Source organism: Babylonia areolata, chromosome 3 (genome assembly GCF_041734735.1).
Source record: "Babylonia areolata isolate BAREFJ2019XMU chromosome 3, ASM4173473v1, whole genome shotgun sequence".
NCBI lineage: Eukaryota > Metazoa > Mollusca > Gastropoda > Neogastropoda > Buccinidae > Babylonia > Babylonia areolata.
Genome location: NC_134878.1, coordinates 40571756 through 40643844, shown reverse-complemented (window position 1 = coordinate 40643844; position 72089 = coordinate 40571756). Strand labels below are relative to the sequence as shown.

The 72089-nt window shown below is 46.5% G+C and overlaps 2 protein-coding genes across 2 annotated transcripts in view; both read left to right on the top strand.

Moving 5' to 3' along the window:
• LOC143280324 (uncharacterized) overlaps positions 1-1365 on the top strand; it is a 2158-nt gene extending 793 nt beyond the window's left edge. The window contains exons 2-3 of the mRNA XM_076584959.1: positions 40-339; positions 1352-1365. Coding sequence (XP_076441074.1) covers positions 40-339; positions 1352-1365 — 314 coding nt within the window. The remainder of the gene's footprint in view (positions 1-39; positions 340-1351) is intronic.
• A 13438-nt stretch (positions 1366-14803) lies between these two features.
• Positions 14804-68872, top strand: LOC143280564 (protein DEK-like). The gene is made up of 6 exons (XM_076585256.1): positions 14804-14880; positions 47387-47525; positions 50465-50620; positions 58847-58923; positions 67125-67219; positions 68701-68872. Exons 1-6 carry the CDS (start codon positions 14839-14841, stop codon positions 68849-68851), a joined length of 660 nt encoding a protein of 219 aa, XP_076441371.1. The 5' UTR covers positions 14804-14838; the 3' UTR covers positions 68852-68872.
• Positions 68873-72089: the final 3217 nt, after the last annotated feature.

Here is a 72089-nt window from a genome sequence, read left to right as displayed (position 1 = left end):
TTGGGTCTACTGCGTCTTTGTCTTGGTCATCTCTCCAAGGCAGAAGAGAAGAGATGACTAACATTCTCAAAGTCATGGATTTTTTGCTCTCTCTACCATCTCATTCAGCTGACTGCGAAAGAGGATTCAGTCTGATGAAAAGAGTGAAGACAGACTGGCGATCAAGACTGAGAAGTGACACACTCACAGATCTCATGGTGGTGAAGTTACAGTCTCCAGATGTCTCCGACTTTGACCCACTTCCTTCTATCAATCATTGGTCTAAGTGTGGTCCAAGGAAGAGAAGGCCAAACTTTCAAAAGCGTCAGAAAACTGAGAAGCCGGAAAGTGAGAGTGAGAGTGAGGAGAATGGATTAAGTGACTCAAGTATCGAAGAGGAATTGATGTAAACAAGAATTAAAGGTGAGAAAATGAATTTATGTTTGAGACTTGTTGCTCTATGTTTTTAGTGTGCGCTCTTAGTTTTCAGTTTGCGCTCATCAAAATTCTGAAACTAGAGCGCAGGCGCTCATGTGAAAAAATGTTAATGGCGAACCCTGATTATATATATATATATATATATATATATATATATATATATATATATATATATGCTAATGAGATGGGTAGCACTTTGTGCTTTTTACTGTATTTCAGAAAAACACATTGTGTTGTTAGAAAACCCATGCAATGGTTTGTCACATGTATGCCATTGCAGATATTACACACACCATACATGGTGAAATCACCACAAATCATGCAGTGTAATATATTGTTATAGTTGTCATTATTCAGGTTTTATCAGTTATATCTTTTGTAAATAAAAAGGAATACGCGGAATTTCTGGTTTCTATTTTCTCTGCATTTATTTATGTTCTGATACATGTTGCTGGTTTCACATTAAAATGTCATGCCTGTCATCTCTTTTTCAGTATCTTCGTATAAAGTCAGTTATACAGAACTATCTTCCACCCTCCTACACACACACGCGCGCGCACACACACACACACACACACACACACACACACACACACACACATGCACACACACGCACGGACACTTACATACTGTTTCATACAAACACACACAAACCTGTGATACAATAGTGCACAAATACATACACACAGATTATCCAGTGGTGTACACTGTGACAGTGATACTGGTACAGTGTCACACACACACACATGCTGAAAACACTGCAGAAACTGAACAATTGGTGCATGCACTCACCACAAGCCCGGTGACAGCACACACATAAGATGAACATTTATGTGCTCATGACACAAGCGCCAAATGAACAGTCAAGCATGCACACGCAGAGTACTGCGTGTATGCGTGTTTGTGTGTGCGTCTTTGTGTGCCTGTGTTCCAGTGTTAGAGAAGTAGTCCATCACTTGTTTTTAATTTGTAGTTGGTGTTCCTTGGCATCATTCCACTGTGTTCAGGGGAATTGGGGGGTGAGGAGGGACAGGAGGTAACTGGATAGGGGATCGGGGTGGGAGAGGTGGGAGTGAGGTGGGTGGTGGGTGGCGTGGGGGGCACTGGTAGTGTTGTTTACTGCTTGGAGACCCTTGACACAAAAGTGTCAAGCATTTTGGCCTCCACAGCTACTTGAGGCAGGCAGTTCCAGTCTATGATGGTTCTAGGTAAAAATGAAGAGCCTTTGTACTGTGTTCTGGTGGTGATGATGGAAAACTGTTGGTTGTGTCCTCGGCTTTGGCGAGACGGCAGTGGGCTGAGTTTCCTTTTGAGGTTTGGACAGTGATTGGTGTAAATTTTGTACAGCATCGAGAGCCTGGAGGTCTTGCGTCACTTCTCCAGAGAGGGCCAGCTCAACGACTCTAGCATTTCGTTGACACTTGAGGTGTTCCGGTACCTGCCCAAGATGAAGCGAACTGCTCGACGCTGTACGGCTTCCAGTCTGTCAGTGTTCTTTTTAGTGGAGGAGTCCCAGACGGATGAGCCATACTCCAGCAAGGGGCGTACAAAGGTTTTATATGCTCTTTCTTTGGTGTTGATGGAGCTGATCTTCAGGTTCCGTCTGAGGAAGCCCAGGGTTCGGTTAGCTTTCCAGCAGATATTGTTGATGTAGTCATCCCAGTTCAGTTCTCTCTGGATCATGGATCGTAATGCCCAGGTATTTGACTGATGAGACGGTGTCCAGGGTGTGGCCATGCAGGTCGTATGAGTGATGGATGGGGTTCCTACTCCTTGTGACGCGGAGAGTTTAGCACTTTGCAGGATGAAACTCCATGTCCCAGCTCTTCTCCCAGTCTGCTTGGCGTTGGAGGCCATGTTGTCGCTGGTCCTGATCATTGCCGTTGGAGATCATCCTGTATACTGCTGTATCATTCGCAAAGAGCCTTGCCAGTGAGGTCAGTTTCTCCGGAAGGTCATTAATATATACTAGGAAAAAGCAAGGTCCTACCACAGACCCCTGAGGGACTCCAGACCTTACACTGATGTAAGAAGACGTGGCTTCATTCACTACCACTGCTTGGCGCCGGTTGCTGAGGAAGCTGGAGATCCATGCTTTGATGGTACCCTGGATGCCGTACTGCTGAAGCTTGTGGAATAGCAAGGAGTGGTTGACCTGGTCAAACGCCTTTGAGAAGTCCATCATGAGGACGTCGGTCTGCTTACTAGCTCCCTCTGTGTTGGTTAGCAGTTCATCTGTGAATTCCAGGAGCTGTGTCTCGCAGGATCTTCCATTCCGGAAGCCGTGTTGGTAGTCGTTCAAGATGCTGTGGGCCTCAAGGTGTTTCATCATGCCACTGGTGATGATGTGCTCTAGTAGCTTACATACCACACTGGTAAGGGAGACTGGTTGGTAGTTAGAGGGGTCGTACTGTTCCCCTTTTTTGGAAATTGAAGTGACATATGCTGTTCGCCAGTCTTCTAGAACCTTGCCTGTGGAAAGGAATGACTAGAACAGTGTAGTCAAGCCAGGTGTCAGTTCGGCAGCGAGTTCCCTGTCTGGACCGCAGGCCTTGTGAGGGTTGAGGTTTATTTGCTGAATGGTTCATAAATTTGGCAGAGCAATAAATCAGCAATAACAACTAATCAGACCAATACTGGCATCAGTCATCTCCAAGCCAGCTATGCACAGACTTCTGTTGCTACTATTGCGGCTATCTTCTGCTGCTGCAACTACAGGTACCACGGTACCAAGCATACCATAAAAACGCTTGATGAGCAAAATACAACATGTATGCTTCAGAAGCACTATAAAAAGTAATTTAGATTTTTACCCACTCATAAACATGATTTATTTGTTGTAAGAGAAAATGATAACCCCCTCCAGTCTGTTTGTCACAGACTTGGCTCTCTCCGATCACAAACCCATTTTCTTCAGCATTTCAGTTCAGAAACCTCCACGTCAAAAGCACTACGTCAATTCAAGAAACTTGAAGAAGATCGATACTAACTCTTTCTGTGAAGATGTCATTAAAACAGCTTCCTTCTTGAACTATGACTGTTCTGATTCCATCCTTTTGGGTAATATCAGTCAGGCTTTACATGACATACTCGATTGCCATGCACCTGTGCATACTAAATACGTAATTGACCGTTCTCGGCACCTTCGATAACAGCAGATATCAAAGCTGCCAAACGGGTGCTAAGACAGTCAGATAGAAAATGCCAATCCACTCACCTCACCTGGAATGCAGTCAGCAGTGGTCATTTGCGTGATCAGCAGATAATTGACTAATGAAATGCAATACTACATAAATTTAATACATTGCTTAATTATGCCAGCAATAATCTCCACGCTAATAAAGAAATCCTTCATCCAGTAGCCAGGTAGCTGGCGTTTGATTCTTGGGCTATGCCCTACCCCCTCCCCCCCACACAATTCTTGTAATACTATGATCAGAAAAGAGGAAGGAAGAAATTCTGGTCTCATACCCATATACTCTCTTCTCCAAATGTTAAGTTCACATAAGTGGGAGGGGGGTAATGATTCTGGCCTTATGCCCGTTTTGAGCCCCCCCCCCCCCCCGCCCCCCCCCCCCCCTCCCCCTACCCCCAACCCTCTCCCCCGCCAATCTTCTCTTACTGATGGAGCTGATGTGTTTACGAATAGAGACTCGGGTTAAAAACCCTGTGTTCAGTTTGGTTTTCTGCCTGCATGTATTCACCCCAAAGAACATCGCTATAGAGTCAGATGGAAGACTGTGAATATTATTTTGTCAAATCGATCAGGATTTCGAATCATTTAATCAAACAATCAAACAACCAAAAACACCCCCAACAAACATTATGTCAGTTTCTATTACTTAGCGATAGTATATATTTGTCTCCAAAAAAGGGGGGATGTCATCATAGCAGACGATTCAAGGGAGATAATGAGCCTGGCAACCTTCATGTTGGATGAAACAGTGTCTTATTAAACGCACTGTGTTACGCTCTTGGGCTTTTGGCACTGATACCACCCCATTGATGAAATATTCTGATGATTTGGCACTGCAAGATCAGATTGTGACAGTATTTATTTTGACCGTGTGAAAGCTTTTGCATCCTTGTGTGGACCTTAATCATGAGGTTAATGTGCAGAAGACTAAGGAAATGTTGATTGATTTTAGAAGGAATCCACCCACTGTGTCAGACCTTTTTAATTCGTGGTGTGAAAGTTGAGCGTGTGAATTATGAATATGGATATTTAGGGACATTTATTGACAATAAGTTAGATTATACCGCTAGGGAATACCCATCTTATTCATAAAAAACGTCAATCCAGAATTTATTGTTTACAAAACTCAGAAGCCTCAGTGTCAGTGATAAAGTATTACAGTATTTAAATAGATGTTTTATTGATTCGGTATTAACGTTCTCCTTTATATGTAAGTATTGAAGCTCAAGTGTGAAAAATAAGAATGTATAATGAACAGGACAGAGAATGTCGGTAGCAAGATCACTCAGTAAATATGTCAACTTTTTCCTCAGTTCTGGAAGATCCAACAGGACTCTTAAAATGAAAACTCTTAGAACTAAAAAGTTTTATTGCTCTGTCAGTTCAATTGTTTAACAAATAACTTTTACCCCTTTTTGATATATTGTGCTGTTCTGAAAAGGCTTTATCCACATTGTGTGGGGGGAGGAGGTGATATGAGGGGATGAGTGTGTATGGATGGGCGTATGTATGCGTGCGCGTGTGTGCATGCGTGTTTCCAACGTATGTTCGTTCTTTAATTAGTTTAACGTCTTTTTTTTTTTTTTTTTTAACAATAAGTGATATTAGACGAGAGTTGGGGAAAAAATGGAGGAAAAAGAAATGACCGTGTACGCATGCGAGCATGTGAATGTGTGTATACGTGTGTGCGCTGAAGATTGTCAACACTGGAGATGATTTCAGGTCAGGGATGTGAGACTTTAAACATAATATGGCAAATTGGCATATGACATATGATCGGCTGTTATATAAACACCACAGATGCAAGAAAAATTACCGACATACTTGGTCTTAAAACAATTCATTTTCCATCAGCAAATTATTTGCCGGTTATGAAAATCCTTTTGGTAATGTTTTTCCATGAAACCATACATTTTCTGTATATATTTATGGAACTCCGAGTTACGGACTTTTTTTTTTTTCAAGCTGAAATTTTGACCATTGCACTTTTTCTACCATGGTGTGACATATATTCCTGTCGTGAAAACGGAATATTACATCTAACACCTTCATGGAACTTGTAGCTCCTTTTTTTTTAGCTAATAATCCAGCAAAAGGTTATGTGAGGGCCGCTTCAGTAGTAAGAGTTCGTGAATCAAATGGTTGATTTCAATAATGAGTCCATACCTGACCGTTTCTTTTAAAAGTCTAATAGCGTGAATAACTGATTTAGAATAAACACAAAACAGAATCTGAAATATAATTTTCGGAAAGGATATCACAGAATTCAACGCCATTAGAATTGTGCTATGAGTTCAGCTGTGAAGATGGACTTATTCTCTCCCATATGAAATAGTTTTGAAACTTAAGGTCTGGAATAACGAAAGCAGCACCAGCTCTATTATTTACAACAGAGCCGTCTGTAAATATCTTTAGATGATTAGGGTATTTGTCATGTAAATGATTTCGTACAAGCGATATAAGAAAAACTATGTCTTCAATCTTCAAATTGGAAGGTCAGCCGTCATTACTGACTATTAATGACCTGTGTGCGCAGAGGCGTAAATACCTAACTAAAACCTAATTAGACCTATCTTTTCCTCCGGAGGGGGTGACAATGAGAAAGAGCATGTATACATACTCTCTCCCACCGTCACTCGCAGCGTCCCCCCGGGAAAAAAAAAGAAGAAAAAAAAAAAGGGGGGGGGGGGGGGGGGGGGGGGGGGGGGGGGGGGGTGTGTGTGTGTGACTAAACTGTGATCTTGTTCAGCTCCCTCTTGAAAGCTGCCAAGAAGGGAGCCTCTGCTGCTGTTGCAGGCAGGGAGTTCCAGACGGGGATGGTTGATGGGAAAAAACTGTATTTATAAGGGTCAGAGGAGGAGCTAAGATGGACAAATTTGTGTCGATGATTTGATCTTGTTCTGCCGGATCCTTTCTTGAGAAATTTGTCTGGAGGGATGTCTACAATGCCGTTGACCATTTTATACAGCAGGGTCAGCCTTTGTCTGTTCCGCCGTGATTCGAGGGATTCCCATCCTAGTTCTTGCAGCATGTGTGTTACGCTGCTGGTCCGCCCGTAGTCACTGTGTACATACGTGCTGCTCTTCTTTGCACCATTTCAATCTTGTTCTTTTGACCTTCTTTGTACGGGCTCCAGACTGATGAACAATACTCCAGGTGCGGGCGTACAAGAGTTTGGTAGGCATTGGCTTTGGTGGTTTTATTGGATGTTTTTAGATTCCTTTTTAGGAAGCCTACCATGCTATTGGCTTTGTTGGTGACTCTTGTAACATGTTCTTTCCAGTTTAGATCATTTCTTATGTCGACGCCGAGATATTTTGCGCTGTCAACATGCTCGAGGGTGTGTCCTTTTAATTTGTAGTTGTAGCTGATGGGGTTCCTTGATGTTGTACAGGTAAGGACATTACATTTTTCTGGGTGGAATTCCATTCCCCAACGCTGTTCCCAGTCAGACATGGTGTTGAGGTCTCGTTGGAGCATTTTACAGTCTTGGATTGTCTTGATGGTGGAGTAGACTATACAGTCATCAGCGAACAATCTAATATTGGCCTTGATGTTCTGAGGCAGATCGTTGATGTAAATCAGAAATAGGATGGGGCCTAGAACTGTCCCCTGTGGGACTCCGCTGATGACAGGTGCTGGCTCAGATTTTTCGCCGTCAACTACGACGATTTGGGTGCGGTCAGAAAGGTATGCCTTGATCCAGTCTAACGTCGATCCTCGTATACCATAATGGTCTAGCTTACGGAGGAGGCGTTTGTGGGGGACCTTGTCAAAGGCTTTGGAGAAGTCCAGGATTACCATGTCGGTCTGCTGTCTGTTGTCCTGGTTTTTGGCGATGTCTTGAAACAATGTTAGCAGTTGAGTTTCGCAACTCCTTCTGGCTCTAAACCCATGTTGTGCGTTATCAAGTATTTCATGTTGGGTCAGATGGCGCATGATGTTGCTTGCGAGGATGTGTTCTTGCATCTTACAGCATATGCTGGTGAGGGAGACCGGTCTGTAGTTAGCAGCAGAGTTACGATTGCCCTTTTTGAAAACTGCTGTCACGTTCGCCATTTTCCAGTCGTCTGGTACACATCCATCTGCCAGTGATTTGGTGAAGATAATAGAGAGCAGGGGCGCGATCTCATCTGCGCACTCTTTCAACACTTTTGCTGGAATCTCATCAGGTCCTGCTGCTTTATATGGGTTGATGTTCTTCAGCAATTTGCGTACCCCTTCCTTGTCGATCGTGATCTCGGCCATTGCAGGGTAGGACACTCCCGATGGTGTTGGGATTTTGCTGCTTTTTTCTCTCGTGAAGACTGACTTGTACTGGTGGTTTAGAATGTTGGCCTTTTCTTTTGGGGATGCAAATAATCTTCCTTGGTCTCGAAGTGGAGATACCCCTGTACTGTCACGTCTGAGAGATTTGATGTAATTCCAGAATCGCTTTTGGTTGCTCCCTTTCAACTGCTCATCATCGCTTTTGGGAGGATCAATGATGTTGTTGATGTAAGTCCAGTATGCATGACGTTGTTCCCGCTGTACTTTGCCCTTCATCTGTAGGTACTGTCGTCTTACTGAGGGGTCAGATGAGGTTTTGCTCTTTCTAAATTTCCGAGCGAGTTTTCTTTTCATTGACTTGATGTGGGGGGTAATCCAGGGTTTATGGCTGGATTTGTTTCGGACAGTTTTTGAGGGGATGTGTTCCTTCACGAGGGAGTGGATTATGGTTTTAAACCTTTCCCAAAGTTCGCAAATGCTAAGCGTGGCTGATGTCTCGATGAAGGAGTCTTGGGCGTCAGACAATTTTTCTTTTATTATGTTGTTTTGTTTTGTGTGTGTGTGTGTGTGTGTGTGTGTGTGTGTGTGTGTGTGTGTGTGTGTGTGTGTGTGTGTGTGTGTGTGTTTGTGTGTAGATCATTCATTAGAATGTTGAACAATACTAGAGTAATAACAGAGCCTTGAGGAATACCTGTCTTCAATGTTCGTGTAGATGAATGGGTATAAAATGGGTATTCTCTATTTTAGTCTTAATTTTTCTGTTTTCTAAGAAGTCTTTATAAAGTTATACATATGTCCCGACAATCCAGTCGTCTTCAGTTTAAACATTGGACGTAAATGCCACACTTGGTCATACGCTTTATTTATGTCGAAAAACGTTGCAAGCAAACATTTCGTCTTGCAAACTGGTGCTTAACCTTCGCCGCACAGAGTGGGTCTGTCAGACCCACAGCCGCATAAAAGTCCCCATATCTCCGGAACTATTAAAGCTACAGTTATGAAATTTCCTGACTTTTCCTGACTCGTAAGTCCCTTTCCGGTGACAAAATTTGGAATTGTTACATCATCAAAGAAAGGAGTAATTAATGATGTAATTTCATTGTCCTGATTCATCCCAAGGTGGGCCTTTCAGATCCACATATGAGAAAGAGGAGCAAAGGCCAATACCCTTATTCGTCCAATGGTGGGCCTCTCAGACCCACATATGAAATAGAGAGGAGCTATCCTTCTTCCCTGTCATCTCTCTGTGCCATCTGTTCTTCTCTGCTATCCGTTCTTCCCTGTCATCTTCTGTGCCATCTGTTCTTCTCTGATATCCGTTCTTCCCTGTCATCTTCTGTGCCATCTGTTCTCTGCTATCCGTTCTTCTCTGTCATGTTCTGTGCCATCTGTTCTTCTCTGCTATCCGTTCTTCCTTGTCATCTTTCTGTGCCATCTGTTCTTCTCTGCTATCCGTTCTTCTCTGTCATGTTCTGTGCCATCTGTTCTTCTCTGCTGTCTGTTCTTCTCTGTCATCTTTCTGTGCCATCTGTTCTTCTCTGCTGTCCGTTCTTCCCTGTCATCTTCTGTGCCATCTGTTCTTCTCTGCTGTCTGTTCTTCTCTGTCATCTTTCTGTGCCATCTGTTCTTCTCTGCTATCCGTTCTTCCTTGTCATCTTTCTGTGCCATCTGTTCTTCTCTGCTATCCGTTCTTCCCTGTCACCTTTCTGTGCCATCTGTTCTTCTCTGCTGTCCATTCCTCCCTGTCATGTTCTGTGCCATATGTTCTTCTCTGCTGTCAGTTCTTCCCTGTCATGTTCTGTGCCATCTGTTCTTCTCTGCTATCCGTTTTTCCTTGTCATCTTTCTGTGCCATCTGTTCTTCTCTGCTGTCTGTTCTTCTCTGTCATCTTTCTGTGCCATCTGTTCTTCTCTGATATCCGTTCTTCCCTGTCATCTTCTGTGCCATCTGTTCTTCTCTGCTGTCCGTTCTTCTCTGTCATGTTCTGTGCCATCTGTTCTTCTCTGCTGTCTGTTCTTCTCTGTCATGTTCTGTGCCATCTGTTCTTCTCTGCTGTCTGTTCTTCCCTGTCATCTTCTGTGCCATCTGTTCTCTGATATCCGTTCTTCCCTGTCATCTTCTGTGCCATCTGTTCTTCTCTGCTGTCCTCCTTCTCTGCTGTCTGTTCTTCTTGAGATTTTATACTCTGCTGCCAGTCGTTCTCTGTCAGTTTTATTATTTGCTTTCTATCCTTCTCTGCTTGGCAAATCAATATGGTCTTTGATAATGCCTTCCAGAAATACCTGGAATCAACCACTAAACGTGGGGGTTGCAGCCCATTGGAGGTAGGGCGTCACTTGCAGAGGGCTATAATGAAGGCCAGGGGCAGGGAACATGCACGGCTGTGCCACTTCACCACCACCAGCGCCCACCCAAATACACATATAAACACATTTCCACCCCAAACACACACACAATCAATCATACATATCTTAGCTCCCACAACACACATGCAGAGCAATCTGTGCACTTGAGCTCGCATGATACGTACATCATATGTAAACATATAACAATAGATGCAAAAGTGTCATATATAAAAACTAATCCCCCAAAAGCGTTTTTGTTGGAAAAGGCTTTTTTTTGAAAGGGGATCCAAATTTACTGTAAACGTGGCACCATCGCTTGCCTGCAGACAACCAGCTTCACAATGCATATTGTTAGGGCGCAAATAGTTTAGATTCAATTTCGATAAGTTGCTGCAGCCATTGCTAGCCATAGACACAATGGATATTCATAAACTAGTCCCCTATAACACACAGAGCGTAATAGAGCGCTAGATCTATGTGTGTTGCTATGCTGCCTCCTGAAACTCGGCAGCAGTTCATGCAACTAACTTCACAACACGAAAAGTATTTAAAAAACGGGCAGGATTTCTTAAATGTTTCAAAAGTGTACACAAATAAATAATAACAAGGATGCAACATGGGCGATCGAATTACTTACCCCAATACACCCAAAGCAGCGCGAAGTTCTCGCTCTGCTTCTTCCACCATGGATGCTTGTGATGCCATGCTTGTTTCAAGATGCACCGGTGACGGCTGAATTCAGCCCTAGGCCCTATCGCTCGCTTGCCTGCTTTGCAACCCTGTGGGTCTGACAGGCCCACGCTGGGATTATTAAGGGGTAAACCGCCCATTGCTTCTTTGGCGGTATGTGGGTCTGAGAGGCCCACCTTGGGACGAATCTTTGAGTCAGAAGCTCAGTGCGGCGAAGGTTAACCTGAGTGGTTAATTTTACTAAATGATCAATGTAGATCTTTTTTTTTCTTCTTTTTTTCAACTTGCTTGATTCACAAGGATGACATTATTCTTTTCACAGAACAGCAGACGAGTGTGTTTAACTTTTTTTTCTAGCAACTTACAGCCCTGAGAAGCGAGTGCTATAGGTCTGTAACTGCCAATGTGTGTTTTTCGCTTGCCTTCTTTGTGGATTGGAACTATTATTGACTCTTTCCAGATTTTAGGGTGTCCCCACATAGTTTGGATATATTAAGAAGAATGTTGATCCATTTATCTAGTAGATGCTTGATCACTTCGTTAGAAATTGCAGCAATTACTACCGATGTTTTCTTAATTGAAATAGAATAGACTGCATCTTTCATGTCTTGGTGTGTTAGTGGTGCATTGTACGTAATGTTAATTATCAGGAATATGATAGTCATAAATTTCAGATTTTTCTTCTTTTTCTCTGAGTGCTTTCTGTACCTGAGACAGTCCATGCATCTAGTCTGCTTACTTTAGAAAATATGTTGACAAATGCTCCAGCTTTTTCTGATGTCGAAGGGAATTTGTTGTTTCCTAAAGTGATAGGATATTCTGGGAGTTTTATCCCATTCTTCATTATATTTAATCGATTCTACACTTTTTGTTTTTATTATCTTTATAGTCTGAGACTTCAGTGGTACAAAATGTTGTCCAGTATGTTTTCTTGGCTTGTTCTGTTACTATGTTACTTTTTAATTTGGCGTGGTTCATAGCCTTGTGGTTCTGAGTCGATATATTTTCCTTCTATATATATTCTAAATGTATACTTTTTTCTTATTGACTGCTCCGTCACAGTCTGCAGTCCACCAAACATTGCTTAAGTGGTTACAGTTTTTAACGCTGCATGTGTTCATTTTAGGGATACATGCATTGGCAGCATTTAGAATATTGTTGCAAAATTTGTTGTATATTTTGTCTATTATCGTCAGTTGATCAAGAACGACCTGACGCGAAGATCAACACTGCTATTCCTATCCGTATCGGGCTGTAACAGTGTATCAAACAGTCGCCCATTCCTGGTCAGCAGATTCGAACCCGCGTCTCCAGGGTGGTCGCCACTTCAGGACAAAGTCACATTTTCTGGCAGACGTTTTGACCACTGAGCTATCGTACGCCTAGTTTGAGTAGGAGGTGACCATGTTCCAATATCCATTATTATGAACGAAAAAAAATCAATTAGAAAATACTATCCAGGATACCATCCCAAAGTGCAACTGACTATAAAAAGCAGATTGGTTCACTTTCGCAAATATTCTAGATGTTCTAGATTTAACAGTATCTACCGAAGACAATATTGACAAAATATAAAACAAATTTATACTAAAAGGGTGTTAATTTTACTGTGAACTTGATTTTATTTTTCTGAATCTAAATTCGAGTTGAGACGTTTTATTTCACTTTAAGGATGCTAACTTTACTCAGTGCATGATGTAAAATGATTCATTTTTTTTTTTATTGACTGAAATTGATGCTTTTGTGTCCGTAACTGATGCTCCTATTTCGTGCTTGTTTAAAATTGGTTGTGTGTGTGTTTTCCAGCTCAATATGTTAATTTATATTGACTTCACCACCACTCAGTTTTGATGCCTTGTGCAATGGTGTATACAAAAAGGGTGCATAGGCCGGGTGCGTGCATGCGTGAGCGCACCGCACGTGTGTGTGTGTGTGTGTGTGTGTGTGGAAAGCCCCTTTTGTGTGGGGGGTGGGGGTGGGGGGACCTGTTTTGCTATGACTTTGCTGAGTACGATTTTGTTATATATATATCAGTGTGTATGTGTGTGTGTGCTAGTGTGTGTTGTGTGCCAAATTTCACCGTTTTGCTTGTAATCCGTATGTATCACAGACTCCTCTACTCGGAGAGAACAAAATCTAATTCTGGTCATTCATTCATTTATTTATCTAGTATCATCATGTTAGAGGTAGTTTAGTATTATTCATCCAATCATCCATTCACTATTTGATTGATTGATGTGGATACTTATATAGCGCCTATCCTCCTTCAGAGACCAAGCTCTAAGCGCTTTACATACACGGGGACATTTGCACAACAGGCTGCCTACCAGGGTAGAGCCCACTGACGGCTGCCACTGGGCGCTCATCATTTCGAGTCGTTTCCTGTGTCATTCAATCAGATTTCAGACGCACACGCATACACACTCAGACAGACATGTAACATTTTACGTGTATGACCGTTTTTATTTATTTACCCCGCCATGTAGGCAGCCATGCTCCGTTTTCAGGGGTGTGCATGCTGGGTATATTCTTGTTTCCATAACCCACCGAACGCTGACATGGATTACAGGATCTTTTACGTGCGTATTTGATCTTCTGCGTGCGCATACACACGAAGGGGGTTCAGGCAGTAGCAGGTCTGCACATATGTTGACCTGGGAGATCGGAAAAATCTCCACCCTTTACCCACCAGGTGCACTGAGATTCGAACCCAGGACCCTCAGATTGAAAGTCCAGCGCTTTAACCATTCGGCTATTGCACCCGTCTTGCATTCAAGTTCATACATGCATTTCAAGTTAATTGTTTCTTTATTCAAGTTTTTATTGTTTTACTAATTGTCGTTGTTTATTCCGCCGCGGCACAGCCAGTAACAGACCCACCGAGGCCGCTTTCGTGTTCCCGTCCTTTACGAGTACGAACAAGTTATGATCATCAGTCATACATCTGATTTATTTATTCATTTCTTATTTGTCTATTTATTAAGTGATGAAAACTTCACATCATGGCAACACAGTAGTTCAGCACTGAGCGGTAAAGATGATAAAAATGTTTACCGGCCCAAGTCACAGTGATCAGTACTGACATGATTCAATTCCGTTCTCACCAGAGTCAAGAAGAGAACCATCTGTAAAAAGTTTTAGGTAATTCCTGAATTTACTTGATATGTATAACTAGAGGATTAGGCGATTTTTTTTTTTTTTTTGTCTGTGTGTGTGTGTGTGCGTGCGCGCGCGTGCCGTGGTGTGCCACTGTGTGTGTCAGTGTGTCACCGGGGCTGCCGGACTGGGAATAGGTGTGTGTCAGTGTCACGTGTGTGTCCGTCAGTGTGTGTGTGTGTTCACTATTGATCAGCAATAACTTGAATAAGCTTTGAGTGGTTCAGCAATATATCAAAAGACAGCAAAGGTGGGATACCGCCGTGACGTTTCGTTGTGACGAATTCGTGAATTGAGGTTTCGTATCCGAAACAGCATACCGTGTCTGTGCCGTTTCGGTGCCGTGCATATGGAGTTCCAGTTTCAGGGAGCGGATGCCTAACTAAAACTGAAAGTAAATGTCTCTCGGTTGATAGAGACGCTAACCCTGCAAAATCGGAAACGAATGGTGACACCATTTTTTTTCACTCTCTGTCTTTCTTTTTTCCCTCGGGAGCCCGAGTCCAGAAATCTTCAGCGCTTTTTTCCCCCACCTCAGTTTTTCTTTTTGTCGACGATAACATCTCGTTCTTTCCGAGACTCATTAAAACATGTATTTATTTGATAATGTGTTATTAAGAAATGCTGTCGCTTTCAAATGAAACAGACAAAAAATCACCGAAAGAAATTTGATGGCCACTGTAGTTGTGGCAATAAAATATTCACGCTGTTCATTGGTCAAATTCAATCCGTGCGCCATTTTGCCGCCATTTCGTGCAGTTCATTATGTCTGACAGCGATAATCCTAGCTCTCCCAAGAAAGAAGAGGTAAATTGATTGCTCTGAAATTTAGCATGTCTGTTTCTTTACAGCATATTTTTGATTCCGTGCACGATCACTGGCCTACTTACACAAAACTGCTGAACAACTGCTTCATCGAAAAAGAACAACCTGAAATCTTTGAATTCGGAACACGTTTGTGTTGTCGATTGTCGGCTGGACTCCTGACTTGGAAGTGTTCAAGTGTCAGATTTGAAATTGTCGCAGAATGTAATAAATACTTTTCTGTTGCTGACATATGAACATAGATATTAGGTATTCATGGAAACGCATTGTTACTGTTACGCCACCTAGGTTATATATTATATTTATATATATATATATATATATATTTACGGCCATATTTATAGGCTATATAATTTAGGATGCTGATGTGCGATCATACCTAATTTTGACTCGCTTGTGTAAACAAAGTGAGTCAATGTTTTAACCCAGTGTTCGGTTGTCTCTGTGTGTCTGTGGCCACTCTGGAAATACTTTGTCTGCCAGTACCAGTTTTGGCTTAAACATAGTATGCCATACCAATAGTTTCAGTTTCAGTAGCTCAAGGAGGCGTCACTGCTTTCGGACAAATCCATATACGCTACACCACATCTGCCAAGCAGATGCCTGGCCAGCAGCGTAACCCAACGCGCTTAGTCAGAAAAAAAAAACCCAACAAAAAAAGCAATAACGCGTTGTAAGTCTCCCGAATTAAGCCGTATTTCCGAACGGTTTATTTCGTTGAGATTCGTTCTGAAATCCGAAAATTCTAAAAACCGCTTCCCACTGGAAGGTAGTTTGTTTTCGAAGACAACATGACCTCGTTTTTCTTCATTATTAAAAGGAATGAAATACAAATTGTGGACAGAACACATACAGTGTTACTGCATATAAATATTCTAAAGTGGACACAGAATTAACAGGAATGAACATAAAAGAAAGACTGAATCCATCCATTCAGCTCAGTATAGACTGCATGGTTCTTGCACTTACAGATCAAGAGATTACCAGTGTATTGCAGTGTGCTTAATGGCAATGTCTCTTTTGGTATGTATGCCTCCTTTTACCGCGGAAATAAAAGAATAATCGAGATATAATTAAACATACAAAAAACATGTTTTAAACAGTGTTATTATGTCCTCTACAGTCACATCTATTTATCACACGAAGAAGAAAACATCAACATTGCTTTAAGTATTAAATTTAGTCAATTGACATCAAATGCACACAGGAGTGGAGATTAGTCTGCTTGCTTCGGAACTGAACATGCATGGTTCGATCCCGCGTACATGCCTTTTTTTTGATATTTTTGAAATTATTTTGTTCTCCCAAGCTTATTTTATATATCATATTTAATACAGACCACTTTTCAACAATTAAAGAAAAAAATTTTTTTTTTCTCTCTCTCTCATGATTCCATTACTGGATAAAGCGTGAAGCACAAGTGAGTCTTGAAGGCTTTGCCTCGGTTTTTTTATTTTAATATATGACTCCACTTCACCACCTTCTGTCATAGTGTCAAGTGCTCAAGTCAGAATAGAATTAGAAATTGCCACAGAATGCAATAGATGCGTTTCACTATAGTTCAGTTGCTGACATATCAACATAAGTAATATACACACATTGTCACTGTTATGCAACCTAGGCTATTTTCTGTTTACAGCCTATCCTTTCCCATGCCCACACACCTGTGATACATTGACTTGCACCAGATTTACACTTGAGATAGTCTTTACTGAGATAGTCTTTACAGCCATGATTGAAACATAACGTTAATTTTCATCCTTTTTGTTCTCTATTGAACTGCAGTAAGATTACTTGTCATTTGTCAGTGCTTGATTTAGCAGAACAGAAGTGCTTTCTTGAATTATTTCTTGTATATTGCAGCCATGAAACCTCGGTCCCTAAAATTAGTAAAAAGTAAAATTGAAGTTACTATCAATCATGACAATATGCTTTCAGACATTTTACTTTTTACCACCCAGTGTTTTTCTTTTTCGTGTTCTGCAGAGTTGATAAAACATACTTTTTTTCTGCAGGATAGATTGACTTGATTTTTGATAGTTTCATTGATCATATCCCACCAGATATTTTTTGCTCATTTGTTTATATATATATATATATATATATATATATATATATATATGTGTGTGTGTGTGTGTGTGTGTGTGTGTGCGTGTGTGTGTATTATGTATAAACAAAATGAGTCAATAAATCGGTTTTCATTGTCTGTGTACATACATGTGTGTCACTGGTAATCTTGAACAAATTCATAATCACTATCTTTGGAAGTACTGTCTACCATAGCCAAATTGGGATTGAACATAGGGAAAGAAAAAAAATCTTCAGAATTAGACTAGAGTCAAGCAAGAAATAGGTTGTAAGTCTTCTGAATTAAGCCGCATTTCCAGATTATGAATTTTTTAGATAATTGATGTTCCGGATCCAGAAAATTTCATTGGGCTCTTCCCAGTCAGTTGTGGGACATTTGGGTTTGAAAATGGCACATTGTAAATTAGTTTTCCTTGTTTGCAATTGATAGAAATACAAATTCTTGACAGAACACATAGCATGACACTATCTACACTATTGACATGTGTACTGTATATTAATATATTATTTTTAACCCATTCCCACTCTGAAGACCTGCCGTGCTTTCGTTTGCAAATCCCAGAAGACCCGCCAGAAATTTGGAATCCGCTGAAACCAGATTTGGTTCACCATTTTCTTGGTTCAGTATCCAGGGATGTGAGAGCTACACGAAAACGCATAAAAAAATGATCAATGCGCTTTACCATGGAATTTACATTTTACCACAGAGGCCATTCCTGAGATCTGTGCAAATCTGGAGAGAAAAATAGAGGTTAGGGATGTCATTGACAGTGGCTCTTACAATGCAGCTGCTGATTAATTGACAACAAATTGGTTTCTTTTTATCCATCCTGCTAAAAAAAAAGGTCCATTTTTCTTTTTTTTTTGACGGAACCAACTCTTGTGCCAAATATGCGTTTCTTAGATTCGGCTGAGAGTCCGTCCTGAGTTGTTTTGATTAAATCTGGTGCACTTTGAATCAAAAACAACAAAATGCATACACAGATTGATTTCTTTTGACTGACTTAGGTGAACTCGATAGCTCAGTGGTATTACTCATTATCCTACAGCACATGCACTATCTCTGTTCATGTCTATTCGTTAGGGCCATTCGAAACTTTATGCACCAAACCTACAACATTTGAAAATGTTATTGAGATTCGTAAAGTTTTGGGGGGGATTTTGTCAGCTTCAGTGGGGAGCCCTAGTGAAGTGTCAGCTTTCCATCACACCAGGGACTTTTGCAGCCTCGCACCCCCTACACGCCTTCCCCCTCCTGTAAAGTACATTTTTTTTATTCAGTCCCTCTCATGTCCATGGGCATCCCATATGCCTTTACTTTTATGCAAATGAGCGAGATGTGAGACTTCTGTTCTCAAGCCACCATTTGCAGTTTACAGTGTCTTGATAGGTGCAGTAGTTTTTGAGTAAAGAGTTTTTGAAAATCATGAAAATTTCAGACAGTCAGTGTTTGAAAATGGAATGGGAGATAAATTCACAGCATTGTGGGCTACACAGATGAGGATAAAGTAAGTTTGAATAGTTTGAACTGAAAGAGGTCGTGAAATAGAATGGATATGTCATCTTGACCTCGTGGTCAACAATGAAGAACCTTCAGTTTCAATCAGATTAATCATTAGAAGATTTGGATTAGTGATGACAATGGAAATGAAATAGGGCTTCCGTTAACGCACATATGTGCGTCTCGACTCTAAAATGAGAGAGGATGCACCACAGTTTCGGTTTGGGAGTCCGCGGGACACACTGTTGAATCGGTGCTGATTGAAATCTGAATGAGCATGGTCAAAGAACAGCGTTTGCTTCTTCTTGTTTCACTAGTTTTTGGTCAGCATATTATCTTTGTGAAATTTGCTACCACTCCAAAGTTCATAACTTTCGTCTCTTCCCTCTTCACAGGAAACTGTTGCCAATGTCCGGTATGCTGACAACAAGGCTTGTCGAGTATTCTGTGATACAGTTCAAAATTTGAATGTCTGTTTATTGTGGCTTACGCTCCAAAATGCAAACAAGATGAAAAGGCTGCTTCTGAATCATTGTCATCCAGCCAGCTTCGAAAGGGTACGATTCATCGAAAAAGTAAATTTGGTATCATATACTGTACCATGTCAAACTGATGCAAACTAGGCCTATCGGTTTGCTCTGCTTGGCCAAATTTCGCGCGGTTAACAGCAAAAAGACAAGCAGTCTTGCCCGGTCCGCTCTTAGCCAATCAAACATCTCTAAAAGCTATAAGCGCTGAATCATTTCCTTTGGCCAAGGCTCTCCACGCTATCTTGTCCGGTTTACGCTCTGTCTCGTCTTACACTTTTTTTTGGCTATTAAGCGTATTCATTTGGCCTTATTTTGCTGCATGCGGCTTGTCTGTAATGTATTCTTACATTCTGTGTACTCGATTCGACTCGGCCCCCTCGATTCATTCGTTTTCTTCTACCTCTAAGTCGATCCTGTCTTTCCTTTCTCTGTTGGGGGTCGGATTTTCGCTGGGTGCCTAAGCGCGGGTACCATGCCTCGTATACCATGCCACGAAGGCAGGGATCATGAGGCTGGGATTGAGACTTGGCAAGAGACTCTCCTAGGCCTGGAGCTCATGATTCCTCCCGATAAGGACTGCGGTGGTGCGTCTTTAGACGCTGATTGCGGAGGCGACTTTCATACTAGTAAAACGGTCATGAAGGGGACCGGGGGGGAAGGGGTACGAGCGTCGCCTCCCGAGGTGTCCCAGCGCGAGACAGGGAGAAGGGGGAGTGGCAAGTCCTCTCTTGGCAGTGGGGACTCGCAGCTAGGCGCGAACTCCCAAGGGGAGGCCGCGCCCAGCCGTTACCTGGGTCCCCACTCGGAGACGGCCCTCACAGGCCCCATTGCTGTTTTCCCCCTCCTCCCTTCTCTGTTGACCCCCCTCCCCCACCTCCTTCTGGGGGGAGAAAAATTTGGTTCCGGAGGGGTGGGTGGGGGATCTCTACTTTGCCCACCCCGGGCCAAGCCACCCCAGTCTCCCCACGGGAGGGGATTCGGCTCTTCCCACTGTCCGGCTGGTCTCCCCTGCTGGGGGAGGCCCGCGCGTGTCAGGCGGTTCCGGGCAGTCAGCACGCTCGTCTTCGGGCGGGACTGACACCCAAGTCGGACCTGACTTCCCTCCGACTTGGCCAGGTTTTTTCCTTCATGCTGGGTTGCCGGGAGTACCAGGGGCCAACCCCTTGTCCGCTCCCCACTGGACCCAACCCAGCACATCTCACAGGGTGACACGCACAGCCCTGACAAGTGGGATCGACTTCTTGTCGGTCAGGTCGAGCTCCTCGACTAATATTGCCACTCTGTCCACAAATCGGTCCTCTATCAACCCACAGGTTACCTCCACGGTCACAACGGCCTCCTTGTCTGGACCGACGGCTGCCGAGGGGCCCTGCTCGGCCCTGGGGAGCCTGCAGTTCCCACCTACCCAGCCCTCGGTCCTACAGGTAGCTGATTGGGTATTTGTCCCCTCACAGCACTCATGGGTCCCTCTTGCATCCAGAGACGCCCTCTCTGAGAAGGTGCGGCACCCACCATCCCAAGCATGGTTCCACACGCTCCCCACCCACTTCAGGCGTCAAGGACATAACAGCTGCGGCCATGGTCCCTGCTCGGGATCGTCCCAGCTCACCCCGCTGGGCTGACCACAGCTCACAGGACGCCCCAGTGGGTACATCCACTTGGGATGGCTCCCAGCAGGGGATGGACTGTGAACAAGAGTGGGAGCCCCTGTCTTCAGATGAGGATGAACAAGCGGATGAGCACTCTTCGCCCCCATCCCAGGGGGACAGATTGAGCCCGCGCCTCCCTAGGGACCAGCCTGAACCAAACTCAGACTTTGCCGAGCTCAAACTGACCCTCCCCAATAGGGTCACACATGCTGAATCAGTCCCTCAGGCTGCTACTTTGTTACCCTTGAACCTCCTTAGGCCATTTGACTCTAACTCCAGAACCACAAGGCGACTAAGAGTGCCAGAAATGGTGCAGGAATGGCTTAATAAGCCAGCCCGCACTGTCAGGGGTGCTGCTTCCATCCCTCCTCCAGGCAGGGAGTTCCTCTCTGCCCCGGGCGCTTTTTCCCTGGTCAAGTTCCTTAAAGATTCCTCCAAGGGAGGGGTGTGGTCCTGGTACACACAGGACCACCCTGCCTACAGGGAAGCAGAGCCCTCTGCGCAGGACAGGATGTTGGTCTCACAGCGCACCACATTCCCCACTTCAGCTACCCTATCCTTTAAAACGTTAGCAGAGTGGGACAAATTGGCCTGCCGCTGCCTCCTCGAGGTTTCCACGGCTTATACCTTCTTCGACGCGTTCCTCCACAGGACCAGTGAGCTGTGGGAACAGCGTCCGTTTAATCAGGACACGGGGTCTCCTTCCTCTGTCCCGCCTGGCCTCTTCACCGACCAGAGGTTAAACACTTTTGGCAATAGGGTAGCATCTGGTCCCACGGCACCTGCAGACACAGCTACCAGCCTTCACTTCAATACTGTGCTAGCGCGGCGTGATGCCATTCTCCGCCTAACATTCCTGTGGAGGAGAGGGCTGCCCTGCGGTCCATCCCAGCACAGCAGCACTCCCTCTTTGGCCAGTATGCGCCCCATTTTGTCAGCCACAGGGCAGACAAACACGGAGGTGGCCTCATATTTAGCCCACACCTCCCAGGGGCGCCAGGGTTGTATGCCATTGAAGAGACCGGCCACCAGGGCCCCTCCATATACCACGCCACCTAAGTCAAAGCGGCGTGCGCAGAATCAGCGGCAGAGGAATAAACCACCTCATGTCCGTCCAAGCCGACCGGCCATGCCCAAGGCCAGAAGGCAGCACCCCCAATGACTGGGCCCCGATTCAGCACTGCCAGTCGTTCAGCCCCTCCAAGTAGGAAACTTGTCACGGCATGCACATCAGAGGCGTGCTCTGGGACTGAGTGACTGGATTATATTGGTGCTTGAGTCGGGGTACGTGCTGCCTTGGGCGGAGGACCGCCCCCCTCTAAGATCCATTCCTCGTCCTTATGTGCCCAGCTCGACGGAGCAGGAGAGCGTCTTAGAAAAAGACATATCGCACCTACTCCTCATAGGGGCGATATCTCAACTCTTGGACCCGGGCCCCGGTTTTTACGGCCGGTTGTTTGTGATCCCAAAGGTCTCAGGAGGGTGGAGACCAGTCTTGGACTTGTCCCCCCTCAACAAATTCCTCCCCAAAATGAAATTCAAGATGGACACACAGGCACAAATTCGAGAGACCATTCTACAGGGCAATTGGGCTACCTCTATTGATCTGAAAGAAGCTTATTTTCATATCCTCATCCATCCGGCATCCCGTCAGTACCTGAGGTTCATGTGGAGGGACAAGGTGTTCCAGTTCTCGGCCCTCCCATTTGGTCTGTCCCTTGCCCCTTTCCTGTTTACCAAGGTGGTGCGGGAATGGGTGTCCATCGTCCGGTCGGAATCCATTCGTCTCTGTGTGTACCTGGACGACTGGCTTATCTTGGCCCAGTTGCAGGCCCTGTGCCAGAGTCATACGGCCAGACTTCTAGACCTTTGCTCCCAACTGGGCTTCCTCATGAACCAGGAGAAATGCAATCTGTCCCCAAGTCAGTCCTTCAACTTCTTAGGGATGAGATTCGACATGTGGTCCATGATAGTCTCTCCGACGCCAGATCGCTGGGACCGTCTGGCAGGCCTCCTCAGCCACTTGCGCCGTTCCTCCCAAGCAACAGTGCGGACACTTTCTTCCCTCCTGGGCATGATGGAGTCCATGGCACCTCTCATTCCCCTGGGCAGGGTTCTCAAGCGCCCTCCTCAGAGGGCACTGAGGTTACGGTGGTTCCTGAGCACTCAGCCATGGGATACCCAGATATGTCTGGGTGAGTGGTTCCTCGAGGTGACATCAGAGTGGTTAATCACCCCTCTTCGGACACATGGGATGCCCATAGCCCCACCTGCTCTTCAGGTAGCACTCTTCACAGACGCCTCCTCCCTGGGCTGGGCAGCCCACATGGACTCACTCCATGCAGCAGGGACTTGGTCCCCGGAGGAGCGCCAGTGCCACATCAACGTTCGGAAACTGGAGGCAGTTTGCAGGGCTCTCCTGCACTTCATGGGGGAGGCCACTGACAAGACCATCTGCTTGTTCACAGACAATACGACGGTCGCATGTTACGTGAACAAAGTGGGGGGTGGGGGGTGGAGCGCACTCAGCAGACCTCTCCCTGCGGACTGAGGCTCTCCTCCGTTGGTGCCACAGCAAGGGCATTGCACTTTCAGCGAGACACATAGCAGGAAAAGCCAACATCTTGGCAGATGCTCTCAGCAGGTCCAAGAGTGTCAGCCACACGGACAAGGACACCCTTCAGGGGGTGTGGGAACGGTGGTTTCGGCCGATGGTGGACCTTCTTGCCACAAAGTTCAACAAGAGACTTCCCACTTATGTCTCTCCAGTCGCCGACCCAGAAGCGTGGGCAGTGGATGCTCTCTCTCTAGACTGGAGTAGCCTACGCGTTTCCTCCATTTCCAATTCTGTCCAAGGTGATAACGGAAAGCCAGATTGGAACGCCTGCAGCTGATCCTCATTGCGCCGAAATAGCCAGCCCAGCCCTGGTTTCTGGACCTTCAGTCCCTGACACATGTTCCACCCCTGGAACTCGAAATCAAATCTCATCTGCTGCGGCAGCCTCGTTCGGGCATTCCTCATTCCAATCCTCAACTGCTCCACCTGCACGCATGGGTGCTGTGCGGTCGGAACTGTCAGCATCACCATTGAAGTCTTCGACCCCTCGGTCGGCCTCTGTGTCGGCTGCGCTGACCCAAGGGGGTGCCTCCTCTGACCTCCTCTCCATAGTCACCAAAGCAAGGAGGGAGGGAATGGAGACTGTGTATGACTTTTGCTGGAAGAAATGGTTGCGGTGGTGTACAGCTCAGGACTTTCCCCCTACTAACCCTACGAGCATGCAGCTGGCCAACTTTCTGGCTCACTGCTCCTCGGTTCTCAACCTGTCTGCTAGTTCTGTGCAAGGGTACAAGTCTGCCATCTGTACCACAATCAAACAGCTAGGTGGTCCCGCCTTTGAAGTGGATTTCCTGCTCAGAGAGGTAGCTAGGGGTGCCTCTCTGAAGGAAGCTGGAAACCCCAGAAGAGTGCCCCTCTGGGACTTGTTCCTGGTGCTGGATTTCATTCGAAAACAGCCCTTCGAGCCATTGGGGACTATTCCTTTCGACTTGCTCACCCTCAAGACGACTTTTCTTCTGTTGCTGGCCACAGGCTGTCGTAGAAGCGAGATTCATGGTCTTAGTGGAATGCAACAAGATCTGGCCTTCCACAGAGATGGTTCCATCACTCTTCGTTTCCTTCCAGAGTTTCTGGCTAAGAACCAAGACCCTGAGGTCCCTTCCCCCTCTCTGAGGGTCAGACCTTTGTCTGATATTGCCCAAGATGATGAGGATAAGCATCTCTGCCATGTTTGGTGTCTCAAATACTATTGGGATAGGTCTCGCTATAGGCGTTCTTCTCAGAGGCGTCTGCTCATCTCCCTCAATGAGAATTACAAGAAAGACATCGCTGCAGGCACCATTTCCCGCTGCGTTTCCCAAGTCATTCGTAGAGCCTACTCTCATGCTCATAGGGATATCAGATGTCTTCATCCCAGAGCACGCGAAGTGCGGGCCATAGCTACTTCGGCTGCTTTCCAGCACTCAGTGCCACTGCAGCATGTCTTGGAGGCAGCCTTCTGGTGGTCTGAGAATTCATTCATCAACTTCTACCTCAGGGATTTCCGCATGACCAGGGCTGAAGGTTCCAAGGGGATTTCCTTTGTCGTGGCTAACACTGCCGTCTCGGTAACAAGGGCTCCCCATACGAACCAGTAGGCGTTGCCCTTCTCCATTTGCTTTAAATTCTGCATCAGTTTGACATGGTACAGTATATGGCACCAAAAGGAGGAGTTTATATTATACTTCATGTTTGGTGTTACATATACTTACCATGTCAAACTCGAATGCCTGACCGTCCGTCCCCGCGTCTCCGCCGTGGTTCTCATGGGGCATTTTCTTCGATGGCCACGGAATGATTCAGCGCTTATAGGTTTTAGAGGCATTTGATTGGCTAAGAGCAGACCGGGCAAGACTGCTCGTCTTTTCACTGTGAGCCGCGTGAAATTTGGCCAAGCAGAGCAAACCGATAGGCCTAGTTTGCATCAGTTTGACATGGTAAGTATATGTAACACCAAACATGGAGTATAATACAAACTCCTCCTGCTGCATTGATTAACGTTCATGGGAGAACGATTCTTTCATTCAAATGGCCACTGCAGTACCCCAAGGACACACGCATGTAATGAAGTCCAGAACTTGTGTGAAATTTGATTCGGGCCATCATGCAACTCTCGGAAATTAAATGCATTTGTGACAGGATTGACAAACTTCCAAAAATCATCCTTGTAAATGTAAGGCTTTTTGTTTTCAACGGTTCAATCCTCACTCTTTCTCTCTCACTCAGTCACTGTGTGAGAGTGGGGGATTGGGGGGGGGGGGGAGGGGTGAGGGTGTGTGTGTTTGTTTGCATGTGTATCTTATCAGGTTATCTATCTCTCTTTCTCTTGTGTGTATGTGCATGTGTATCTCTCTCAACAAGTGAGAATGTGTGTGCATGTGTGTCTCTCTTTCACTCAGTGTGTGTGTGTGTGTGTGTGTGTGTGAACTGATTGTAAGGCAGTGTGTGATGTGTTTGGATGAAAGAATACTTTTTGACCTGCGGCAGATTGGTACTTGTTAGATCATGGGGACACCTAAAATGCCTGATCGAGAGTCCTGTGGACTCTCTAGTCAAACCAGCTGTTGGCATCCCTCTGAAAATATTGATTTACTGCTGTGCAAGGGACAGTGCTGTTTACTATTTAATCAGGAAGTTGATCAAAAAGTGCAGACATAACTGATACAGTGGTATGCATACACAACAGACAACACTGACAGAACAAAAGTATTATCAACCCTGTTTGTTGTTTAGGATGGCTGGGAAGATGAACACTCTGAAATAACAAACTTAGGGATTACCAAAACATAGGCGAGTGACACAGATCGTTGGATGAAGAGAAATACTTGTGATGTCCAGCATGGTGTTGATTGTGGTTGAAGTTCGGTGTGTTTGCCATCATGCAGGGGTGGAATGTCTTCTGTTGTGTGTATCACAGATCTGTCTGTTATGTAGCATACAAAAACATGCTGCTGATGTGTAACAAAGTTGAACACAGAGTAACAGTCTTGGTCGTTTATTCTGCCATGCTTGGATACCACCAAGAGATATGGAGGTTATAAAGGGACATTACTTATCTCAACATTATATAATACATTTGATCCATGTTTAGTCATCAGAAAAAGTAACATTATATCACATCCGTCCCATGAAATGAAATCTTTCAAATAACCTTTTGAAAACAAATTTTAATACAATCTCAGTATAAGAACTGATTAGTAGTTTTCTTGTATCATTTTTAAAAAGAAAAATTGAGGCTGTCAATATATAGAACACTGAACAGTTCTATTTAATATTGCTGTCTTTTAGACATGTCTATGTATTTTGTGTTACAGTTTCAGTCAGTCTTCCAGGCTTTTTTGACTCACTTGTGTAAACAAAGTGAGTCTATGTTTTAACCCGGGTGTTCGTTTGTATGTGTGTGTGTGTCTGTGGTAAACTTAACATTGACATTTTCTCTGCAATACTTTGTCAGTTGACACCAAATTAGGCATAAAAAATAGGGAAAATTCAGTTCTTTTTAGTCATCTTGTTTAAAACAGTATTGCACTTCTGGGATGGGCACAAAAAAAAAAAAAAAAAAAAAAAAAAAGAAGCCTGATTATATGCAAACTGCATTACTGTTATATTTATATTTTTTGTATTCTCTAAACTTGGCACTTTGATCTGCCTATTCGACCCAACAACAAGAGCAGTCATAATTATCATTTTTTGTTTCAAACAGGAACTTCTTTTGCTAAGCATGGAAGTTTTATTTATTTTGCAAACGTTTTGGTGCAGATAGTAAAAAAAGGGAAATTACTCTAATAATGCTAGGGGACTTAATTTACTGATCTTTCTCATCTTAAACATTACATTTTGAAACAGAGAGGCAAGGCCATTCAAGACTCACTTGTGATGCACTTTAAAAAAAAAAAATCCAAGCTTTTTATGTATTGAGATAATTTCAAAATGTAATGTTTAAGAGAGAAAAGATCAGTTTAAAGCAACTAAGTCCCCAGCATTAATTACAGAGTAATTTCCCTTATTTTACTCTCTGCACCAAAACGTTTGCAATAAAGAAAACTTCCATGCTTAGCAAAAGAAGTTCCTGTTTGAACAAAAAATGATAATAATGACAGATCTTTTGTTGGGTTTGAATATCAGATCAAAGTGCCAAGTTTAGAGAATACAAAAAAATATAATATAACAGTAAATGCATTATACTCAATACATAAAAAGCTTGGATTTTTTTTTTTTAAAGTGTATCACAAGTGAGTCTTGAAGGCCTTGCCTCTCTTGTTCTGATTCTTTTGGGGTCTTTGACTGAATGGTTGTGTTGAGGCTTGTTTGTTGCATGTTGATTGTTGAGGTTGTTTGGAACAGTAACTTGTGTAAGGAATATTGTCTTGTGTGTTTGTGATTGGAACTTTCATGATTTCTGCTGGTTCAATTGTTCCAGTGTACATGATTCTGATGTAGGTTTTGAATGTTTATCAGGTGTCTTCCTGTTTCTGCAAAAGTGGAAGGGTATCGAAACTGAGGTCACCATGAGAGTAGGGCATGAAAGGCCGCATAATTTGGGACTATATTGATGATGATGGAGGAGGAGGAGGATAATGATGATACTGCTATGGAGGTCCATTTAGGTTTGGGACTACGTGACAGGGCTGAACTCTCCGCATTCTGTCATGATATTCTGGTGTCAACCAAGCCTGAGAGATACTGACACTTGCAGTGTTGGTCAGGAAATTTAGAGGACACACAGTTCACACCCAAAGATGCATCTGTGAAGTACTCAACTGTTGGTCCCCAGTCTTTCATTTAAACCGATAGGCCCTAGTATGCATCAGTTCGACATGGTAAGTATGTGTATCACCAAACATGAAGTATAATACAAACTCCTCCTTTTAAGCCCATAACACTCAACACTGGGGTAGGAGCGGGCTTCCCAGCTGTCAGTCCATAACGCTAACCACTTCGCCATGGCGGCTGGTATTAACCTTTCCCGTACGTCGCCTAAAATTTTGCGCGCCGTACATCGTGGGTGTGCAGAAACCCATGGTTTCTAAGAAGGAATGACCCCTCGCTGTACGTCGTGGGTGTGCAGGCACCCATGGTTTCTGTGTACGAACTAACCCTTCGCTGTACGTCGTGGGTGTGCAGGCACCCATGGTTTCTGTGTACGAACTAACCCTTCGCTGTACGTCGTGGGTGTGTAGGCACCCCATGGTTTCACTGAAGAAATAAGACCTTGCCGTACGTCGTGGGTGCACAGTAACCACACCTGTCCGTAAAGCAAATTTGACTTTTCTTCAGCAGACTTGCATGCGCAGTTTCCACTTGTGCGTGTAGGCTATTTACTCCAGTGCTTGACCAGGCGCATTGTGAAATAAGTTTTGCCCGTGAGAAGGGAGGGTGTTGTTTTCTCTACTTTGAACAGATTAGGATTAAAATAAAATTTCTATATCAACTATCTTTCTTTTTTTTAGCCATAGTCGGGTTTTCTCTACTTTGAACAGATTAGGATAAGAATAAAATTTCTATATCAACTAGATTTTAGATCAATTGATTTCAGACTTACAAAAATATCCAGTTCTTTAGAAAGGCACTTTAATCCAACTAGATAAAAAGTTATCAATCAGTTGCTTCCCGATCATTCTCTACAAGAAAAACAGTTCATTCAATATTGTTGAAGATATCTAGTGCAATAAATATTGTTTTCTGAAATTAGTTACAACTTTAGAGTAAAACTTGCCGCAGACTTGAAACCGGGATACGATCAACAAAAGACAAGGTCACTCTGATCTCTCTCTGTAGCGAGCCCAAGTGACGTCACGTCGACAACGCGTGGCGCGCAAGCTTTGCATGGGTGGCTCCACACCCACGACGTACGGCGTTGCAAGGTTTATTCTTTGGGAGTATGGGTGTCGTCACACCCACGACGTACTGGGGACATTAATTGATTAATAACTTCTTTGTTTATGTATAAAAGAAAATAATGTTCAGTGGATATGTAGTAAACTATATTATGGACAAAGTCATGAAATTATGTGGAAGTGGCTTCAATATTACTTGAGTTACAGAGCAAAAACACTTGTCTGGGTGATTTCACACCCACGACGTACGGGAAAGGTTAATAATGGATACTTATGTTGCTCACTGTCCACAAATCTGCTTTTGGTACTTTTTAAACACTTTTTTTTTTCATAACACATTACATCAATGTTACACACACACCAAAATGTGACAAATCAAACCACACAGACACGCGCACACGCACACACACAAACATACCATACTGCACATTTTAAAAAAAATCCATTTTAACATGCATATATATATATATATATATATATATATATATATATATATACATAGCAGCTGCCCCTCCACACACACACACAGACACGCCACACACACACAAAGCCTCATAGACATGCGGACGCGCGCGCGCGCGCACATGCACAGGACACGCAGTGCAAGATCAGTTATACTAACACAAATGCACATATATACACATGCATGTGTATGTGTACACATACATATTTTCTAACGAGGCTCTTTTAGTAGAACTTTCAAGGCATTAGTTTCCTAGCCCGATTTCTACATTCCTTTAATATTCTTCATAATCATGTTTAATGGTTTCAGTTATTATTTTCATTATTTGATTGTTACTGTTAAAGATAATTTCATGTTAGTTATGCATTTCTTGGTAGTTTTCTACCTTTTCTGTATTATCCTGACTTCTCTTTCGCCTCTCCCCACCCCCACTTTTTTTTTTTTTTTTTTTTTTTTTTTAAATTGTCTAATATCACAAAAGTGAAAAGACGCTAAACTAAAGAACAAACATACATATCTGTAATCAAGCACATGATATGCAAACTAGTAGTCCTGCCACAATTAAACTCATTACTGAGGGAGAGAGAGTTCTGATAGCAGATTTTGAAAGAGGAGAAGGAATCAGAATGGAGGTTGTCATGGATCTTATTCCACGTCCATGGCAATTGAAAAGAGAATGATCTGTGTCAGTTGGGTCTTAAGACATGAGGCATCCTGAGAAGTCCAGTATCAGTGGAAGAATGGAGCTGGTGAGAGGAGTTTAGATATGGAGGGGTTTAGAAAGTACTCTGGGCCAGATCCATTGACTACAGAACAAGTCAGTGGACAGCTTATGGTCTATTCTGTCAAAACAGGCAACCAGTGGATAGACTGACAGAGAGGAGAAACGTGATAAAATTTAGAAGCTCTGCAAATCTGTCTGGCAGCGTTATTCTGAATCATTGAAGTCTTAACAGATGTTTTGGAAAGCGGGCCAAAAGATAATTTCAGTAATCCTATCTTGACGAGAACGAAAACACCACGTGTTTTGGTTGCATATATATATATAAGGGCGTTGGCTCAGGAGAGCACCGACGGCCATCTAGCTCCACCGTGCTGTGTGCATGCCACACGCAGTTGGTCCCCGGGGGTGTGTCTGCCCTTGCATGCGAAGTCTGGATCCGGCAGAATCTGCGGAAGAAACCCATCGGTTTCAACGGAGAGGAAGGCGGTTACAGCAACGCACTGTGGAGTGCAGAGAGCAAGATGAGACACCGAAAGGTATTCTGGTCAATCCACTGCATCCGTGCTCATCCTCCAGTCGTCTCGACTTAGTCTTGCCACTGGAAATTGGTGGACCCGGACGAGAGAGTGAGGTCGATGTTGCGCAACTCCTCTTCACTTTAAACAAACTCATCGCGCAAGTCATCAGTCATCCTTATTGACCTTTCATCCTTCATCATTTCTATCACCCCCCAAGTCCTGTGGTGACAGGCGAGTGACGAAACGACAGGTGTGGGTACACTGCCAGTCGCAGCCGCAGACCTGCATGCAGGCGGCTCAGGCCATAGGTTGTTCTTCATCGACAGGAGCAGCGAATGGAGCTCGGCAGCCGTCTGAGCGTCTGAGCAGCCCTCTTTAGGAATGCGCCTGCTCACCTCCCTGGCTGAGGAAGGGGTCAGAAAAGGTGCCCTAAAAATTGCCTGTCCCATATCACCCTGGCCAGCATACTGCGGCTGGCGGGGACCCTACATCAGTGGTCGAATCAAAGAGAAAGAAAAGAAAAAAAACAAGGATCGTTCTCTCACCATTGGTGCTTGGAACATAAGGACTCTCCTGGACATTAGATATCGCGGACAGACCCCAAAGGAGAACGGCACTAGTTGCATCCGAACTCGCCAGATACCACATCGACAACCGCAGCCTTGAGTGGAGACTCGGCTTGCAGGCGAAGGCGATTGCTGCGAACGGGGATCTGGGTTACACCTTCTTCTGGAGTGGATGAGGAGAGCGAAGAGCGACGTGAGGCTGGGCGATGGTTTTGCAGTAAAAACAGCACTAGTCAGCCCAAGCTAGCTGGAATCCCAAAGGGAGTCAACGATAGGCTTATGACCATGAAACTCCCATGGCATCTGGCCCAGAAAGCACCTCACCATTGTCAGTGCCTACGCCCTAACCATGACCAACCCGGATGAGTGAAGGCGAAGTTCTACGAGGACCTTCACTCTGTCATTGCTGCTAATCCCCGTAAGGGGACAACTCATCATTCTTGGGGACTTCAATGCTAGAGTTGGCTCTGACTACATCTCCTGGATTGAGTGATTGGAAAGCATGGCGTGGCCACTGCAACCCAAAGGATGCTTTTTTTTCAGAAACCCGTGCAGAGCACGAACTGCTGATAACCAACACAGTTTTCTGCCTCCCTACCGTAACAGGACGTCATGGATGCACCCTCGCTCAAAGCATTGGCATCTCATCGATTACTCTCGTCAGGAAAAGGGATAGGGAAGATGTAGTGTGACAAAGACATGTGCGGTGCCGAAATGTTGGACAACCATCGCCTTGTAGTCTCGAAGCTGAATATTCGAATCCAAAGCCCAAGAGATGCCCCCCAAGGCCAGAAGGCTCCAAAACGGCTCAACATTGCTAAGCTGAAAAACATCACCATCAAACCGACCTTTGTGGAGCTGCTGAAGATTTGTGGAATCCGCCTCTCTGGACCAACAGAATGTAAGTCTGATTTTGGAGGACCCTGCGCGAGCTGATCTATAGTACAGCTTCAGAGACCCTGGGACCCATGACCAGAAAGCACAAAGACTGGTTTGATGAAAACTGTGATGAAATCAAGCAGCTTCTGGATGAGAAACGCCGTCGGCATCAAGCCTACCTGAGCAAACCCAAAATCCACATCAAAAAAGGATGCGTACAATGCCATCCGCAGGACTGTTCAGCCAAAGTTACGTCAGATGCAGGATAAGTGGCTGAGTGACAAAGCTGATGAGATCCAGGGATATTCTGACAGCACGATATGAAGAGGTTCTATGATGCCTTAAAGACGGTCTACGGCCCCACATCCTCAGGCTCCTCCCCTCCTCAGTGCCGCTGGGCTGAGCACTTCAACAGTGTCTTAAATCGCCCTTCCCTCCATAAATGATGAAGCATAGACAGTCTCCCACAAGTCCCATCAACGAAGCACTGGATGATCGCCAACACTTCTGAGACCAGAAAGCAATCCGTCTGCTATCCAGTGCAAAGCACCTGGCTCAGACTCCATACCAGCAGAGGTCTACAAGGATGGAGGCACTGTGCTGACTGAGAAGCTCCATCAGCTGTCTCACTCATGTGGAAAGAAGAGATGATCCCCCAGGATTTCAAAGATGCATCTATCATTCACTTGTACCAGCGAAAGGGGAACCGGCAAGCCTGTGCATGTGATAACCATCGGGCATTTCCTTGCTCTCCATCGCAGGCAAGATACTTGCCAGGATCCTACTAAACCCGCCTCACAGACACACCTTGACCAAGGTCATTTGCCTCAGAGCCAATGTGGATTCTGAAAAGAGCGGGAACCACCGGACATGGTGTTTGCTGCAATGCAGCTGCAAGAGAAATGTCAGGAGCAAAATGCTGATCTGTTCTCCCACCTATGTCAACCTCACTAAAGCCCTTCGACACTCGTGAGTAGAGAGGGACTGTGGAAGATCATGGCAAAGTACGCATGCCCTCAGAAATTTATTTCCTTGGTCCAGCCAATTCCCATGAAGGCATGCTGGCTCTAGTCCAGGACAATGGCGAAACATCTGCTCCTTTTCCTGTCACAAATGGTGTCAAGCAAGGCTGCGTTCTGGCTCCAACACTGTTCAGCCTCATGTTCTCTGCAATGCCTTACTGATGCCTTCAGACGATGGCGATGTTGGATCGGCCTAAAGTACCGAACAGATGGCAAGCTGTTTAACCTCAGAAGGCTTCAAGCAAAAACGAAGGTCATGACAGACATCATCAGACTTTTTGTTTGCTGATGATTGTGCCCTCAACGCTGGATCTGAAGCTGACATGCAACTCAGCGTCGCCAAGTTTTGCCACTGCCGCAGGAACTTCGGCCTTACCCATCAGCACGAGGAAAACTGAAGTTCTCCATCACCAGCCCAGGGAAACCCCACGTTGAGCCCAACATCACAGTAAGGTCAGAGACTGAGTGCGGTGGAGCGGTTCACATACCTTGGCAGCACACTGTCACGAAATGCGACCATCGACGATGAAGTGAACATCAGGATTGCAAGAGCAAGCGCAAACTTTTGGTAGACTCTATGCAAATGTCTGTAGGTGGCGGCAGTGAAAATTTAATATTCATTACAATGACTGAAATGTGATTTTTGGCAAACAACATGACAATTAAGAAAAACAAAAAAAAAGAGTAAGTGAATATCTTGATTGGTTCTGAAGATATTCCATTTTAAAGATGTAACGATGTGTACATGCTGTTAGTACTTAATATTTTCACATTTTCACAGTCATACTGTACTGTCCGTGAGGGTACTGTTAATGAAAACTTCATATACTTTTAAAAACCATATGATAATGGCATATTGCACAAGAAAAAAATAACACTTCGGCAGCAAAGAAATTGGAAAATATGCCTGTCAAAGTAGGGGGAAATAGAAAATCAGCCATGTCAATCTGCACAGAATAGAAACTTTGAAGGTCTACAGCACTGAAAAGAATAGGACAGTTGCATTTCATAATAAAATATCTTGCTGAATATATCACAAAAAATGCACTGAAATTTTTTTCAGGCAGAGAATTAACTGAATTTTAAGTATCAGTCTCAAACTTTGAAAATCTTCAATTTGCCAGCGGAAAAAAAAAAAGATGTTTATTGGTACTTAAAACATGCTGCAAAGATGTATTTCAGTAACTTTTCACAAGTTTGGACCAGGAAATTTGTGTTTTGTTATTAAAATGAATGTCAGTTTCAAAATAAATTAAAAATCGCTAAAACTTCCTGTAAAGTTGGCAGAAAAGGAATGAATAACCGATTTCCCCAAAATAAGGGCAGGTTGGTGGATAGAGACTTCTTCAAAAATTTTTGGTTTTTGAAAAAATATTGAAGGATTACAGCCAAAAATAAGTTACAGTGGTCTTGGCTGATCAGCTTCTGCAAAATTATGCAAAAAAAGTTAAACAAATGCAATTGGGGCATTATACAGAAAAGGGTAGGTGATGGGGAAACCACGACAAAGGTTCCCAGGAGGAGCAAATCAGTTGTAGCTAAAATGACAGTATATGAATCTTTTTTTTCCTTTCAGTCCTCTAGCTTTTTTTCCATCATGAAACCAGTCCTGATTAAAATTTTAGAAGAACCAAATAAGTAGAAAAATTAAGGTGGGTGCATTTCATCTTATTCTTACAAATGATTCGATTCACAGGGAGAGAAAAAGACACCAAAAACTTTTTTGGGCACACAGGTTTCCTGGATCCCGGGAATAACATGCTGTCGCTACCTGGTGTTTTTACCGGCCTTTTTGGATCATTGAATAGGTCTTGATGCCTGCCTGGGGGGGGGGGGGGTTTGAGGGGGTGGGGGGGGGGGGGGGGGGGGCCCGCTTTGCAAGTGAGTAATGTCTGAAAAAGAACATATGTTATTTAATTTAAAACATACAACAAAAACAGACTTCTATTTAAAATATGTTTGGATTTTGTCAGTTTTCGGTTGTGTGTTTTAGTGGGAGGAAAACACTGTGATAACAGAATTTTTAAAAATTTATACTAACAGTAGTATTATTCAACAAACACAAAATTATACTCACTGAACTATTTGGCTGCATTTACTTCACCAAACTCAATTGCAGCTCAACTTATGCTTTGACAATGAGCTGAAGTTTTGGGGCTGTCTTTCCAGTTGTGTCGAAGCTTTTTCCATCTACAGTACTGTTCAATTATGTGTCTTTGTTTCATGGATTATTTACTCAAATATTTCCATTCATGGTACTCATTCAGATGAGATGATAGTATTTTCTTAATGTCTTGGGGATATTTTATAAATATTAATATCTATTGTTAATATCACATTATACTTAGTATCTTATTCTTTGATAGATATTTTGTGTATCACCTTTATTTGTGTGCGTATGTGGGGAAAGCATTCCTTTGATATATATATATTATATATATTATATATAATATTAAATTTTAATTTTATTATATATTCAAGTGAAAATTTTTATTCACAATAATTATTGTGATGGTTTTTTGCATTTTATCATTTCATGAATTATCCCTTGTTTCTGTTCATCGTCGAGATGCACAGCATATCATGGGAAAACCAGGGGAACCACCCCCCACCCCACGCCCCCCAAACACACACACACCAATTTTAAATATCCTTATTTTTTGCAAGGATCCCCAGATAGTTTTTAAAAATAATTTTTAAACTGAACTTTAAGGGCGCTTAAGGGTTTTAATGGGGTTTTTAAATTATTGTACTAATTTTCTTTTTACAAATTTTGGGGGGGTTTGGGTTAAAAATTTGGGGAGAAAATAATTTTTACCGGGGAAAGGATTTTTGGACTGAACTTTTTTCAAAATTACCATTTTAATTTTTCTCCCCCTTTAAAAAATTTTCCTTTTTTAACTCAGACATCCATAAACATACTCACAACCCTAACGGGGGTAAAATTTCCAAATTTCTCTTTTTCTTTTCCTTTTCCCATGCCCCCCCCCCCTCACAACACACACACCAGGGGTTTGGGTTATAACTTCCCAAAATCGGGTTGGGTTTTTTAAAACCCAGGGGGCAAAGTGGTTTTCCAGAGTTTGGCTCATTTCCTTTTTTCAAGGGGTTTGCCCCAACCCCTTTGGGCCCAAAACCCCCCCCCCTCTCCTTTAAAAAAACCTTTGGGTGGGAGATTCTCAGAGACAAGTGGGGGAAAAAATCTGCCCGTATAAATTAATATAAATTTCACGCTACCCGGCAAAATGCAAACAAAGAATATAAAAGACTTTTGGTGATTTTTGAATGAAATGCTCTTTTTAAAGGGAAAAAAAACCACATTACAATTTTTTAACTCTTTTTAAAACACTCACCGAGCCCAAAAAGCAGACACGCAATGTGTCCAAAGCACTTCCTTTTTAGCCCCGGGTAAAATTTGCTTACAACCAAAATTGGTGCCCATATACTGTACCTGTCAAACTGATAAAAACTGGGGCCTTTTGGGTTTGCTCTTTTGGGCCCAAATTTCGCGCGGCTAACGGTGAAAAAGGGCCCACCCCTCACAACCCAAAAACCAAACCCTCAAAAAACTATAAGCGCTTAATCTTTCCCTTTTGGGCCAAGGCTCTCCCCCCCCTTTGCGGGTTTACGCTCTGTCCGTCTTATTTTTTTTTTTGGGCTATTAAACCCGGTACCCTTTTTCCCTTATTTTTTTGCATGGGGCTTGTTTTTAAATGTTTTCTTACATACTGTGTACCGATTCGACTGGGAAAACCCCCCGATTCGTTCGATTTTTTCCCCTCTAAGCCCGATCCTGTCTTTCCTTTCTCTTTGGGGGGTCGGTTTTTTTGCGGGTTTCCCAAACCGGGGTTTTCCAGGGCCTCGGGGTGCCATACCACGAAGGCGGGGAAAACATGATGCGGGATTGGGCCTGGGTTAAGAGACTCTCCCACCCCGGGAAAGCTCATGTTTCCCTCCCGATACGGACCGGGGCGATGCGTCGTTAGACGTTTGATGGGCGGAGGCGACGTTCGTCCCAGAAAAACCCGGCCCATGAAGGGGGGGGAAAAGGGGAAACGACGTCGCCTCCCAGGTGCCCCAAAGCGCGAGGAAAGGGAAAAAGGGAATGGCAACCCATCCTTCCGTGCTGTGGGGATTTCGCACGGGCGCAGCCCCTCCCAAAGGGGAAGGCCGCCCCCGGGGCCTTTTCCCCGGGCCCCCAAACTCGGAGAGGGCCCTAAACGGGGCCCCCATTTTTTTCCCCCCTCCTCCCTTCTCTGTGGGACCCCCCTCCCCCACCCCCTTTTTTGGGGGGGAAAAAATTTTGGTTTTTCCCGGGGGAGGGATCTCTATTTTAGCCCCCCCCGGGGAAAACCCACCCCAGTCCCCCCAGGGGAAAGGGAAAAATTTTCGGGGCGGGGCCAAACCCTCTGCGGGTCTTCCCGCTACCGGGGCCGGTCCCCCTGCGGGGGGAGGCCCTTGGGCTTTTCCCCAGGGGGGGTTCCGGGCTTTCCCCCCCTTTCGTTTTGGGGCCGGGACTGACACCCAATGGGGACCGGGACCTCCCCCCCGACTTTGGCCAGGTTTCCCCTTTCAAGGTCAACGCACCATAAACCCTTGGGTTCGGTAAACAGTAGGGCTGGGCCCCCCGGAGGTTACCCCCCCAAATTCTACCCATTTGGGGTGAAACCTGGGGTGGCACACGGGGTTTGCCGGGGAAAAGCCCCCAAGGGCCCCCCCCCTTGTCCGCTCCCCACCGGACCCAACCCAGCACATCTAAACGGGGGTAACACACACCCCCAAAAAGGGGAAACGATTTCTTGCCCGGTCAGGACGGGGTCCTCGACCAATATTGCCACTCTGCCCAAAAATTTGGGGGCCTCTGTCAACCCACGGGTGACCTCCCCAGGGTTCACAAAGGGCCCTTTCCTTGCGGCCCAAAAGGGCTCTAAAAAGGCCCTAATCCCCGGGCAAAACCGGGCAGCCCCCACCCCCCCAGCCCCTCTTTCCCCCCGTGAAAAAAGTGGGGATTTGTCCCCACACGCACCCCGTGGTCCCCCTTGCACCCAAGGACCCCCTCTGAAAAGGGGGTGGAAACCCACCATCCCAAGCAGGGGGGGGAAAACCAAACGGTCCACACGCTCCCCCCCCCTTTCGGGTGCAAGGACATAACAGGGGGCCCCTGGGCCCGCTGGGGATCGTCCCAGCTCATCCCCGCGGGGCTGACCACGGGCTCACAGGGACGCCCCATTGGGTAAAACCACTTGGGATGGCCCCCCAGAAAGGGAAGGAACTGGCCGAACAAGAGTGGGCCCCCTGTCTTGGGGGGGGAGGACGAACAAGCAATAGCACTCTTCGCCCACATCCCGGGGGGGGACAGTTTGAGCCCATGCCCCCCTAGGGCCCCAGCCTAAAAACCAAACTGGGATTTTCCCGGGAGCTCCAACTGACCCTCCCCAATAGGGTCACGAACCCGAATCAGTCCCCAGGCTACTTTTTTCCCCTTTAACCCCCCTTACGCCATGTGACTCTAACTCCAGAACCAAAAAGGGCCAAACCAGAGTGCCAAAAATTGGGGGCAGGTATGGCTTAAAAAACCACCCGCACGGGTCGGGGGAGCTGTTTCCCCATCCCTCCCCCAGGCAGGGAGCCCCCTCTCCCCCCCGGGCGTTTTTTTCCCCCGGAAAGTTTCAAAAAAGATTCCCCAAGGGGGGGGGTGGGGGTCCGGGGGAAACACACAGGCCCACCCCCCCCTACAGCGGGCAACCCCTCCGCACAGGACAGGAGGGGGTCTCAAACAGCGCCCCAAAACCTTCCCCAATCGCTAACCTATACTTTAAAACTTTACCCAGAGTGGGAAAAATTGGGGCCGCCCCCGCCCCCTCGGGGTTTTTCCACGGCTACAAAAAATTCGCACGTTCCCACGGGGCCAATGGGGCTTGGGGAACAGTGCCCCTTGTTAATCAGGACGGGGGTTTTCTCCTTCCTCTGCCCCGGGCCGGGCCTCCCAAACCCCAAAGGTTAAAAACGCTTTTGGAAATAGGGTAAAACCTGGTCTCACGGCAGCTGCAGACACACAAACCAACCTTCCCCTTCAGTATTTCAAAAACGCGGCGTAAAGGCCTTTATTCAGCCTCTCAAACTTTCCCTGTGGAGGAGGGGGCTCCCCCTGGGTCCATCCCAGCACAGCAGCACTCCCCCCCTTCGGCCATTTTCCCCCCCCCAAATTTTGTCACCACAGGGCAAAGGAAAAACCCAGGAGGGGGCCCTCAAAATTGGGCCGACACCTCCATGGGCTCCAGGGTTCTATCCCTTTGAAGGACCCCCCACCAGGCCCCCCCATAACCCCGCCGCCGGGGTCAAGGCACGGTCCCTGAACAAGGGGAAAGGGGAATAAACCCCTTTAAATTCCCCGTCGAAGCCCGACCGGCCCCCAAAAATGCCCCCAAAGGGCCAAAAGAATGGAAAAGCACCCCCAAAAATTTGCCCCCCTGGGCCCCGATTCACACCGCCAGTCGTTCAGCCCCCCCCAAAGGTAGGAAATTTGTCCCGGCATGCCTCAGGGGGGTGTGCTCGGGGCCCAAACAGGGGATTATGTCGGGGGCTAGAGTCTGGGTACAGGGTTTCTTGGGGGGAGGACCTCCCCCCCTAAAAATCCACTCCTCCCCCTTTTGGGTCCCCAAACCCCCAAACGGAGCAGGAGGGGCGCCCCTAGAAAAAGAGATATCGCACCCACCCCCTCAGGGGGCTATATCTCAACTCTCGGCCAACCCGGGGCCCCGGGTTTTTAAAACGGCTGGTTGTTGGTGATTCCAAAGGTCTGGGGAGGGTGAGCCCATTTTTGGCCCTTGCCCCCCCTCAAAAAATTTTCCTCCCCCAAAATCAAATTAAAAGAGGGACACCCCGGCACAATTGGGGAAAGCCCCCAAACCCAAAACAAGGTGATTGGCCCCCCAAATTTCGATCTGGAAGATGCTTATTTTCATATACTCATCCTTTCGGCACCCCGTCGTACCGAGGTTCGTGTGGAGGGGACAAGGGGTTCCCCATTTCCCCGGGCCCCCCCCTTTGGGTCGGCCCCTTGCCCCATTCCCGTCTCCCAAAAGGTTTCTGGGGGAATTGGTGTCCCATTCGTCCCCCTGGGAAATCCTTTTTGCCCTCTGTGTTTACCGGACGACTTGCTTTCCTGGCCCATCCAAACCCTGTGCCTAAAGTCATAGGGCCAGCTTCCCTAGACCTTTGCTCCCAACGGGCTTCCTCAGGGACCAAAAATTTTCCCCTGCCCCCACGTCGTCCTTCAAACTTCTTGGGGAATGAGATTCGAAACCCCCTTTCCTATGATATTCCTCTCGGGCGCCAAATCACGGGGGACCGCGGGGCATTCCTCCCAGCCCGGGCGCCACTCCTCCCAAGATACGGGCGCAGACACTTTTTTCCCCTTTTTGGGGCATGAAATGCCCCGGCACCCCCCCCATTCCCTGGACAGGGTTCTCACGCCCTCTCCAGGGGCCACTGAGGTTTCGCCCCGGCCCCCAAGCACCCCCGGGGAGGGAAAACCCAAAATATTTTCTGGGCGAGGGGTTTCCCCTTGGGGTAAAAATAGAGGGGTTAAATTTCCCCCCCTTCGGACACAGGGGGGGGCCCTTGGGCCCCACCCTACTCTTCGGGTGAAACTCTCACAGAGCCCCCCCGGGCTGGGGCCCCCCAAAACATGGACTCACTTTTATGCAGCGGGAAAACCTTTGGTCCCCGGAGGAGCGCCTGTGGCCACATCAATTTCTGGAACTGGGGGCATTTTCCGCAAAACTCTCCTGAAATTCAGGGGGGGAACCCCCCACCCCACCCAAGCCCATCCCCCTTGTTAAAGGGACAAGAGGGAACGGTCGCATGTTATGTTAACAAAGGGGGGGAGCGCACTCAAAAAGACCCTCCATGGGGAAACGGGAGGCTCCCCCCAACCGTTGGCCCCCAAACAGCAAGGGCATTGCCCCTTTCAGCGAGACACTGAGCGGGAAAAACCAAATTTCCCTTGGAAAGATGCCCTTAGCGGGCCAAGATGTCAAAACGCACAGGGGGAAACCCTGGAAAAGGGCCCGGGCCTTCAGGGGTTTGGAACAGGGGGTTTTGGCCGATGGGGGAAACCTTTGGGTTCAACAAGAAATTTCCCCACTTCCGTCCTTGGGTTGCCGCCCAAAGCGGGGCCCAGTGGGATGCCCTCCCCAAAATTGGGGGCAGTTTTGTTTTGCCCCCCCGCGTTTCCCCCCCCTTTTCCAATTTGCCCCAAAAGGTAAAAGGAAAGACAGTTTGGAAAACACCCCCCAAGCTGTCCCTCTTCCCGGCCGAAATGGCCAGCCCCAAAACCGGGTTTTCCCCCGGAAACCTTCAGCCCCCGGGAAAAAATGTTCCCACCCCTGGAACTTGAAACCAAATCCATTGCTGGGGCCCCCCTCGCTCAGGCACTCCCTTTCCCAAAACCCTCAACTGCTCCAACCACCCACGCGGGCAGCTGTGTGGTGGGAACTGCAGCATCCCCCTTGAATTTCCTCGCCCCCCTCGTGGGCCCCCGTGTCGGCTTGCGCCCCCAGGGGTGTGCCTCCTTTTGACCCCCCTCTCCATAGTAAAACCAAGCAAGGGGGCAAAAAACGGAGACTTTTAGATTTTTCGCTGGAAGAAAGGGTTGCGGGGTGTACAGTTTCGGGGCATTACCCCTACAAACCCTTTACGAAAATGCACGGGCCAAAATTTCGGGCTCTCTGCCCTCTTTTCCCTTCCTGTCTGCTAGTTCGGGGCGGGGGTAAAAGGTCGGCCTTCTGTACCACATTGCAAACAGCTAGGGGTTTCCCCCTTTGGGAACCGGTTTGGGGCCTGCTCAGAGAGGGGCTGGGGGTTGCCCCTCTAAAGGGAAAGGGAAAAGGCCCCCCCAGAAAGTGCCCCTCGGGGACTTTTTCCCGGTGCTAAAATTTCATTCGAAAACACCCTTTTTCCTACCTTTTGGGACTATTCCCTTTTGACATCCTCACCCTCAAACCACCCCCCCCTTTCTGGGCTGGCCACAGGCGGGCAAAGAATGACTGCAGGGGCCTTAGTGAAAGGGCCACAAGATCGGGCCCTTTCCACAGAGAGGGTTTCCATCACTTTTCGTTTTCCTTCCAGTTTTTTCGGGCTAAAAACCCAAAGACCCTAAAGGTTCCTTTCCCCCCTCTCTGGGGGGAGTCAGACCTTGTCCTGATATTTTTTCCCCAAAAAATGATGGGGAAAAGGGCACCTGTCCTTTTTCGTTGTCCTAAAATTTTTAATTGGGATAGGTCTCCCCATAGGCTTTTCTTCTAAAAGGGGTTTCGCTAACCCCCTCAATAAAAATTACAAGAAAAGAAAATCGCTCCCAGGAAAACCCATTTCCCCGGGTTTCCCAAGTCATTGGGAGACCCTACTCTCTTTCACACAGGGATATAAACTGCTTCACCCCAAGGGGGCACAAAAGTGCGGGGCCATAGCTACTTCGGCTGTTTTCCACACTCATGCCAACGCAGCATGTTTTTGGAGGCACCCTTTCCCTGGCGCGAAAACCCTTTTCATAAATTTCTACCTCAAATTTCCGTAAAACCGGGGCTGAGGGTTCCAAGGGGTTTTCCCCCTTGCCCGCGCTAAAAACTGCCGCTCATTAAAAGGGGCCCCCTTTAAAAAACCAGTGGGCCCTTCCCTCCCCATTTGCTTTAAATTCTCCATCTTTTTGGGACATGAATTTTTATTGACCCCAAAAGGGAGGAGTTCGAAATTTACTCCATGTTTGGTGTTAAATATACTTACCCATGTCAAACATCGAATGCCCGCTCCCGGCCGCCCCTCCTGCGTCTCCGCCGTGGTTCTCATGGGGCATGTTTGTTCATGGCCACGGAATGATTAAGCGCTAATAGATTTTAGAGGCGTTTGATTTTGGCTGAAGAGCGGGTTGGGCCCCACTCCCCGTCTATCAAACCGTTAGCCGCGCGAAATTTGGCCAAGTAGAGCAAACCAATAGGCCTAGTTTGCATCAGTTTGACATGGTAAGATATTAAACACCAACATGGAGTATAATACGAAACCTCTCCTATCAATCAAATATTAGTAATTGGAATTCATGGGCTCCGTTTTAACATGTCCATTTTTCATTCTGTATCAATAGTTTTTGTGTGTTTTACTCAGAAAAAAAATAAATCGTGTTCCGATTGAAACACGGTGTCACGTTACGAAAACACTGATGAAATAGATCCAAGCTGCTTTCACCTTTCACTGCGTTGACGGCCACAATCATCAATTTGATTTTTACGCCGTTTTTGTTGGGTTGCGATGAAAGAAAAACAAGCTACAGAAAGTGACAGACCTATTAGTGAGGATGTAAACTTAGTCCTACTCTAAGTGGGTTCTCCGGCAGGCTACTATCACTTCACTTTTCGCCGTTCCGAGCTAGCCGGTCCCTTGCTGATCGAAGACAGCAGGGCCCCGAAAATAAATTAAACCCCCCAAAAAATATTAGGGTAAGAGAGGGGGGGGGGGGGGAAGAGGGGGGGGAGGGGGGTAGGGGACCTATTATCTAATTAACTACTGATTGGGGGGCACCCTAGACTTAAAGGTGTCCAAGGTGTCTGCTCAGTTACTGACATCGATCAAAATCCTGATTCAAAGAATTTCAGCTCAATATTATGCATGAAAGTGCTAAAGACATTCGTTTTAAAAAATAATATAAAACTTACCGATGAAACTTCAGATTTTTCTGGAAAAACAATGCCATTTTTGTGTTAGATGAAGTGCCGCTCTCCTGTGTCGAATGTTGATTGGGCCGACGCAACTGACGAAGAGGGGTACCTGCTTTTGAATCGCTTGAGCAAATTGCTCATGGATCAAAAATCATAGTTTCGGATACCATTGAATCAGCAGAAAATGCTCGTTACCGTTCATACAGTTTCACGTAGGGCCAGATTTCTTTTTCGAACTGCGCGAGGCGTTGAAAGATAGCCGAAAAATTTCCCGTAACTTTGCGCTCAGATCTAACTACCCTACTTCGCCCAAGGCTTGGAAAAAAACACACGAAAGTTCTCCTTGAACTTTCGCCTTTCACGGCTTCCAGTTTTTCGAACAGTAACCAATGAATGGAAAACAACGGATGCGATTTTTTCCACTAAGCTTATGCGGTTGAAACTGTGTCGCGCTCAGAAAGACGCCGGCCGCCATTGAACAAGGATCGCTATTTCGCGTTACAGTACACTTCTTTTTCTTCCATTCGCGAACTCGTTCACAGCATTGCATAAAGCAAACACAATAAAAATTAAAAATATGGATGATAAATAATTATTTCAGTTGGATAGTTTTTCACAAAATGAAATCAAATTTGAGAAAATGCACTTCAAAATTAGTCAATTTTTTAGGCGTTCATAGGTTTCCCGGTATCGGCCATGGGGGCTGCCGCCACCTAATGTCCGGAACAGAAGAGGCATTGGTCTTGAGACCAAGCTAAAGGTCTACAGAGCAGTAGTTCTCCCCACACTACTGTACGCCTGTGAAACTTGACAGTGTACCAACGACAATGCCAAGAAGCTGAACCACTTCCACACAACATGCTTAAGGAAGCTACTGAACATCAAGTGGCAAGACAGGACCCCAGACACAGAGGTGCTTGCAAAAGCCACCCTTCCCAGCATCTTCACCATCCTGATGCAGTCCCAGCTTCGCTGGGGCTGGACACGTGGCGCGCATGCCAGACCATTGGCTGGCCAAAAGGCTCTATGGCGAGCTGCAACAAGGGAAGAGATCACAAGGAGGTCAGAAGAAGCGCTTCAGAGATACTCTGAAAGTCTCTCTGAAAGCGTTTGATATCAACCCTGACTCCTGGGAGGAATCTGTAGTGGACCGTGACAAATGGTGCGCAGCTGTGCACAGAGGTGCCAAGTTGTGTAAGGCCAACAGGACTGCTGCAGCTGTTCAGAAGAGGCAGGCAGAAAAGTCACGGGCAAACAAGCTCCTGACAATGATATGCCTGTCTTTGTCTGCCCCAACTGTCAGCGAACATTTCGTGCGCAGATTGGACTATTCAGCCATCTGCGCACTCACAGATTCATGAGCATCCCCCCCCCCACCACCACCACCCTTCCCCCATCCCCCAGCTGGATGACAACGATGGTCATCATCAATCTTGATGGACACACACACACACACACACACACACACACACACACACATATATATATATATATATATGTATATGCAGACGGTTTCTGTTCTAGAAAATCAGTTTGCTGGTTCTGGATATGCAATTCCTGCTTTGAAAATTGAAAAGTCATATTCTCAAATTTTGAATTAATTTGCCATCCTTATGGCATTAACATATCTATTTGATCTGCCCCTAAACTTGATTAATGTTTTATTTTGTGTCAATTCAATATCAGTTCTTCAGTCTGTCAAATCAGGTTGTACGAACATGAATTATAACATCATTTTTGAAATAAGATCATTGATTCACTGTATTCAAATGAGATGAACAAATATTGAAAACGTGCTGGATTCCTTCACACTGTGGACTTTTCTCTAATGAACGTGCAGATCATCTTGCTAAGCTTGGAGTTAAAAACGCTTTAAATGCAATTGAACTTCCTCATCGTTTATCAACATCTGAAATGTGTAATATTGTTGAAAGAAATATGCAAAATTCCTTCTGTCTTTAGAAGTTAACACTTCTGCCTTATAAATGCTAAAAGAACTGGCAGAGCTGTTAAGAGTATGGCATTTAGGTTATTACTAAATGCCCCATACACAAAATATGAAAATATTGAATGCATTTGCAAGGGACATTTAACAGCAGAGCACGTTTTAACCCGCTGTTTAGTAATGAAACCTTTCTTGCCTCCAGAAATTAAGGAACACGTGTTACCAGTTTCAAATGTTTTTTTTGGAAAAAGCTGTATATTTCAAACTGTTCTTTATGAAAGTTAGCTAGTTATGTGTTAAATAGTCCAGTTGGTTGTTTATTGTAGGGTCCCCATATGAACCTCTTTTCAAATAATAATCTACAGAAGTAGTGCATACAATATTTGATTATTGATAATTTTTTTCTGTCCTAATCCCGCTTTCACTGTCCCGCCTCACACACACCCTTCCAATATTATGTTTTTTCTTTCTCCAATCACTGACACTCACCCTCTCCATTTTAGATTTTGTACTCTTTTCCACATTCTGTTTTCTCTGTCTGTTCTGCCTGTCTCTCTCTCTCTCTTCCTTCCTTCGTTTTAGTCCCCTCCCCCTTGCCCCCTCCCCTCCACCTCAACCGCCGCCCTTTTCATTTGAATATACAGAAATGTTGATTTCTAATTTATACTAACAGTCATCATTATGATAAGAATGATAATAATCCAAATAATAATAATAATAATATCATTTATTTTCAGTCTAATATCATCATCTTAGATGGAAAGACTATCAGTATAAATAAATAAATAACGAGATTTTGTTTGTATCAGTGGAACAGAACTGTTATGTGCAGTTCCAGATAGGCAACTTTAACAGATATTTGAAATGTGCTGTTGGAAGGAAAGATTGGTCTAGGATCAGACCAAGACTGTGAACAGAAGAAAAAAACAGGTGTGCTATTAATCAGAACAGAGATGGGAAAAGGATGTTTGAAAACTTTTTTGGACAGGCTATTATGAATTGCCTTATCATCATTAAGTAATAAGTTGCATCTTATTGAGTCATTCAGTCCTTTAGGTTTGCAATGCACTCCTGTGTCTGAGTCAACAGTGCATCAATTTCAGCTGTGGAGGCAGACCCATAAAGTTAGTGTCATCAGCAAAGCTCTCATGTGACATCGCATGACTGAATCTGACAGAGGAGCCACACACAAAGTAGGACAAACCCAGAGGGACACCCTGTCTCAGGGCAGATACACCAGAGAATAGATACTATTTACACACACACACTGTGTTCAAGCTGTACCATTTACACACTTTATGTATATGAGCTGTGTGTGGAACATTGTCATTATGTAAAATAATATTTAATACAGAAACATTTTTAATGATCCCTCTCATTTCTTTTCCTCATGATTATACAATAGAGTGTCTATCACAAGTGAGTCTTGAAGGCCTTGCCTCTGGTTTTTATTTGCAGATGGATGTCTCTGAAAATGGAGACACCAGTAAGACCAAAGAGGACTCTGATCAAGAGGACAGCAAAATTAAGGAGCCTGCTCAGAAGGAAGAGCCCAATGAGGAATCCGAAGGGGAAGATGATGATGAAGAACCACCATGTATGTAAATTGCATTATTGAAGATTTAATCATTAAAATAAATCTCAAGTTTTTGGAGATTGACAGGTAGGGTCACTGATGAAAACTCCCCCCCCCAACCCCCCCCCCCCAAAAGAAATTTTCATTCAACACAATCAAAAATTAAGATTAAGGTGTGAAAACAGTTTCGTGAAGTAGAATTGTTGAACATGATTGAAAGAGTATATACTGGATGCTTGATCAGCTGAGGATGGTCCCAGCCAGGCAGAATTATGACTGTTTTAACCTTAATCGTTATGGCATAGATATGCATATGGGTTCAAATGGCACATTTACATGAAACACACTCACACACATACACATTTACACATGCACCACACACACACAGACACACACACACACACACACACAAAACAATAGTGATTTCAGACTTATGCCTTTGCATTATTTCTTGAATAATCAGTTACATTTTCAAACAAATGGTGAAGAAAACTGTTTCTGAAAAAATTATTGTTCTTTATATTGACTGCTAAATTGTAAGAATACCTAGTGACAAACATTACATGTGACTAAAATGGTAGAAAAATAGGCACAGTGAAAAAAATGTGTCATTCACCATTTTAGTGGTATGGTTTAAGGACAGTAATCTTGGCAATAATAAAGTACTCACAAAAGACTGCATAATATGGTCTGAAATAAGAAATGGAGGTACTCAGATCAAAACTTCTTTCGTAATTGTAAGCAAGCATTGACCCTGAATACAATTTCATTTCCAAATGGTTTGTTTGGTCCCAGGAAGGAATAAACGTTCACTTGATGATGACTATTTTCCATCAGACAAAGTGATTTAGAGGACAAAGTCAGTTAACCTTTCCCGTACGTCGCCTAAAATTTTGCGCGCCGTACATCGTGGGTGTGCAGAAACCCATGGTTTCTAAGAAGGAATGACCCCTTGCTGTACGTCGTGGGTGTGCAGGCACCCATGGTTTCTGTGTACGAACTAACCCTTCGCTGTACGTCGTGGGTGTGCAGGCACCCATGGTTTCTGTGTACGAACTAACCCTTCGCTGTACGTCGTGGGTGTGTAGGCACCCATGGTTTCACTGAAGAAATAAGACCTTGCCGTACATCGTGGGTGCACAGTAACCCACACCTGTCCGTAAAGCAAATTTGACTTTTCTTCAGCAGACTTGCATGCGCAGTTTCCACTTGTGCGTGTAGGCTATTTACTCCAGTGCTTGACCAGGCGCATTGTGAATAAGTTTTGCCCGTGAGAAGAGAGTGTTGTTTTCTCTACTTTGAACAGATTAGGATAAAAATAAAATTTCTATATCAACTATCTTTTCTTTTTTTTAGCCATAGTCGGGTTTTCTCTACTTTGAACAGATTAGGATAAGAATAAAATTTCTACATCAACTAGATTTTAGATCAATTGATTTCAGACTTACAAAAATATCCAGTTCTTAGAAAGGCACTTTAATTCCAACTAGATAAAAAGCTATCAATCAGTTGCTCCCGATCATTCTCTACAAGAAAAACAGTTCATTCAATATTGTTGAAGATATCTAGTGCAATAAATATTGTTTTCTGAAATTAGTTACAACTTTAGAGTAAAACTTGCCGCAGACTTGAACCGGGATACGATCAACAAAAGACAAGGTCACTCTGATCTCTCTCTGTAGCGAGCCCAAGTGACGTCACGTCGACAACGCATGGCGCGCAAGCTTTGCATGGGTGGCTCCACACCCACGACGTACGGCGTGCAAGGTTTATTCTTTGGGAGTATGGGTGTCGTCACACCCACGACGTACAGGGATATTAATTGATTAATAACTTCTTTGTTTATGTATAAAAGAAAATAATGTTCATCGGATATGTAGTAAACTATATTATGGACAAAGTCATGAAATTATGTGGAAGTGGCTTCAATATTACTTGAGTTACAGAGCAAAAACACTTGTCTGGGTGATTTCACACCCACGACGTACGGGAAAGGTTAAAACATGAACGGAGGTGTAGTAAACTGAATTTTTATGAAGGGGAAGTGATGAAGAATAATTGCTGTTCAACAGAAAACTCTCTCTTGTTGCACACAACCTGGGTGCCAAAAACAATCAGCAGTTAAAACCCCTTGACTGCCATAAACGTATTATGTACCTGCATAATGACGTCACTGATGACGTCATCAGAAAAAGAAATAGCTCTGGAAGGAGCTCTGGAAGGTTGAAAATTCACACAGTTCGTCTAGAGTGGTATATCCAGACCATTTTCTCAGTTTTAGGCTTATTGTTTTGGATAATGTTTTATGACCTGAAACACAACTTTCTGCTGTTTCCCCCCTGACACTGAAAGGGTTTTAAAAGTTTAAATACTGTTGAAAGTTAATACAGTGCTGTATTACAGAGTAATTCACTTAAAAGTCAAACGTTTCTTTTTAGTTTCACTCTCTTTTGGTGACTTCCTTTTCCCATTTTGGTTCATCTGTGGGACATGGATGAAGTTCTTGCTAAAAAGTGTGAGTATGTTTTGTTCTGGATGATGGCTGGAGTTCAGAAGTGCCACCTCTTGTGTCTTCTGCTAGTTAGTATTTTAAAAACGAGCTGTTTTTACATTGGATTGCTTGATTTAAAGTTGACCTTGAATATTAAGATGCAGTGTTTTCTGAGTTCAACTTCTGGCAACATAGGATTTTTCATTATTTTTAGAGAAGCCTCAAGTGTTGTGACATTAGTCATTTAGTGCTGCCAGGATGCAAAACTGAGTATAAATACTGTATTCAAAACTCAAATGTTTCAGTCGTTCAGAAATCATAGATGTTTGTGTGTGTTTTTGTTTTGTTTTTTGGGTCCCCTTAAATCATGGTTGTGTAATCAATTATTTTCAGATTATTTTGTGTAAAGTCATTATCTCTTTCAATTATAATTATAATTTGCAGTATTTATATGATTGTTTTGTCACAGTGGGATTGTTGGAACGACCAGTGGAACTGACTTCGGGTAAACGTGAAAAGAAGAAAGTGGAGAGGCTGGAGGTGACAATCAACTTGCCCAATGCCGAACGTAAAAAGGTGGACATTCCAGAAGGGAAAGGCACCAAGCTGGGAGAGTGTCCAAGAAGTAATGAAGCCTTTTTGTTTTGTTTTTCTGTTGGAATTTTTTTTGTTTCAAGAACAATTGAACAATTATTGAAAGTATATGTTTTTTTTATATTGACAGTTCTTCAGATCGAATAGTTTCGTTTAAATTTTTGTATTTTCGAAGCAAATGATTCAGGTACAGTTTTGTGAAACGGTATATGGTGTCGTAAAAAAAAAAAAAAAAAAAAAAAAATGCGTAGTAAAAAATGCTGTACTTTGTTATTCTGAATCTACACTGTTTGCCTGTCCAAGCTACACTTGTATCTGTTTGAGGGTAAACTGGTCTGATAATCATAATAGATAGTACTTATATGGTGCAAACTCCCCTTGTAATGAGCTCTAAGCACATTACTTGAAACAACACATATACAGTAGTGCATGATAACACCTCTGCACATGAAAAAATGATTCATAATACGTATCTAATGAGACTGTGATCCGATGGTCCTCTGAACAACACCCATCTTTCCTTTGCAATCTAGATATGTATTTGACATGCAGGGATGTTTGAGTTAACGGAAATGCGCTTTTTGGTGTCATATACTGTACCATGTCAAACTGATGCAAACTAGGCCTATTGGTTTGCTCTGCTTGGCCAAATTTCGCGCGGCTAACAGTGAAAAGACGGGCCTGCCCGCTCTCAGCCAATCAAACGCCTCTAAAAGCTATAAGCTCTGAACCATTCCTTTGGCCAAGGCTCTCCACGCCATCTTGTCAGGTTTACGCTCTGTCTCGTCTTACGCTTTTTTCGGCTATTAAGCGTATCCTTTTGGCCTTATTTTGTTGCATGCGGCTTGTGTTTATTGTATTCTTACATTCTGTGTGCTCGATTCGACTCGGCACCCTCGATTCGTTCGTTTTTTTCTGCCTCTAAGTCGATCCTATCTTTCCTTTCTCTGTTGGGGGTCGGATTTTCGCTGGGTGCCTAAGCGCGGGTTCCATGCCTCGTGTGCCATACCACGAAGGCAGGGATCATGATGCTGGGATTGAGACTCGGCAAGAGACTCTCCCAGGCCCGGAGCTCATGATTCCTCCCGATACGGACCGCGGCGATGCGTCTTTAGACGCTGATCGCGGAGGTGACTTTCGTACCAGTAAAACGGTCATGAAGGGGACCGGGGGGAAAGAGGTACGAGCGTCGCCTCCCGAGGTGTCCCAGCGCGAGGCGGGGAGAAGGGGGAATGGCAAGTCCTCTCCGGGCTGTGGGGACTCGCAGCTAGGCACGGACTCCCAAGGGGAGGCTGCGCCCGGCCATTACCTGGGTCCCCACTCGGAGACGGCCCTCACGGGCCCCATTGTTGTTCCCCCTCCTCCCTTCTCTGTCGACCCCCCTCCCCCACCTCCTTTTCGGGGGGGAGAAAAATTTGGTTCCGGGAGGGGGGATCTCTGCTTTGCCCACCCCAGGCCAAGCCACCCCAGTCTCCCCATGGGAGGGGATTCGGGGCGCGTGGCAACCTGCTCGGCAGGTCTTCCCGCTATCCGGCCGGTCTCCCCTGCTGGGGGAGGCCCGCGCGTGTCAGGCGGTTCCGGGCAGTCAGCCCGCTCGTCTTCGGGCGGGACTGACACCCAAGTCGGACCTGACCTCCCTCCGACTTGGCCAGGTTGTTCCCTTCATGGAGGTCATCGCGCCAGTGACCCTTGGGGTTGGGGTCACAGTATGGCTGGTGCCCACGGGTGGTTACCCCCATTCTACCCGTACTGGGGCGCACCTAGGGTGCACGCTGGGTTGCCGGGAGCACCAAGGGCCAGCCCCTTGTCCGCTCCCCACCGGACCCAACCCAGCACATCTCACAGGGTGACACACACAGCCCCGACAAGTGGGATCGACTTGTCGGTCAGGTCGAGCTCCTCGACCAATATTGCCACTCTGTCCACGAATCGGGCCTCTGTCAACCCACAGGTGACCTCCACGGTCACAACGGCCTCCTTGTCAGGACCGACGGCTGTTCAGGGGCCCTACTCGGCCCGGCGGAGCCTGCGGTTCCCACCTGCCCAGCCCTCGGTCCTACAGTGAGATGAGTGGGTGTTTGTCCCCTCACAGCACTCGTGGGTCCCTCTTGCATCCAGGGACGCCCTCTCTGAAAAGGTGTGGCACCCACCATTCCAAGCATGGTTGGACCTACGGTCCACACGCTCACCACCCACTTCAGGTGTCAAGGACATAACAGTGGCGGCCATGGTCCCGGCTCGGGATCGTCCCAGCTCATGCCGCTGGGCTGACCACAGCTCACAGGACGCCCCAGTGGGTACATCCACTTGGGATGGCACCCAGCAGGGGATGGACTGCGAACAAGAGTGGGAGCCCCTGTCTTCGGATGAGGACGAACAAGCAGATGAGCACTCTTCGCCCACATCCCAGGGGGGACAGATTGAGCCCGCGCCTCCCTAGGGACCAGCCTGAACCAAACTCGGACTTTGCCGAGCTCGAACTGACCCTCCCCAATAGGGTCACGTATACCGAATCAGTCCCTCAGGCCACTTTGTTACCCTTGACCCTCCTTACGCCATGTGACTCTAACTCCAGAACCACAAGGCGACTCAGAGTGCCAGAAATGGTGCAGGAATGGCTTAATAAGCCAGCCCGCACTGTCAGGGGTGCTGCTTCCATCCCTCCTCCAGGCAGGGAGTCCCTCTCTGCCCCGGGTGCCTTTTCCCCGGGAAAGTTCCTTAAAGATTCCTCCAAGGGAGGGGTGTGGTCCTGGTACACACAGGACCACCCTGCCTACAGCGGAGCAGAGCCCTCCGCACAGGACAGGATGTTGGTCTTACAGCGCACCACCTTCCCCACTTCAGCTACCCTATACTTTAAAACGTTAGCAGAGTGGGACAAATTGGCCCGCCGCTGCCTCCTCGAGGTTTCCACGGCGTACACCTTCGACGCGTTCCTCCACAGGGCCAATGAGCTGTGGGAACAGTGTCCGGTTAATCAGGACACCGGGTCTCCTTCCTCTGTCCCGCCTGGCCTCTTCACCGACCAGAGGTTACACGCTTTTGGCAATAGGGTAGCATCTGGTCTCACGGCAGCTGCAGACACAGCTACCAGCCTTCACTTCAATACTGTGCTAGCGCGGCGTGATGCCATTCTCCGCCTCTCTAACATTCCTGTGGAGGAGAGGGCTGCCCTGCGGTCCATCCTAGCACAGCAGCACTCCCTCTTCGGCCAGTTCCCGCCCCATTTTGTCAGCCACAGGGCAGAGACAAACAGGGAGGTGGCCTCATATTTGGCCGACACATCTCATGGGCTCCAGGGTTCTATGCCATTGAAGAGACCGGCCACCAGGGCCCCTCCATATACCACGCCGCCTAAGTCAAAGCAGCGTGTGCAGAATCAGTGGCAGAGGAATAAACCACCTTATGTCCGTCCAAGCCGACCGGCCATGCCCAAGGCCAGAAGGCAGCACCCCCAATGACTGGGCCCCGATTCAGCACTGCCAGTCGTTCAGCCCCTCCAAGTAGGAAACTTGTTCCGGCATGCACATCAGTGGTGTGCTCTGGGACTCAACGACGGGATTATGTCGGTGCTAGAGTCTGGGTACATGCTGTCTTGGGTGGAGGACCGCCCCCCTCTAAGATCCACTCCTCCTCCTTAGGTGCCCAGCCTGACGTAGCAGGAGAGCGTCCTAGAAAAAGAGATATCCCACCCACTCCTCATGGGGCTATATCTCAACTCTCGGACCCGGGCCCCCGGTTTTTACGGCTGGTTGTTGGTGATTCCAAAGGTCTCGGGAGGGTGGAGACCAGTTTGGACTTGTCCCCCCTCAACAAATTCCTCCCCAAAATCAAATTCAAGATGGACACACAGGTACAGATTCGGGAGACCATCCAACAAGGTGATTGGCCTACCTCTATCGATCTGGAAGATGCTTATTTTCATATACTCATCCATTCAGCATCCCATCGGTACCTGAGGTTCGTGTGGAGGGACAAGGGGTTCCAGTTCCCGGCCCTCCCATTTGGTCTGTCCCTTGCCCCTTTCCTGTCTACCAAGGTGGTGCTGGAATTGGTGTCCATCGTCCGCTCGGAATCCATTTGTCTCTGTGTGTACCTGGACGACTGGCTTATCCTGGCCCAGTCGCAGGCCCTGTGCCTGAGTCATACGGCCAGACTTCTAGACCTTTGTTCCCAACTGGGCTTCCTCATGGACCAGCAGATATGCGATCTGTCCCCACGTCAGTCCTTCGACTTCTTAGGGATGAGATTCGACACGCGGTCCATGATAGTCTCTCTGGCGCCAGATCACTGGGACCGTCTGGCAGGCTTCCTCAGCCACTGGCGCCACTCCTCACAAGATACAGCGCGGACACTTTCTTCCCTCTTGGGCATGATAGAGTCCACGGCACCTCTCATTCCCCTGGACAGGGTTCTCAAGCGCCCTCTCCAGAGGGCACTGAGGTTACGCCGGTCCCAGAGCACTCAGCCATGGGATACCCAGATATGTCTGGGCGAGTGGTTCCTCGAGGTGATATCAGAGTGGTTAATCACCCCCCTTAGGACACAGGGGGTGCCCATAGCCCCACCTACTCTTCAGGTGGCACTCTTCACAGACGCCTCCTCCCTGGGCTGGGGAGCCCACATGGACTCACTCCATGCAGCAGGGACTTGGTCCCCGTAGGAGCGCCTATGCCACATCAATGTTCTGGAACTGGAGGCAGTTCGCAGGGCTCTCCTGCACTTCATGGGGGAGGCCACTGGCAAGACCATCTGCTTGTTCACGGACAAGACGACGGTCGCATGTTATGTGAACAAATGGGGGGGGAGCGCACTCGGCAGACCTCTCCATGCGGACTGAGGCTCTCCTCCGTTGGTGCCACAGCAAGGGCATTGCACTTTCAGCGAGACACTTAGCAGGAAAAACCAACATCGTTTCCTTCCAGAGTTTCTGGCTAAGAACCAAGACCCTGAGGTTCCTTCCCCCTCTCTGAGGGTCAGACCTTTGTCTGATATTCTTGCCCAAGATGATGAGGATAGGCACCTCTGCCCTGTTCGGTGTCTCAGATATTATTGGGATAGGTCTCGCCATAGGCGTTCTTCTCAGAGGCGTCTGCTCATCTCCCTCAATGAGAATTACAAGAAAGACATCGCTGCAGGCACCGTTTCCCGCCGTGCTTCCCAAGTCATTCGTAGAGCCTACTCTCATGCACACAGGGATATCAGCTGTCTTCATCCCAGAGCACACGAAGTGCGGGCCATAGCTACTTCGGCTGCTTTCCAGCACTCAGTGCCAACGCAGCATGTCTTGGAGGCAGCCTTCTGGCGGTCTGAGAATCCCTTCATCAACTTCTACCTCAGGAATTTCCGTATGACCAGGGCTGACGGTTCCAAGGGGATTTCCTTTGTCGCGGTTAACACTGCCGTCTCAGTTACAAGGGCTCCCCATACGAACCAGTAGGCGTTGGCCTCCTCTATTTGCTTTAAATTCTGCATCAGTTTGACATGGTACAGTATATGACACCAAAAGGAGGAGTTTGTATTATACTCCATGTTTGGTGTTACATATACTTACCATGTCAAACTCGAATGCCCGCCCGTCCGTCCCTGCGTCTCCGCCGTGGTTCTCATGGGGCATTTTTGTTCATGGCCACGGAATGATTCAGCGCTTATAGCTTTTAGAGGCGTTTGATTGGCTGAGAGTGGGCGGGCCTGTCTTTTCACTGTTAGCCGCGCGAAATTTGGCCAAGGAGAGCAAACCAATAGGCCTAGTTTGCATCAGTTTGACATGGTAAGTATATGTAACACCAAAGATGGAGTATAATACAAACTCCTCCTTTCCATTTCATTACCCTCTGTTCCTGACAGAAATATCCTGAGTGAACTTCTAAATCCTGTCTGAAGGGAAGTAACTGCACTAAACTGACACGTTCTACACTGGCGCGCGCATGCGCGCACACACACACACACACACACACACACACACACACACACAAAAATCATACACATTTGAAAAAATCATATGAATTTAGGCATTATCTATTTTGTTGCAGAAGGCAGCTGGTGATATGCAGAAACGTTAGTTTCACATACAAGTAAATTCGGAACATTTTGATTTTGAAGAATGCTTTAAAAAATAAGAGATCTGACATGTTCTTGAATAAGTCTCAATGCTGTGTTTGCATTAAGATTTGAAAGCTGACTCACTGAGTGCTCTGCTGTGTGTGTGCTAGTTTTTTCATTCTCTAAACACTCAGCTACAAATAAAGATACCTCATCATAGCAGTTCCCCACAATTGAAGGTATGTGTAATCAGTCATTCTCAGCCATTTTTGTCCCCCCAAAATTATCAATTGTGATCAACATCAAATTTTTTCTCTGTAGAAGTTGTTTTAGACCTGAGATCCATCACCAAGCATTCATCTCCATAACAAACATGAAATATCATTTGCTTAAATGCACTTGCGACCTATATCTCTTATTTGGACATCCGTACATTTCACAGATGTTGTTGTCTTCATTCTCGCGTGGCTGTATTTCTGCATTGCCAGACATCACTCAATCCTTGGGCTCTCCTCCCTTACTGGAAGTGTGTATGTGCACCAGTGTTTATAATTATGAGCTGAAGGAATAGAAGGCGGTCAGTGATTTCAAAGTAGTTGCAAAATCTGTTGTCTGTTAAGATCAGTAGGACCCATCCCTCCCTGTCTCTCTCTCTCTGCCCTCTCACACTGCCACTGTACACACACACGTGCACACATACATACACACAGTCATATACAATGCCGATCTAAAATCTCACCCACAATCAGGTCTTACTGTCTCTCTGTCTCTTACTCTCTGTCTCTGTCTCCCTCCATCTGTCTCTTTCTCTCCTGTTCCCTGCCTCCAACCTCTATCGTTTTGCTGTCTATTTTCAGTTTGACCGTTCTGTGTGTTGCACAAAAAGAAATGGACAGGCATCATTAACAAATTACCCAGATCGATTGTGTACAATTATTTATGACTGAAATCGCCACAAACAGGACTACTACAATTACCCTTCCCCCTTTCATGTGCTTCCCCTCACCCCATTTATTTTTCTCTCTTTCTCACCTCATTCCCTGCTTTTTCCTTGTATCATAGTTTGTGCCTTTCATGTCTGTTCTCCCTCCTCCACTCCTCCCCTCCTTTGATATGGATGAGAAGAAATGGCCGGAGGTAGTGGTAATAGGGTGGTGGTGAGGGGGTTAAGGTCCAGTTCTGTTGAAGGGTCAGACTCGTCAGTGGGCAGTGTGGAAAACCCTGTTTCCATGCAAGTACCATGTACTGTTGTAGATGTACACAGTTGTTTGCACCACCTTCCCTCTCTGGAAGTTTCCCAGTGTTGGTTTCTGCTTTCCTCAGTCTTAATGTGTCAGTATCGCTGCTCACCAACCTCTCATAATCACACACACAATCTGAATGTCTACACACACACACACACACACACACACACTAATGACATGAAAACAAATTATATGGATGTTTTAAGATGCTTTTTCTTTTTGACGGAACTAGATCCTTTGATGCAGCCAAACGTTCGCTAGGTTTTGAGACAGAAGGCCATGAGAGAGAGCTGTCAGATTTTAGGCCTGTAAAAAATTTGTTTGTTCTTTGATTTGTGTTGTGGGTGTGCGCAAGTTAAAAAAGACGACAGTTGTTGAGGTTGTAAACAACTTTTTTTTGTTAGCTTCAGGATGGCTTCGTCCCCCATGGACACATCAGCTTTTTTGTTTCAGTCTCTCTCACATATTTTAATTGAAAATAAAGGCTAGCCATTTTTTAGAACTACACCTGAATTTCCAGACTTAAAAAAAAGTATGTATTTCAAACTACTGCACATATTGACAATAATTTTTTTCCGTTGGAAAAAGAAATGACAGAAATAAAACAAAGTCATATTCTCTCAAGATGTGCATTCCTATGTTAAACATGGCAGCCCCCACAATCACCACGTGCTCACCTGGGCACTGGCAGATGCCTGATGCCATAGCACTGATAGTTTTTACCAGGCATGGGCAGGCACTCTTTACTGAAGGAATTGTTGTTTCCAGCCCACACTCATTTCTGATGGTGTGTAAAAATATGATGTAGATTGATACATGTTAGTACTATTCCCCCTGCCAGCCCCTGACATATTTTTGGTTTATTGTTACTTGCATAAATAGCATGTAAGTCATGAGTTCCTTTCCTCATTTTTTCATTTTGCCAATACCATTGTCTATCACAAAGATTTTTCTTTTTATCTGTTTTCCAGTTGAATTTAAACTTAACCAGACCAAAGCCATAGACTTGAAGCCTCTTCATCGGTTATTGTACAACAGAGCTGGAAGTGTGAGTATGGAGTAATCATTATAAACTTTTTGGGGTTGTAAATTGTCATTTACTGAATAACTTTGGGGGAAAAAAAAGAAGATATTTTTTGTTTACAATTGTATGAGATGCATGGTACTGCTCATCAGCTTTTGGTTCATGAAAAAAATACCATTGCTGTCTGAGGAAGAGATGAAAGTTTATGTTATATTCTTTTCTTAATAAAATTAATAGATCTGTCTGCCTTCTGCCCACTTGTTTCAGTGAATCTGTTCTTTATGGAGTAAAACTAAAATTGAAAGTCAAGGGGAACTATCTTGTGTGTTCATTGTTTCTCATCAGTTTTCTGCATTTTGGGTATGGCAAGGGAGGGTGGGGGGGTCCAGCACCGTAGATCACTCCAAATCATAAATCATAGTAATAAACTTCATATTAAAAAAAGAAGCTTAAAAAACGTAATTTTGAAATGGTGAAAAGCTAGCAACCTTCTCTGCTTGTGTGGACAACTTGAACTACACTTAGCCCAAATGGCAGTTGGTGTCCACACTGTGTTCTCTTCTGCATGATTATCACCCCAGTTGCTAAAGGGTGGAGATTTTTCTGATCTCCAGGTCAACATGTGCAGACCTGCTTGTGCCTGAACCCCCTTCATGTGTATATGCAAGCAGAAGATCAAATATGCATGTTAAAGATTCTGTAATCTATGTCAGCATTTGGTAGATTATGGAAACAAGAACATACCCAGCATGCACACCCTGAAAACGGAGTATGGTTGCCAACATGGCGGGATAAAAACGGTCGTACACGTAAAAGCTGTCTTGTGTACCGTAAAGTTCGGTTTATAAACCGCGACTTTTTACCCCTGCTTCAACCTCTGCGGCTTATATAATGATGCAGCTTATTTGAGGATTTTAACGATCCTGGGAGTGTCACGTTCTCATCTATTCTTAGCTGCCCTTCAACTCACCAAAATCATGATTTCTGTCCATGAATTTTTGGATGAGCTTCACGATAGTGTGCTAACTGTTCACGTTTTATAAATCAAATCCCCACACATTAAAGCCTTCAGACCAGCATTCAGTTCTACTCTGCTCAAGCGTACACCCTTATCATGCTGAAAATGCGACGAAATGCCTATGATGCAGCCTTCAAATTGAAGACGATGACCTAGCAGACGACCTCCACTTGCGTTCATGTTCATGAAGTGAGAGCGAGGCTGAAGTCAGTGAAAAGATGGTGGATGAAGCTGTGCTGGTTCTCTTCAACTCAGACACTGAAGATGAAGATTTCGGTGTATTCAGTGAGCAGGATGACGTTGAATAAATGTGACTTTCCCTAAATTATGGATCTTCTTTTCGTTGTGTTCTGGTTTTTTTTTGTTTTTTTTTGGTGGCACTGGCAGTATTTTCGCTTGCTTTTCTTTGTGTTGTTCCCGCTTGTGTTTATTTCATAACCTACAGTATTGACAGCTTTTCTGTAGTATCAGTATGTGTTCTGGTACCAGAAATAAGTGCGGCTTATAAGCCAGTGCGGCTTATGTATGTATGAAGTTAAATTTTTTCCTAAATTTAGTGGGTGCGGCTTATATACCAGTGCACTCAATAGACCGAACTTAACGGTACATACAAGTGACCGTAGGAGTTGCAGCCCATGAATGAAGAAGAAGATGTCTAGTATTTACTGTTTACGAGGATTGTACCCGTTAAACCACAAGTGGAAATAGAATTTCCCAGTGTTGGACCAGCTGCATTGATGGATGCTGCAGTGCTGTACCAGCTTACAAAGGCATGTTTTCCAGCAGTAAGTAGTTTTAGCAACCATACACTATGAGTTAGTGCATCCACGCCATCTTGTCAGGTTTACGCTCTGTCTCGTCTTGCGCTTTTTTTGGCTATTAAGCATATTCATTTGGCCTTATTTTGCTGCATGCGGCTTGTGTTTATTGTATTCTTACATTCTGTGTACTCGATTCGACGGCACCCTTGATTTGTTCATTTTTCTCTACCTCTAAGTCGATCCTGTCTTTCCTTTCTCTGTTGGGGGTCGGATTTTCGCTGGGTGCCTAAGCGCGGGTTCCATGCCTCATGTGCCATACCACGAAGGCAGGGATCATGATGCTGGGACTGAGACTCGGCAAGAGACTCTCCCAGGCCCGGAGCTCATGATTCCTCCCGATACGGACCGCGGCGATGCGTCTTTAGACGCTGATCGCGGAGGCGACTTTCGTACCAGTAAAGTGGTCATGAAGGGGACCGGGGGGAAAGAGGTACGAGCGTCACCTCCCGAGGTGTCCCAGCGCGAGGCAGGGAGAAGGGGGAGTGGCAAGTCCTCTCCTGGCGGTGGGGACTCGCAGCTGGGCGCGAACTCCCAAGGGGAGGCCACGTCCGGCTGTTACCCGGGTCCCCACTCGGAGACGGCCCTCACAGGCCCCATTGTTGTTCCCCCTCCTCCCTTCTCTGTCGACCCCCCTCCCCCACCTCCTTTTTGGGGGGGGGGGGGAGATAAATTTGGTTCCCGGGGAGAGGGGGGGGGGGGGAGCTCTACTTTGCCCACCCCAGGCCAAGCCACCCCAGTCTCCCACGGGAGGGGATTCGGGGCGCGTGGCAACCTGCTCTGCAGGTCTTCCCGCTATCCGGCCGGTCTCCCCTGCTGGGGGAGGCCCGCATGTGTCAGGCGGTTCCGGGCAGTCAGCCCGCTCATCTTCGGGCGGGACTGACGCCCAAGTCGGATCTGACCTCCCTCCGACTTGGCCAGATTTTTCCCTTCATGGAGGTCAAGGCGCCAGTGACCCTTGGGGTTGGGGTCACAGTATGGCTGGTGCCCACGGGTGGTTACCCCCATTCTACCCGTACTGGGGCTCACCTATGGTGCACGCTGGGTTGCTGGGAGTACCAAGGGCCAACCCCTTGTCCGCTCCCCACCGGACCCAACCTGGCACATCTCACAGGGTGACACACACAGCCCCGACAAGTGGGATCGACTTGTCGGTCAGGTCGAGCTCCTCGACCAATATTGCCACTCTGTCCACAAATCGGGCCTCTGTCAACCCACAGGTGACCTCCACGGTCACAACGGCCTCCTTGTCAGGACCGATGGCTGCTGAGGGGCCCTACTCAGCCCGGGGGAGCCTGCGGTTCCCACCTACCCAGCCCTCGGTCCTACAGTGAGATGAGTGGGTGTTTGTCCCCTCACAGCACTCGTGGGTCCCTCTTGCATCCAGGGACGCCCTCTCTGAAAAGGTGTGGCACCCACCATCCCAAGCATGGTTGGACCTACGGTCCACACGCTCCCCATCCGCTTCAGGTGTCAAGGACATAACAGCGGTGGCCATGGTTCCGGCTCGGGATCGTCCCAGCTCATCCCGCTGGGCTGACCACAGCTCACAGGACGCCCCAGTGGATACATCCACTTGGGATGGCACCCAGCAGGGGATGGACTGCGAACAAGAGTGGGAGGCCCTGTCTTCGGAGGAGGACGAACAAGCGGATGAGCACTCTTCACCCACATCCCAGGGGGACAGATTGAGCCCGCGCCTCCCTAGGGACCAGCCTGAACCAAACTCAGACTTTGCCAAGCTCGAACTGACCCTCCCAAATAGGGTCAGGTATACCGAATCAGTCCCTCAGGCTACTTTGTTACCCTTGACCCTCCTTACACCATGTGACTCTAACTCCAGAACCACAAGGTCACTCAGAGTGCCAGAAATGGTGCAGGAATGGCTTATTAAGCCAGCCCGCACTGTCAGGGGTGCTGCTTCCATCCCTCCTCCAGGCAGGGAGTCCCTCTCTGCCCCGGGCGCTTTTTCCCTGGGAAAGTTCCTTAAAGATTCCTCCAAGGGAGGGGTGTGGTCCTGGTACACACAGGACCACCCTGCCTACAGGGAAGCAGAGCCCTCCACACAGGACAGGATGTTGGTCTCACAGCGCACCACCTTCCCCACTTCAGCTACCCTATCCTTTAAAACGTTAGCAGAGTGGGACAAATTGGCCCGCCGCTGCCTCCTCGAGGTTTCCACGGCTTATACCTTCTTCGACGCGTTCCTCCACAGGGCCAATGAGCTGTGGGAACAGCGTCCGGTCAATCAGGACACAGGGTCTCCTTCCTCTGTCCCGCCTGGCCTCTTCACCGACCAGAGGTTAAACACTTTTGGCAGTAGGGTAGCATCTGGTCTCACGGCAGCTGCAGACACAGCTACCAGCATTCACTTCACTTCAATACTGTGCTAGCGCGGCATGATGCCATCCTCCGCCTCTCTAACATTCCTGTGGAGGAGAGGGCTGCCCTGTGGTCCATCCCAGCACAGCAGCACTCCCTCTTGGGCCAGTATGTGCCCCATTTTGTCAGCCACAGGGCAGAGACAAACAGGGAGGTGGCCTCATATTTGGCCGACACCTCCCAGGGGCTCCAGGGTTGTATGCCATTGAAGAGACCGGCCACCAGGGCCCCTCCATATACCACGCCGCCTAAGTCAAAGCGGCGTGTGCAGAATCAGCGGCAGAGGAATAAACCACCTTATGTCCGTCCAAGCCGACCGGCCATGCCCAAGGCCAGAAGGCAGCACCCCCAATGACTGGGCCCCGATTCAGCACTGCCAGTCGTTCAGCCCCTCCAAGTAGGAAACTTGTCCCGGCATGCACATCAGTGGCGTGCTGTGGGACTCAACGACAGGATTGTATCGGTGCTAGAGTCGGGGTACATGCTGCCTTGGGCGGAGGACCGCCCCCCTCTAAGATACACTCCTCCTCCTTATGTGCCCAGCTCGACGGAGCAGGAGAGCGTCTTAGAGAAAGAGATATCGCACCAACTCCTCATAGGGGCGATATCTCAACTCTCGGACCCGGGCCCCGGTTTTTACGGCTGGTTGTTCGTGATTCCAAAGGTCTCGGGAGGGTGGAGACCAGTTTTGGACTTGTCCCCCCACAACAAATTCCTCCCCAAAATCAAATTCAAGATGGACACACAGGCACAGATTCGGGAGACCATCCAACAAGGTGATTGGGCTACCTCTATCGATCTGAAAGATGCTTATTTTCATATCCTCATCCATTCAGCATCCCGTCAGTACCTGAGGTTCGTGTGGAGGGACAAGGTGTTCCAGTTCCCGGCCCTCCCATTTGGTCTGTCCCTTGCCCCTTTCCTGTTCACCAAGGTAGTGCGAGAATTGGTGTCCATCATCCGCTCGGAATCCATTCGTCTGTGTGTACCTGGACGACTGGCTTATCCTGGCCCAGTCGCAGGCCCTGTGCCAGAGTCATACAGCCAGACATCTAGACCTTTGCTCCCAGCTGGGCTTCCTCATGAACCAGGAGAAATTCGATCTGTCCCCAAGTCAGTCCTTCGACTTCTTAGGGATGAGATTCGACACGCGGTCCATGATAGTCTCTCTGACGCCAGATCGCTGGGACCGTCTGGCAGGCCTCCTCAGTCACTTACGCCGTTCCTCCCAAGCAACAGCGCAGACACTTTCTTCCCTCCTGGGTATGATAGAGTCCATGGCACCTCTCATTCCCCTGGGCAGGGTTCTCAAGCGCCCTCTTCAGAGGGCACTGAGGTTACGCTGGTCCCAGAGCACTCAGCCATGGGATACCCAGATATGTCTGGGCGAGTGGTTCCTCGAGGTGACATCAGAGTGGTTAATCACCCCTCTTCGGACACAGGGGGTGCCCATAGCCCCACCTACTCTTCAGGTGGCACTCCACAGACGCCCCCTCCCTGGGCTGGGGAGCCCACATGGACTCACTCCATGCAGCAGGGACTTGGTCCCCGGAGGAGCGCCTATGCCACATCAATGTTCTGGAACTGGAGGCAGTTCGCAGGGCTCTCCTGCACTTCATGGGGGAGGCCACTGGCAAGACCATCTGCTTGTTCACAGACAAGACGACGGTCGCATGTTATGTGAACAAAGGGGGGGGAGCGCACTTGTCAGACCTCTCCCTGCGGACCGAGGCTCTCCTCCGTTGGTGCCACAGCAAGGGCATTGCACTTTCAGCGAGACACTTAGCAGGAAAAGCCAACATCTTGGCAGATGCTCTCAGCAGGTCCAAGAGTGTCATATGCACAGAGTGGACCCTGGACAAGGACACTCTTCAAGGGGTGTGGGAACAGTGGTTTCAGCCGATGGTGGACCTTTTTGCCACAAAGTTCAACAAGAGACTTCCCACTTATGTCTCTCTGGTCGCCGACCCAGAAGCGTGGGCAGTGGATGCTCTCTCTCTAGACTGGAGCAGTCTGATTGCCTCCGCGTTTCCTCCCTTTCCAATTCTGTCCAAGGTGATACGGAAAGACAGATTGGAACGCCGCAGCTGATCCTCATTGCGCCGAAATGGCCAGCCCAGCCCTGGTTTCTGGACCTTCAGTCCCTGACACATGTTCCACCCCTGGAACTCAAAACCAAATCTCATCTGCTGAGGCAGCCTCGCTCGGGCACTCCTCATTCCAATCCTCAACGGCTCCACTTGCACGCATGGCTGCTGTGTGGTCGGAACTGTCAGCATCACCATTGAAGTCTTCGACACCTTGGTCGGCCTCTGTGTCGGCTGCGCTGACCCAGGGGTGTACCTCCTCTGACCTCCTCTCCATAGTCACCAGAGCAAGGAGGCAGGGAACGGAGACTTTGTATGACTTTCGCTGGAAGAAATGGTTGCGGTGGTGTACAGCTCAGGGCATTCCCCCTACTAACCCTACGAGCATGCAGCTGGCCAACTTTCTGGCTCACTGCTCCTCGGTTCTCATCCTGTCTGCAAGTTCTGTGCGAGGGTACAGGTCTGCCATCTGTACCACAATCAAATGGCTAGGTGGTCCCACCTTTGAAGCGGATTTCTTCCTCAGAGAGGTGGCTAGGGGTGCCCCTCTGAAGGAAGCTAGAAACCCCAGAAGAGTACCCCTCTGGGACTTGTTCCTGGTGCTGGATTTCATTCGAAAACAGCCCTTCGAGTCATTGGGGACTATTCCTTTTGACTTGCTCACCCTCAAGACCACTTTCCTTCTGTTGCTGGCCACAGGCCGTCGTAGAAGCGAGATTCATGGTCTTAGTGGAATGCCACAAGATCTGGCCTTCCACAGAGATGGTTCCATCAGTGTTCATTTCCTTCTGGCTAAGAACCAAGACCCTGAGATTCCTTCCCCCTCTCTGAGGGTCAGACCTTTGATATTCTTGCCCAAGATGATGAGGATAGATATCTCTGCCCTGTTCGGTGTCTCAAATACTATTGGGATAGGTCTCGCCATAGGCGTTCTTCTCAGAGGCGTCTGCTCATCTCCCTCAATGTGAATTACAAGAAAGACATCGCTGCAGGCACCATTTCCCGCTGGGTTTCCCAAGTCATTTGTAGAGCCTACTCTCATGCACACAGGGATATCAGCTGTCTTCATCCCAGAGCACGCAAAGTGCGGGCCATAGCTACTTCGGCTGCTTTCCAGCACTCGGTGCCACTGCAGCATGTCTTGGAGGCAGACTTTGGGCGGTCTGAGAATCCCTTCATCAGCTTCTACCTCAGGAATTTCCGTATGACCAGGGCTGACGGTTCCAAGGGGATTTCCTTTGTCGCGGCTAACACTGCCGTCTCAGTTACAAGGGCTCCCCATACGAACCAGTAGGCATTGCCCTTCTCCATTTGCTTTAAATTCTGCATCTGTTTGACATGGTACAGTATATGACACCAAAAGGAGGAGTTTGTATTATACTCCATGTTTGGTGTTACATATACTTACCGTGTCAAACTCGAATGCCCGACCGTCCGTCTCCGCCGTGGTTCTCATGGGGCATTTTCTTCGATGGCCATGGAATGATTCAGCGCTTATAGATTTTAGAGGCATTTGATTGGTTGAGAGTGGACCGGTCCAGGACTGCTCGTCTTTTCACTGTTAACCGCGAAATTTGGCCAAGCAGAGCAAACCGATAGGCCTAGTTTGCATCAGTTTGACATGGTAAGTATATGTAACACCAAACATGGAGTATAATACAAACTCCTCCTTTCATGTATCTTAGTCGAGTTTTGTGCATTGTCATTTGCATGAGCCTTGTAAGACTGCCCACTTATGTCATGGCCCCTTGGCAACGTTATTGAACCCTATAAAAAAGCAAATGACGATAGTGGTAGGGGAGTGAATGGGTAGTCACATGCACATTACTTTGAATGGATCTTGTTTTGAATTGATTTTTCAGCTTCTAGAAGAAATATGTGAAGAATAAAGATTTTTGAGTGTGTTAAATTTGTTCGCAGAACATGGAAGTGAAGAGGAACATTCGGCAGTTCAACGGGTTCACATTCACAAAAGGAGACAAAGAATATGAGAAACGTGTGACATCATTAAATAAGTAAGTACTAGTTGTCTGCTCCCTTTGTTGCTGTATATACATTGGTTCAAGATTGCATTATTCCAGAAATCTCTTTTAAAATGTAAAATTTTTGCTCTGTTAGCAGAGCCATAATTGGATGAGTGCAAATACTTCTGGACAATCACATTTTCAAGTGTCTGATATCTGGATTAGTGATTTGGCATGTGAGTACTTTGTGGTTTGCAGATATGGGTTGGTGAATTGTGATTTTAAGCATTTCACTTCTGACCGCGATTTTAACTGCAGCTCAGGAGTCATTGGATTATCAAGTTTGGCTGGCCACATGATAAATGAAACTTCATTTTACAAATAGTGGCTGGCATGCAAGATGTTTTCAGCAAATTTTTGTGCACTTTTGATGATTGAAGTTAAGTTTTGTTATGCAAAAAGCTTTTAAATGTGTCAACATGGCTGCCAGGACTACAGTGCAGAAGAGGTGGTTAGAATATTTGATTTGACACATGTTGGTGACATTAGCAACTGCAAAAAACATGGTAGAAAATGAAAATAATGTTGTTGATAAGCCAAAGTTATACTTTAAAAAAAATACTGATGAGGATTACAGGTACAGTGCACCATATCAAGCACATCAAGTTGAGGGCATGGTCGTGTTGGAAATGGGTGTAGAAAAATCCCAACATAGTATGTTTTTATTTTTCAAATACGAATGTTTATTTTGTAATTGTTGTTTCTTTCTCTTTTTTTTGAAAAGAAACCCAGTATTTTAGTTTGAAGAAGTTAAGTATTTCAGTAACAATGAAACCCGCAGTTGAAGGCTTCAAGCAGAAATAATGTAAGCAATGTGTTTCTTGTAATAATATAGTATTTCAAGGTGTGTGTGTATTGATGTATAGAACATGATATTGGAGGAAAACAGTATAATTTCAGTTGGTTATTTTGTCCATCTCTGTATCTGTTATCTTGCTTGTATGTTGGTTTCAGTCTGAGGTTTTGACAAGCGTTTGGAGTTTTTTGTAGATTTGCTGAAAAGTTAAGAATCCGGATGAAATTGAAACGTTGATAAGACTGTCTTTGATGTTTAAAGAACAATTGAAAAAATTAAATAGGATGTGAGATTTCTCAGGACCTCCGTGGAAATATTCATATTCTGGTATACGACTTGTGCTTCAAGAAAAAAGTGTTTCCAACAACAGCAAAATATAACTTGGATCAGTTATTGCAGTTGACGTGCATGAGTGTGTAGTTGTACTTTTTATTAAACAGAGAGAAATTATAATGAGGTACTTGAGGTACTTTTATTATGTTGTAATTTGTACTAAAACTTTCAGGAGGCAAGTTGATTTTGGGGGTTGTGTTTTATGTCAGCATGCTTTCAAGATGAAAACTTTTGAAAATGACTACTTTGCCAGTGCTCTGTTAGTACACACATTAATTTGATGCTGGTACTAGGTTTGGAGATATGTGCAGTAACAAGGATACATGCAGCTCTCTGTTTACAGGTTGACGCTAGCTGGTCTAAAGCATGTGTGTGAGGTGTTGGATATCGAGCGGGGAGGAACCAAGTCCGCAATTGTTGAACGCATTATGGACTTTCTGATGAAACCTTCAAGTTCTGGTCTTCGAGTTCCTCAGAAAAAGAAGAGTGAGTAAGATGTAACTATGTTTTGTATCTACGGCTGTTCTTCTTGATGTCTTTATCCATTGAAGGGTCCCTTTCTTTCAGACCTGCCAGCCCTTCCATTCTCAGTGTTTAGTTTTGCTTGGTTGCCCTGCATATCCGCTCTTACGCTTACTCTTGAACACCCTATTTACTAAAATACAAAAATAAGAGCCAGTTTATCAACTTAATGGAATTAAAAAAACATATATATATATGTTATTTAAAAAAAAAAAAAATTGAGTGTGTGTGATGTGTTTGACCCTTATTTTAAACTGTTATTCATTTGAATATTCTATAACCACCGAAAATGGAGTATGGCTGCCTACATGGCGGGGTAAAAACGGTCATACACGTAAAAGCCCACTCGTACGCATATGAGTAGGTGGCGGCAGTTAGTACTTAATATTTTCACATTTTCACAGTTATATTATACTGTCCATGAGGGTACTGTAATGAAAACTCATATACTTTTAAAAACCATATGATAATGGCATGGTGGTGTGTCCATCGAGATCGATGATGACCATCGTTGTCATCCAGATGGGGGATGGGGGGAGGGTGGTGGTGGGGTGGGGGGAAGGATGCTCATGAATCTATCTGTGAGTGCGCAGATGGCTGAATAGTCCAATCTGCGCACGAAATGTTCGCTGACAGTTGGGGCAGACAAAGACAGGCATATCATTGTCAGGGAGCTTGTTTGCCCGTGACTTTCTGGCCTGCCTCTTCTGAACAGCTGCAGCAGTCCTGTTGGCCTCGCACAACTTGGCGCCTTTGTGCGCAGCAGCGCACCATTTGTTACGGTCCACTGCAGATTCCTCCCAGGAGTCAGGGTTGATATCAAACGCTTTCAGAGAGACTTTCAGAGTATCTCTGAAGCGCTTCTTCTGACCTCCGTGTGATCTCTTCCCTTGTTGCAGCTCGCCATAGAAGAGCCTTTTGGGCAGCCGATGGTCTGGCATGCGCGCCACGTGTCCAGCCCAGCGAAGCTGGGACTGCATCAGGATGGTGAAGATGCTGGGAAGGGTGGCTTTTGCGAGCACCTCTGTGTCTGGGGTCCTGTCTTGCCACTTGATGTTCAGTAGCTTCCTGAGGCATGTTGTGTGGAAGTGGTTCAGCTTCTTGGCCCTCCCGAAACCTGGAGGGGGTCAGGCTGGTGTTCTCCTGACCCACTCCCGGGAGGGTCACTACCTTGTCGTGGTCGGGAGGCTTAGTGGCCAGTGATCGAGCGAGCTATGTCGGCGGGGGCATCAGTGCTTCTTGGGGTTTGGTGCTCTGGTCCCAGGTCTTAATTGACAGCCTACATAGCCATCGTAGCTGTTAGGGCTGAATAAGTGGTGGTTTTGTACTGATGCCCCTGATAGGGCTTCCCATGCCGAACAGGTCGTGAGTGAGGCCCAAACTAAACGTGACCCACTGTCCCTTTCGCTATTCTTTGTTCTTCTTTTTACCGCCTCTTTTCTGTCCTCAGCTCCCCATCAAGCCTTCTTTTCCACATTCTTTTTTCTCTGCGGCCTCCTTTAGGCCCGCCGTGTTTGCCGTGCGGCGCGACCTGTGATGGAGGGGAATGAGATCCTGGGGATTGAGAGAGCACGCTGCTCTCAACACATCCCTTTGGCTCGGACCTCTCCTAAGACAGGCGGCACACATTGGCCCGTGTGTGTCAATCGGCTACCCCTTCGTGGGGCTGGGTCAAGACTGGCAGTTTAGTGGCTGACGAAGGTAACCCCCGTAGTGCTCGGCTCTCTGTCCCCGGGAGCTGGGCATGATCGGGGGGGAGCACGTTGGAGCTGGGCTGCTGGTTGTATATCCCTCCCGAAACCTGGAAGGGGTCAAGCTGGTGTTCCCTTGACCCTGGCCCCTAAGTTGGACCCCATGGTGGGTGGGTAAGGGAGGGATGAATTCACATTTTTCTTTCAACATGAATCCTAAACAAATACACCCCCCCAAACTCGGAAAAAGACGACGACAGGGAACGGACGACTCAGACTCTGAGTCGGAGGTCGTCGAGACCTCTGGTTTTTGGCCATCATGGCTAGTGATGGAGGGCGCTGATGACGACAAGCCCTTGTCAGCTCTCAGCCCCTTCGCTGTCCAGAAGGGCTTTCAGTGCCTGGCAGGATCGCTCAGATCCATCAAGAGGCTGAGGAGCGGAGCGTTTTTAGTACAGACAGAATCCAAAAGACAGACACAGCTCCTTCTGAAGGCGACCACTTTCGTGGATAGGGCGGTGAAGATTTCCCCTCACAAAGGTCTCAACTGCTCTAAGGGAGTCATCAGATGCCCGGAGTTGAAAGGTGTGTCTGAGGCCGAGATCAAGAGCGAACTGTCCTCTCAGGGAGTGACCGATGTGTACAGGGTGACGGTGAGGAAGGGGTCGGACAGAGTCCCGACCAACACTTTCTTCCTCACCTTCTGCTGCCCGGATGTCCCCAAGGACATTCGGGTCGGATACCTGCTAGTTAATGTCAGCCTGTATGTACCGTCCCCTCTGAGATGCTTTAAGTGTCAGAAATTCGGACACGTGAGAGACAGATGTAAGGAGGAAGAGGCGTGTGGCACCTGTTCGAAGGCGGCGCACCAGGGCGATTGCGTCAGTGCAGCCCTGTGTGCGAACTGCGGAGGTGGCCACCCGTCCTCATCGAAGGACTGCCCCGCCTGGAAGAAAGAAAAACAAATTCAGAAAGTCAAGACAGAACAGAAAATTTCCTTCTTTGAGGCAAGGAAACAGGTGGAGGCCGCGTCGCCTAGGATGTCGTATGCCTCTGTCGTCAGATCCGGGACGGTGGACGTCGCAGTCCAGACGACGTCCACAGGAACGCAGACGGACGACTTAACCGCCTCGTCGGAACCGTCGGCCTTGGGTGGAGGCGCTGTGTCCACCCCTTCCCATCCTGCGCGGCAGTCCTCAGGGGCTGCTGGGCGGGAGAGAAAAGCCTCGGGTGGAGGCACGTTGTCCGCCTCCCGCCCCACCCCACCCCCCGGGCCCCCTCGCCCCGCCTCTCGTCTGCCTGGCCCTCGGGCTGGCGGAAGTGGCCGGAAGCCCCCCGCACCTCCAAAACTCAAGGAGGGGAGGGCTGCGGCCACGGCGGGATCGGGAGGGGCCGAGGTGGTGGATATTCCGACCCGGTCTGAACCCGAAAAATTTATGTCAAAGAACAAATATTCCATCCTGGCGGACCTTGAGCCACCGCAAGTGGAGGAGCAGGGGGTAGCGATGGAATAGGCTGC

What these genes read in the sequence shown, in the direction of transcription:
- LOC143280564 (XM_076585256.1), top strand. Translation starts at nt 14,839, where the DNA reads ATGTCTGACAGCGATAATCCTAGCTCTCCCAAGAAAGAAGAG. An exon ending in TGATGATGAAGAACCACCAT is followed by an intron (nt 47,526 to 50,464) that starts GTATGTAAATTG and finishes GTTTTGTCACAG; the next exon opens with TGGGATTGTTGGAACGACCA. An exon ending in GCTGGGAGAGTGTCCAAGAA is followed by an intron (nt 50,621 to 58,846) that starts GTAATGAAGCCT and finishes TCTGTTTTCCAG; the next exon opens with TTGAATTTAAACTTAACCAG.